Below are 72,089 nucleotides of genomic sequence, written 5' to 3'. Positions count from 1 at the left end.
GTTTGAGGGCTAGAGCAGGGGTGCGTGCTAGAGCAGGGTTGCAGGCTAGAGCAGGGGTGCGTGCTAGAGCAGGTTTGAGGGCTAGAGCACGGGTGCGGGCTAGAGCAGGTGTGCGTGCTAGAGCAGGGGTGCGTGCTAGAGCAAGGGTGCGTGCTAGAGCAGAGATGCATGCTAGAGCAGGGGTGCGTGCTAGAGCAGAGATGCATGCTAGAGCAGGGGTGCGTGCTAGAGCAGGGGTGCGTGCTAGAGCAGGGGTGCATGCTATAGCAGGGGTGCGGGCTAGAGCAGGGGTGCATGCTAGATCAGGGGTGTGTGCTAGAGCAGGGATGTGGGCTAGAGCAGGGGTGCATGCTAGAGCAGGGGTCCGGGCTAGAGCAGGGATGTGGGCTAGAGCAGGGGTGCGTGCTAGAGCAGGGGTGCAGGCTAGAGCAGGGGTGCAGGCTAGAGCAGGGGTGCGTTCTAGAGCAGGGATGCGTGCTAGAGCAGGGGTGCGTGCTAGAGCAGGGGTGCATGCTAGAGCAGGGGTGTATGCTAGAGCAGGGGTGCGGGCTAGAGCAGGGGTGCGTGCTAGAGCAGGGATGTGGGCTAGAGCAGGGTTGCGGGCTAGAGCAGGGGTGCGTGCTAGAGCAGGTTTGAGGGCTAGAGCAGGGGTGCGTGCTAGAGCAGGTGTGAGGGCTAGAGCACGGGTGCGGGCTAGAGCAGGTGTGCGTGCTAGAGCAGGGGTGTGTGCTAGAGCAAGGGTGCGTGCTAGAGCAGGGGTGCGTGCTAGAGTAAGGGTGCGGGCTAGAGCAGGGGTGAGTGGAGGCGATCAGGCAACTTCATAGCCACCAGATTGCCTCCATCTGACAATCACTGCAGCCGCTGGCTAGAGCAGGGGTGCGTGCTAGAGCAGGTGTGAGGGCTAGAGCATGGGTGCGGGCTAGAGCAGGTGTGCGTGCTAGAGCAGGGGTGTGTGCTAGAGCAAGGGTGCGTGCTAGAGCAGGGGTGCGTGTTAGAGCAGGGGTGCGTGCTAGAGCAGAGATGCATGCTAGAGCAGGGGTGCATGCTAGAGCACGGGTGTGGGCTAGAGCAGGGATGCGTGCTAGAGCAGGGGTGCAAGCTAGAGCAGGGGTGCGTTCTAGAGCAGGGATGCGTGCTAGAGCAGGGGTGCGGGCTAGAGCAGGGGTGCGTGCTAGAGCAGGGGTGCGTGCTAGAGCAGGTTTGAGGGCTAGAGCAGGGGTGCGTGCTAGAGCAGGGTTGCGGGCTAGAGCAGGGGTGCGTGCTAGAGCAGGTTTGAGGGCTAGAGCACGGGTGCGGGCTAGAGCAGGTGTGCGTGCTAGAGCAGGGGTGCGTGCTAGAGCAGGGGTGCGTGCTAGAGCAGAGATGCATGCTAGAGCAGGGGTGCGTGCTAGAGCAGGGGTGCGTGCTAGAGCAGGGGTGCGTGCTATAGCAGGGGTGCGGGCTAGAGCAGGGGTGCATGCTAGATCAAGGGTGTGTGCTAGAGCAGGGATGTGGGCTAGAGCAGGGGTGCATGCTAGAGCAGGGGTCCGGGCTAGAGCAGGGATGTGGGCTAGAGCAGGGGTGCGTGCTAGAGCAGGGATGAGTGCTAGAGCAGGGGTGCAGGCCAGAGCAGGGGTGTGTTCTAGAGCAGGGATGCGTGCTAGAGCAGGGGTGCATGCTAGAGCAGGGGTGCGGGCTAGAGCAGGGGTGCGTGCTAGAGCAGGGATGTGGGCTAGAGCAGGGTTGCGGGCTAGAGCAGGGGTGCGTGCTAGAGCAGGTTTGAGGGCTAGAGCAGGGGTGCATGCTAGAGCACGGGTGCGGGCTAGAGCAGGTGTGCGTGCTAGAGCAGGTGTGCGTGCTAGAGCAGGGGTGTGTGCTAGAGCAAGGGTGTGTGCTAGAGCAGGGGTGCGTGCTAGAGCAAGGGTGCGTGCTAGAGCAGGGGCGCGTGCTAGAGCAGGGGTGCGTGGAGGTGATCAGGCAACTTCATAGCCACCAGATTGCCTCCATCTGACAATCACTGCAGCCGCTGGCAGCGTGTGTAAACCCCCCCACTGCCACGGATATATAGCATACTGCAGTGGCCATAAAAGGGTAAAAGCTAAACTCATGGCAGACATAAAACCACAATTAAAAAAAGGAATTCTGAAATGAAAACAACACTGAACACATTACAGAAGAAGTTCTGGGTAAAGCAGATGTCGGGTAAAGGTCGGCCCATTCGCAGCTCCCACTAACAAAGCTCCCCCGCCGCGCATTCTGATGAATGTGATTGGAGACTGAAATGCTTTGCACCACTTGGCATCCCACCATCCCCGGGCCTTTCTGCGCCCTCTCCCTGCCTGACCCCTCTGCCCCGCAGGAATTTACAATAGATATACACAGGAAATACAGCCCAGAGGGACCGAATGATATCCCGGCAATTTTCCAAATAAGAAATAATTATTGAGAGTCCTGGGAGAATGGAGACTGAGGGAGATTATGGGGTGGGGAAGTCTTATAGAAGCTTCACAGTAGAACTAAAGGCAAAACTTGTATTTATTGGGAATTTATGTGATAGACCGACACAAAGTGGCACAAAATTGGGAAGAGGAAGGAAAATGATAAATGATATTGCAGCCTCACCAGCGCAGTGTCATCAATTGGAGCCTCACCAGCGCAGTGTCATCAATTGGAGCCTCGCCAGCACAGTGTCCTCTATTGCAGCCTCGCCAGCGCAGTGTCCTCTATTGCAGCCTCACCAGTGCAGTGTCATCAATTGGAGCCTCGCCAGCACAGTGTCATCAATTGGAGCCTCGCCAGCACAGTGTCCTCTATTGCAGCCTCGCCAGCGCAGTGTCCTCTATTGCAGCCTCGCCAGCGCAGTGTCCTCTATTGCAGCCTAGCCAGCACAGCGTCATCAATTGCAACCTCATCAGCACAGTGTTCTCTATTGCAGCCTCACCAGCGCAGTGTCCTCTATTGCAGCCTCACCAGCGCAGTGTCCTCTATTGCAGCCTCGCCAGTGCAGTGTCATCAATTGCAGCCTCGCCAGCGCAGTGTCCTCTATTGCAGCCTCGCCAGCACAGTGTCATGAATTGCAGCCTCGCCAGCACAGTGTCCTCTATTGCAGCCTCGCCAGCGCAGTGTCCTCTGTTGCAGCCTCGCCAGCGCAGTGTCCTCTATTGTAGCCTCGCCAGCGCAGTGTCATCAATTGCAGCCTCGCCAGCACAGTGTCATCAATTGCAGCCTCACCAGCACAGTGTCCTCTATTGCAGCCTCACCAGCGCAGTGTCCTCTATTGCAGCCTCGCCCCGCACAGTGTCCTCTATTGCAGCCACCCAGCACAGTGTCCTCTATTACAGCCTCACCAGCGCAGTGTCCTCTATTGCAGCCTTGCCAGCGCAGTGCCGTCTATTGCAACCTCGCGAGTGCAGTGTCCTCTATTGCAGCCTTGCCAGCACAGTGTCCTCTATTGCAGCCTCGCCAGTGCAGTGTCATCAATTGCAGCCTCACCAGCACAGTGTCCTCTATTGCAACCTCGCCAGCGCAATGTCCTCTATTGCAGCCTTGCCAGCGCAGTGCCATCTATTGCAACCTCGCCAGCGCAGTGTCCTTTATTGCAGCCTCGCCAGCGCCATTACACAGAGCAGGGACAGGCCTGGCCAAGGAGTGGGAGGACGAGCGGCCGCTGTCATCTGAAGTCCAGGCGCCTTTGATAGACATCACACATCCCGGCCACTGTGCTGTCTATCATAAGAGGCGGGACTTCCTATGACAGCGACCACTCATCCTTCCTTCTCCTTGGCCTGGCCCGCCCCCCTCTGCCGCTCGGCGCTGCCTGGGTTTTTTTTTTTATATACGCCGATAAGTATGGTAAATACAGCTGTTCTGTGAAACCCTCAGAGATTTGCTAGAAAACCTTCGTGAACAAACAGCACCATGAAGGCCAAGGAACACACCAGACAGGTCAGGGATAAAGTTTTAGGCTGGGTTCACACTGATGCGAACTGGATGTGGGTTTCTCCGCATCCAATTTGCATGACAGGAGACTGTGACCGGCTCTCAATGGAGGCGGTTCACACATCTCCGGGGTGGCCACGGAGCGCATTGCACAGGAGGGGTCCTGTGCATCTTTGGCTCTGTTTCAGGTCTGAATTCAGGCAAAAATTCGGACCTAATTTGCCCCTGAAACGGAGAAGAGGAAGGCACCGGACCCCCTGCTGTGAGCTGCGTCTGCACACAATGTGAACCCAGCTTAAAGAGTTAGGTTATATAAAGAGGTTGGAGCGCACAAAGAGATCACTGGATTATCCACATTAAGACTGCCCGCCGCTGATTTACTGCGGCAGGCAGCCTCCCCTGCGCAAACCGACTTAGCCCTAAGTCGGTCGTGCGCGTGGTGCTGGGGGGCGAGCGCACGCCATCGGAGGTGCGCTCCCGCCCCCACTAGGCAGCGGGGATGCTGATCCATGGGACCGGCGGCCATGATCACTGCAGGGCAGGTTGTAAACACAGCTGACCGTTCTTCTCCCTGGAATGATCACAGAGCGCCTGTGATCCTTCTATATAGGATCACAGGTCTCTATGGTCAATTCACAAGTCCCTCCCCCATATAGTTAGAAAACACTCCCCTAGGCTCACACTTAACCCTTTAATCACCACTGTGTTAACCCCTTCCCCTCTGCCCCTTCTGTACCATGCCCGCAGCCTCTGCCCCTCCTGTACCATGCCCGCAGCCTCTGCCTCTCCTGTACCATGTCCTCAGCCTCTGCCCCTCCTGTACCATGTCCTCAGCCTCTGCCCCTCCTGTACTATGCCCGCAGCCTCTGCCCCTTCTGTACCATGCCCGCAGCCTCTGTCTCTCCTGTACCATGTTCACAGCCTCTGCCCCTTCTGTACCATGCCTGCAGCCTCTGCCCCTCCTGTACCATGCCCGCAGCCTCTGCCCCTCCTGTACCATGCCCGCAGCCTCCGCCCCTCCTGTACCATGTGCTCAGCCTCTGCCCCTCCTGTACCATGCCCGCAGCCTCTGCCCCTCCTGTACCATGCCCGCAGCCTCTGCCCTTCCTGTACCATTTCCGCAGCCTCTGCCCCTCCTGTACCATGCCCGCAGCCTCTGCCCCTCCTGTACCATGTCCGCAGCCTCTGCCTCTCCTGTAACATGCCCGCAGCCTCTGCCCCTCCTGTACCATGCCTGCAGCCTCTGCCCCTCCTGTACCATGTCCACAGCCTCTGCCCCTCCTATACCATGCCCGCAGCCTCTGCCCCTCCAGTACCATGCCTGCAGCTTCTGCCCCTCCAGTACCATGTCCACAGCCTCTGCCCCTTCTGTACCATGCCCGCAGCCTCTTCCCCTCCTGTACCATGCCTGCAGCCTCTGCCCCTCCTGTACCATGCCTGCAGCCTCTGCCCCTCCTGTACCATGTCCGCAGCCTCTGCCTCTCCTGTACCATGTCCGCAGCCTCTGCCTCTCCTGTACCATGCCCGCAGCCTCTGCCTCTCCTGTACCATGTTCACAGCCTCTGCCCCTCCTGTACCATGCCTGCAGCCTCTGCCCCTCCTGTACCATGCCCGCATCCTCTGCCCCTCCTGTACCATGCCCGCAGCCTCTGCCTCTCCTGTACCATGCCCGCAGCCTCTGCCTCTCCTGTACTATGTTCACAGCCTCTGCCCCTCCTGTACCATATCCGCAGCCTCTGCCCCTCCTGTACCATGCCCGCAGCCTCTGCCCCTCCTGTATCATGCCCGCAGCCTCTGCCCCTCCTGTACCATGCCCACAGCCTCTGCCTCTCCTGTACCATGTCCACAGCCTCTGCCCCTCCTGTACCATGTCCGCAGCCTCTGCCCCTCCTGTACCATGCCCTCAGCCTCTGCCCCTCCTGTACAATGCCCGCAGCCTCTGCCCCTCCTGTACCATGCCCGCAGCCTCTGCCTCTCCTGTACCATGCCCGCAGCCTCTGCCTCTCCTGTACCATATTTGCACTTTTACCACTTTTAACCAGAATTTGCTTATATATACTGTAGATATATAAAGCCTGATTTAGTGCTTTCATATCTTATCTATATATAATACACTCTTCACATGTGCTTTAATGCATGGTTTTCCCTTTTATGAACAAGAAAATAATGGCCTTATTCTGTTGGGCCGGTATAATAATTCTATTGGGCTGGTATGAAATTATTTCCAGGGCGGAATTTTATTCACAGTCCGGCCCTGGTGGATGGTGTCAGTAGAGCAGAGATTGGTGTCAGTAGAGCAGAGATTGGTGTCAGTAGAGCAAAGATTGGTGTCAGTAGAGCAGAGATTGGTGTCAGTAGAGCAGAGACTGGTGTCAGTAGAGCATAGACTGGTGTCAGTAGAGCAGAGGTTGGTGTCAGTAAACAATTGCGTCTTTTGACCTTCATTTAGAAGTATCCTGATGGGGAAAGCGGCACCTTTACCTGTCCGGATAGAGTCACCCTTTAAGGTCATCTTGAGTCGGTTTCATCGCAATAAACACACAATTTAAACTTTTACATTTGTTTTATTTACATCACACCCCCCACCTCCCTCTCCCCCCCTCCGCTTCCCATCCCCCGCCCCCATGGCTGTGTAGTGTGAATATATATATTTATATACTGCATATGGATCCCCCGGGACGTCCCGCCGCTCCATCACTGCATTCCTTTATCAAACGATGGAAGTCCGACAACAAAGACGATGACAAAGAAAGCGATAAACGCCAAAACGCCGATCACCGAGGAGGCGACATTCAGCTGGTACGCGGTGTTGGAATGCCGTGCGGCAACCGTGTCGTTATTCAGGTAGATGGCGTCTCGTGTCTGAAAGAGGCAAAAAAATATATTATTATTATACATTTATTTTTATTATTATTATTATACATTTATTATTATTATATATTTATTATTATTATTATTATTATACATTTATTATTATTATATATTTATTATTATTGTACATTTTTTATTATTATTATACATGTATTATTATTATTATACATGTATTATTATTATTATATATTTATTATTATTATTATTATTATTATTATTATTACACATTTATTATTATTATTACTATTATTATACATTTATTATTATTATTATTATACATTTATTATTATTATATATTTATTATTATTATACATTTTTTATTATTATTATACATTTATTATTATTATTATTATACATGTATTATTATTATATATTTATTATTATTATTATTATTATTATACATTTATTATTATTATTATTATTATTATTTTTATACATTTATTTTGCTCTGACATCAACATTCTGAACTCCGGGAAGTCGCCAGTTTGGGGATAACACCTTCACGTTCAAAGTGCTCACAATACTCGGCACAGATCAGCCCCCTGCTGCAGCCTCTCACTTTGTGACTTACTACAATGTTACAATGTACAGTCTGATTCAGGAGACTGAGGAAATGAGACAAAGTTACAATGTAGAGTCTGAGTGATCACCGAGGGAGAGGAGAATGAGGAAATGGGACAAAGTTACAATGTACAGTCTGAGTGATCACCGAGGGAGAGGAGAATGAGGAAATGAGACAAAGTTACAATGTACAGTCTGAGTGATAACCGAGGGAGAGGAGAATGAGGAAATGGGACAAAGTTACAATGTACAGTCTGAGTGATCACCGAGGGAGAGGAGAATGAGGAAATGAGACAAAGTTACAATGTACAGTCTGAGTGATAACCGAGGGAGAGGAGAATGAGGAAATGAGACAGTTACAGTGTACAGTCTGAGTGATCACACGTGGGGGGGGGGGGGAGACTGAGGAAATGCCTCCTCCTGCAGCAGCAGACTGTTGACATCATCTCTGCCTAGGCAAAGTCAATGACTGGACCTCAAGGTAGGCTTTTTAATGATAACATAAAAAAATAAAATAAGTAAAAATAAAAAATAAATAGAAAAAAAAAAAAGGAAAAAAAAAATTAAAATAAATATAACATATAAATATAAACAAAATAAATAAAAATATTAATAAAATAATATATAATTAAAGTGTAAATAAAACAAAATAAAATATAAATAAAATATAAATAAAAATAAACAATAAATAAAATAAAATATAAATAAAATAAAAATAAAAACGAAATAAAATAAAATGTAAATAAAAAAAAAAAAATAAATAAAATAAAAGGTGGAGTTGTTGGTGAAGTGTGGTGTTGCTGTATACGGTGACATGTCAGGAATATATAGATGGAGATGCAGCAGAGATGAGAGATCCCCTTTATGGCCGCTCTGTTCTCTCTGTGGATGAGAAGAGCGGCGTCCTCCACCGTACAATCCATCTCACATCTGCACTCTGTGGAAGTTTCTGTAGATATTTCTGTAGATATTTCTGTAGATATTTGGGAAATGTCACCGGTATCTTTGTAGATTGTATGAGGGTCTCTGGCACACAAAGAGGACTTGTCTCCTTGGACCCTGGAAATGCCCACTGGCCGCGCACTTCTTCCATCCGAGGACAAAGATCGCACAGAACCTCCTAACCAGCGACTCAGAAAATTCCGTGAAAACATGGATGACGGAAAGACATTTTTTCCACCGTTCCCCGGCGCAGAACAAGGCCGCCATTGTTCCTGGCCGCATCTTGGCCGCGTCCCCTCAATGGTTCCACATGTCCCTGCGATGATCCCCGGTTTTGCAGAAGGATATTTGTGGAATTCCGCAGGCAGAGAGTTGTGGAAATATTTAATCATTTGTGTCTTTTTTGAGACCCTTAAAGCAGAACTCTGTGGAAATTGTAAACCCCTCCCCCCGCACTGCAATGCTCATTTTATTCACCTTATTCCCCGCTCTTCCAGCAGGTGGCACTCTCTTCTTTGTTTGCCCCTGTTGTGGGCGGGGCTTTGACGTCCTCACTTACAATGTAGGACTGACGGTTCTGCATTGTACGCAGTGACGTCAGAGCGCAACCGCCGGACAAGATGCTAGAGAAGACCGGCTTTGGGGGCACAGCTGCAGGGGGGGGGGGGAAGCCTGCGGGAGTGAGCAATAAAGTATAGGAGTGTTTCTTGTTGCAGGGGGGGGGGGGGCTGATTGTCAAGGTAGTTTTATAGTTTCTTCAGAGTCATGGTACCCAATCCCCCCCCCCGACAATGATTTCATCTGCTTTCCTCGGCACAATTCTCCCCAAACAAAAATGCGAAAAAATCTCCCTCCAGGACAAATCCCCCCTCCTAGCATTAATATTGGCCCCCAAATCTCCCATTCCCCCTCCTAGCACCAACCCCCCCCCCCCAAAAAAAAAATCACCCATTGCAACACAACCCCCCCCCCAATCCTCCCTCCAAGCTCAACCCCCCCCTCATTCACCCCTTCCTGCATCAATCTCCCCCCCCCCCAAAAAGAAAAAAAAAACAAATCACCTTCCTAGCACAAATCCTTACCCCAAATTTGCCCTCCTAGCTCACCAAATTAGGGAACACATGACTCAATAGAAGATGATGACCTCCACTGACCACACTGGAGGAAAGGGAAAAGGAAGAGAAGGTGACAAGATAATGGACACCAAATTCCACTTTGTATCCTTAGTTCAGCTGGGATCTGAAAAAAATTAGGCTGGCCACACAACAGTAGAATTTCGGCCAAAATGTTTCATTATAACAATATTTCTTGATTTTGTTATCATTAGTGGGGGGTCAAGTCGACATTCATTTTCGACTGTAGTGAGTAGAAAATATGGTGTCGGGCTTTGGCTTTCCAAACTGACTTTCAGAAATCCCCATTTTTCCAACTGTTGGGAGTGAGGCCGAACCACCTGTTAATGAACTCTAAAATCTTCAAGTGGACCTCAGGTCTCGGAAAGTATTTGGCCTTTCAAGACCTTCTACATTTATGTACTTTTATTGTTGGCAACCATATGGGACAACATGTTTTTAAATGTATTTAACATTTTCAGTTTGGATTATTACATTTTCATGTTTATTTTTTACCTTTTGGGGTGTGACTCGTCATAGGGCAATGAATTGTGTTTTTCATCAAGTGGATCTCAGGTTTCGGATGGAACTTGGTCCTTCAGGGATTTCTGCTGGGATGGAAAATGGGCTGCAAAAAAGTCTCCAAGTTCGGTCAAGCTGTGGGTCAGGACTACCTGTTACTGGAGGAGTTAATAGGGCCACATAGGTGTTGTCATCAGTCATCTAAAATCTTCAAGTGGATCTAAAGCCTTGGATGAAACTTGGTCCTTCAAGACCTTCTGATGGGATGGAAAATGGGCTGCAAAAAAGTCTCCAGTTTCGGTCAAGTTGTGGGTCCTAACTGTATCTGTAATAAGGGGAATTGATAGGGCCACATGAGAGTTGTCACCAGTCATCTAAAATCTTCCAAGTGGATCTAAGGTCGCAGAAGGAAGTTGGTCCTTCAATACCTTCTACTGGAAAATGGGCTGCAAAAAAGTCTCCAAGTTCAATCAAGCTGTGGGTCAGGACTAGAGTTGAGCGGACACCTGGATGTCCGTTTTCGGCAGGTTCAGCCGAACTTGAAAAAAAAGTCCGGGTCCGTGTCCCGGACATTTTCCGAACTTTACCCGGACACCGAACCCCCATTGAAGTCAATGGGGACCCGAACTTTCAGGCACTAAAATGGCTCTAAAACACCAATGGAAAGGGCTAGAGTGCTGCAAATGGCAGCAAAATGTAGTTAAGAGCATGGCAAGTGCTCTTAAAAAAATTCCCCTTTAAATTAATTTTTTAAGAGCAGATTAGAACAGCAATCTGTAGTGAAATATAGCTGAACGCTGCACACAACAGACTGATAAAAATAGATTGTATACTGTGAGGGCAAAAAGATTGTTCACTGCACCACCCCCCACACAGCAAAATCGATGTACAGTGGGTACGGAAAGTATTCAGACCCCCTTAAATTTTTCACTCTTTGTTATATTGCAGCCATTTGCTAAAATCATTTAAGTTCATTCTTCTTCCTCATGAATGTACACATAGCACCCCATACTGACAGAAAAACACAGAATTGTTGACATTGTTGCAGATTAATTAAAAAAGAAAAACTGAAATATCACATGGTCCTAAGTTTTCAGACCCTTTGCTGTGACACTCATATATTTAACTCAGGTGCTTTCCATTTCTTCTGATCATCCTTGAGATGGTTCTACGCCTTCATTTGAGTCCAGCTGTGTTTGATTATACTGATTGGACTTGATTAGGAAAGCCACACACCTGTCTATATAAGACCTTCCAGATCACAATGCATGTCAGAGCAAATGAGAATCGTGAAGTCAAAGGAACTGCCTGAAGAGCTCAGAGACAGAATTGTGGCAAGGCACAGATCTGGCCAAGGTTACAAAAAGATTTCTGCTGCACTTAAGGTTCCTAAGAGCACAGTGGCCTCCATAATCATCAAATGGAAGACGTTTGGGACGACCAGAACCCTTCCTAGAGCTGGCCGTCCGGCCAAACTGAGCTATCGGGGGAGAAGAGCCTTGGTGAGAGAGGTAAAGAAGAACCCAAAGATCACTGTGGCTGAGCTCCAGAGATGCAGTCATGAGATGGGAGAAAGTTGTAGAAAGTCAACCATCACTGCAGCCCTCCACCAGTCGGGGCTTTATGGCAGAGTGGCCCGACGGAAGCCTCTCCTCAGTGTAAGACACATGAAAGCCCACATGGAGTTTGCTAAAAAACACCTGAAGGACTCCAAGATGGTGAGAAATAAGATTCTCTGGTCTGATGAGACCAAACTAGAACTTTTTGGCCTTAATTCTAAGCGGTATGTGTGGAGAAAACTAGGCACTGCTCATCACCTGTCCAATACAGTCCCAACAGTGAAGCATGGTGGTGGCAGCATCATGCTGTGGGGGTGTTTTTCAGCTGCAGGGACAGGACGACTGGTTGCAATCAAGGGAAAGATGAATGCGGCCAAGTACAGGGATATCCTGGACAAAAACCTTCTCCAGAGTGCTCTGGACCTCAGACTGGGCCGAAGGTTTACCTTCCAACAAGACAATGACCCTAAGCACACAGCTAAAATAACGAAGGAGTGGCTTCACAACAACTCCGTGACTGTTCTTGAATGGCCCAGCCAGAGCCCTGACTTAAACCCAATTGAGCATCTCTGGAGAGACCTAAAAATGGCTGTCCACCAACATTTACCATCCAACCTGACAGAACTGGAGAGGATCTGCAAGGAGGAATGGCAGAGGATCCCCAAATCCAGGTGTGAAAGACTTGTTGCATCTTTCCCAAAAAGACTCCTGGCTGTATTAGATCAAAAGGGGGCTTCTACTAAATACTGAGCAAAGGGTCTGAATACTTAGGACCATGTGATATTTCAGTTTTTCTTTTTTAATAAATCTGCAACAATGTCAACAATTCTGTGTTTTTCTGTCAGTATGGGGAGCTATGTGTACATTCATGAGGAAGAAGAATGAACTTAAATGATTTTAGCAAATGGCTGCAATATAACAAAGAGTGAAAAATTTAAGGGGGTCTGAATACTTTCCGTACCCACTGTATACTGTCCCTGCCTAATCTCCAGCCTGTCCCTAATATGCTCAATAAGATCGTTCACTGCACCACCCCCCACACAGCAAAATCGATGTATACTGTCCCTGCCTAATCTCCAGCCTGTCCCTAATATGCTCAATAAGATCGTTCACTGCACCACCCCCCACACAGCAAAATCGATGTAGAAGACTGACCCTGCCTAATCTCCAGCCTCTCCCTAAAATGCTCTAATAACTTTCCCTGCCTGCACTCCGACCTGTCCCTGCATTCTTTTCGGACACAATTTTTCACAGAATCACTGTCTGTCCCTAATCAGCAGCCAGCACGTATGATGTGTGCTCTGTCCCTAAACTACAGCAGAATGACGCGGCGCGCTGGGGCTCTCGAACTTATAAAGACATGGTCACAAGCTTCAGATGGCCAATCACAGCTACTAATACATTAGTAGGCATGGCTGTGATGGCGCACACCAGTTAAACGCTAGTTGATTGGCTGTTGAAAGCCCGCCATTAAAAGCGCGCCATTACATACAAAACAGGAAATAAAATGACCGAACACGGATTTTAAACCCCAACATACAGTAAAGTTTTCGGGTCCGTGTTCGGGTAACAAAAATCCAATTATTCGGTACGAACACGAATAATACAGTCCGTGTTCGCTCAACACTAGTCAAGACTACCTGTTACTGGAGGAGTTAATAGGGCCATATAGGTGTTGTCATTAGTCATCTAAAATCTTCAAGTGGATCTAAGGCCTTGGACGAAACTTGGTCCTTCAAGACCTTCTGATGGGATGGAAAATGGGCTGCAAAAAAGTCTCCAGGTTCGGTCAAGTTGTGGGTCCTAACTGTATCTGTAATAAGGGGAATTGTTAGGGCCACATGAGAGTTGTCATCAGTCATCTAAAATCTTGAAGTGGATCTAAGGTTGCAGAAGGAAGATGGTCCTTCAATACCATTGACTGGAAAATGGGCTGCAAAAAAGTCTCCAAGTTCAGTCAAGCTGTGGGTCCCAACTATACCTGTTACTGGAGGAGTTGATAGGGCCACATAGGTGTTGTCATCAGTCATCTAAAATCTTCCAAGTGGAACTAAGGTTCGCAGAAGGAAGTTGGTCCTTCAATACAATCTACTGGAAAATGGGCTGCAAAAAAGTCTCAAAGTTCAGTCAAGTTGTGGGTACCGACTAAACCTGTTACTGGAGGAGTTGATAGGGCCACATAGGTGTTGTCATCAGTCATCTAAAATCTTCAAGTGGATCTAAGGCCTTGGACGAAACTTGGTCCTTCAAGACCTTCTGATGGGATGGAAAATGGGCTGCAAAAAAGTCTCCAGGTTCGGTCAAGTTGTGGGTCCTAACTGTATCTGTAATAAGGGGAATTGATAGGGCCACATGAGAGTTGTCATCAGTCATATAAAATCTTGAAAAGGATCTAAGGTTGCAGAAGGAAGATGGTCCTTCAATACCATCGACTAGAAATGGGATGCAAAAAAGTCTCTAAGTTCAGTCAAGCTGCGGGTCCCAACTATACCTGTTACTGGAGGAGTTGATAGGGCCACATAGGTGTTGTCATCACAGTCATCTAAAATCTACAAGTGGATCTAAGATCTCAGAAGGAAGTTGGTCCTTCAAGACCTTCTATTGGTAAATAGGCTGCAAAAATGTCTCCAGGTTCAGCCAAGCTGTAGGTCCTGAATGTACCCCCAATGGAGGTCATAATTAGGGTCACATGTGAGTTGTTATCAACCGGTGTTTTTACCCTCACTTGACTTTTTTTAACCTTAATTTAAGGCACAGCAAAGGGGCTGTGAAGGACCACTCTAATGTAGGGCCGGGTTTGAACCTTTGACAGGTGTCAACTGGACAGAAAGTCAAGAAAAAAAACCCACCGCAGACAGCTGCCAATAATAACCTAAATTACCTGACATGTCACAATGTACAGCAATGGTATCATTTTTCAGAAAAGTTCCAGCTTTAACATTGTAACTGTAAAAATAACTATTTACAAAAAAAACTTTTTATCAAAGTAACCTAAAAAAATTGTATAAAAATAGAGTTTTTATTTCTATTTATAAAAACACAAGTTACAAACGTCTGCGATAATTGGAGGTTATGTTTTTCAATGAAATATTTGTAAAAGCAACAAAGGAAAAAAAATGTAATGGCACAAACTTTTGTAACTTGTGATTTTATAAAGAGAAAAACAATGTCTCTATTTGTATACAATTTATTTTATGACCATTTTATAAAGTGTTTTTTTTTTTTTTTTTTGTAATGCAATTATTTTTTTTTTTTAGTTACTTTGTTAAATATGTACCTTTAAATTCCTATATTTTGTACAAAGTTACATAAGGTAAATTATTTTATAAATTTAGAAAACAATTGGCTGCAGAAGAATAAACGTTTAATAAACTAATAAATGTTTTTTCTTTTTTTTTTTTTTTTTGTTTTATTGCTTCGTTGTGTCTTTAGATTGCATAGAAAATGAATGCAATTTTTTTTTTTTTAGTTACTTTGTTAAATAGGTACCTTTAAATTCCTATATTTTGTACAAAATATTTTTAAGTTACATAAGGTAAATTATTTTATAAATTTAGAAAACAATTGGCCGCAGAAGAATAAACGTTTAATAAACGAATAAATGTTTTTGTTGTTTTTTTCTTTTCGTTTTATTACTTCGTTGTGTCTTTAGATTGCATAGAAAATAAATAATATCAAAAATATTGTTTTTTTCCCTCTCATAATATTATTATTATGATACAGATTTTTTTATTATAACAATATATGTACAATATATTTAAATATTTATAAAAATACATTCAAATAATATCATAAATTTATAAAAAATATTTTTAAAATATTGTTTTTATGTAGTTGGGGGGGGGGGGGGCGCGGCTTTGAGCCCTGGCTAGTGTTTATTTTCTTTTTGTTTTTTTTCCCCAGATCTGGGGGGTCAGAGAGCTGAGCGTGGCCTGTCAGACTAAGTAACCCGACGCACTGTGATATAAATATCCATCTGCTGGGTTTGTTTAGAAGACATTCTAAAAATAAAGTTAGCAATAGCATAAAAATAGCATTTTTTTTCTCCTTCAATGATGTGCACTGATGGGCACTGATGAGGCGGCACTGATGGGCAGTGGGCACTGATGAGGAGGCACTGATAAGGAGGCACTAATATGTGGCACTGATGAGCACTAATAGGCGGCACTGATGGGCAGCACAGACGGGCACTGACTGGCATCGCTAATGGGCACTGATTGGGGTCACATTTACTCTTTACTGTGCCCCTCCCACTCAATAGGCATTAACCCTTTGCTGTTCAACCCCCAGTCACTGCAAATCAACCCTTTACTGTGCCCCTCCCATTCAACATACTTTAACCCTTTACTGTTCAACCCCCAGTCACTGCAAATTAACCCTTTACTGTGCCCCTCCTATTCAATACATGTTAACCCTTTACTGTTCAACCCCCAGTTACTGCAAATTAACCCTTTACTGTGCCCCTCCCATTCAATATACGTTAACCCTTAAATATCCAACCCCCGGTCACTGCAAATGAACCTTTTACTGTGCCCCTCTAATTCAATATACAGTAACTCTTTACTGTTCAATTCCCCAGTCACTGCACGTTAACCCTCTACTGTGCCCCTCCCATTTAATGGACATTAACGCTCTACTGTGCAACCTCCAGTCACTGCACATTAACCTGCAACTATGCCCCTCCCATTTAATGGACATTAACCCTTTAATGTACAACCCCCAATCACTGAACATTTTCTGTTTATTGTGCACTTTCCAATCAGTGTACATTAACCTGTGCAACACCCACTAAATGTGCATTCAGTGCTGTACTATTTAACCCCTATTCTTTGTACATTAACCACTAACTGTTCAACCCCCAGTCACTGCACATTAGCCTTTTACTATGCCCCTCACTTTAAACATATTGAATGTGTATTAACCCTTAGTGTGTAACCGCCATTCTTTGTACATTAACCATTAACAGCAACAACCAACCCCTCCCATTCAATATAAATTAACCCTTCAGCATGCAACACCCTGGCACCACTTTTTAGCCCATTACTGTGCCCCCCCCCCCCCCATTCAATGTGCATTACCCTTCAGCATGCAACCTCTAACCAACCCAAGTTTCCTATTTACCGCAGATCATCCAGTCACTGTACATTAACCATTAACTGGTTACTTTTCATTAGGAAGTACATTGTTATTACACCCTCCGGGCCACACCCTTATAGTCTCCACCCCTTATATGCCCATTATATGCCCTGTCTAATGTATGCTGCTTACACTGAGCTTTAACTATGCATTTATTTTAACATCAGATTTTTATTTGCAAGGCCCCCCCCCCCCGGATTTCTAACAGCAGCCCTGACTGCAACTGTCCCCAAAATGCAACAGATGATACAGCAAATGTTCATCCCTAAGTAAAAAAAAGTAAAATAAAATAATTGGAAACATTTTTAACTTTTGAAAAAATGTAAAAAAAAAAAACAATTAAAAAGGGCTAATTCACACAGGTTCTCTGTTATGTTTGTGTCTGATAATAATGATTTTAGCGTATTTTTAGTGAAAAATATTGTCTTAACATATTCATGGGGGCCCCTGCCAGGTAGGCTGTAGGGGGCCCCCTGTTTTTTTTTTTTGATGGAATATTTTATTTTAGTTTTTTATTTTAACATCAAATTTTTATTTGCAATTGCCCCTGATTTCTAACAGCAGCCCTGACTGTAACTGTCACCAAAATGCAACAGATGATACAGCAAATGTTCATCCCTAAGTAAAAAAAATAAATAAATAAATAAATAATTGTAAACATTTTTAACTTTTGAAAAAAATGTAAAAAAACAATTAAAAAGGGCTAATTCACACAGGTTCTCTGTAATGTTTGTGTCTGCTAATAATGATTTTAGTGTATTTTTAGTAAAAAATATTGTCTTAACATATTCATGGGGGCTCCTGCTAGGTAGGCTGTACGGGGCCCCCTGTTTTTTTTTTTTTGATGGAATATTTTATTTTAGTTTTTTATTTTAACATCAAATTTTTATTTGCAAGGGCCGCCTGATTTCAAACAGCAGCCCTGACTGCAACTGTCACCAAAATGCAACAGATGATACAGCAAATGTTCATCCCTAAGTAAAAAAAAATAAAATAAAATAAAATAAAATTGTAAACATTTTTAACTTTTGAAAAAATGTAAAAAAAAAAAAATTAAAAAGGGATAATTCACACAGGTTCTCTGTAATGTTTGTGTCCGCTAATAATGATTTTAGTGTGTTTTTAGCAAAAATATTTTCTTAACATATTCAGGGGGGGGGGGGGGGGGCTGCCAGGTAGGCTGCATGGAGCCCCCTGATTTCCTTTTTTTTTTTATGGAACCTTTTATTTATTTTTGTCAAAATCATTTTATTTCAAATTTCTCTGTTATGTTTGTGTCCGCTAATAATGAATTTAGTGTATTTTTAGCAAAAATATTGTCTTAACATATTCAGGGGGGGGGGGGCTGCCAGGTAGGCTGTGTGGGGCCCCCTGATATCTTTTTTTTTTTTTTTTTGATGGAACCTTTTAATGATTTATTTTTGTCAAAATAGTTTTATTTCAAATTTCTCTGTTATGTTTGAGTCCGCTAATAATGAATTTAGTGTATTTTTAGGTAAAAATATTGTCTTAACATATTCAGGGGGGGGGGGGCTGCTAGGTAGGCTGTGTGGGGCCCTCTGATATCTTTTTTTTTTTGATGGAACATTTTATTTATTTATTTTTTTTTTAACATCAAATTTTTATTTGCAAGCCCCCCCCCCCCCCTGATTTCTAACAGCAGCCCTGACTGCAACTGTCACCAAAATGCAACAGATGATACAGCAAATGTTCATCCCTAAGTAAAATAAAATAAAATAAAATAATTGTAAACAAATAAAAAAAAATATTGTCTTAACATATTCAGGGGGGGGGGGCCTGCCAGGTATGCTGTGTGGGGCCCCCCGATTTCTGTTTTTTTTTTTTTTTGATGGAACATTTTATTTTTTCAAATTTTTATTCGCAAGCCCCCCCCCCCCCCCTGATTTCTAACAGCAGCCCTGACTGCAACTGTCACCAAAATGCAACAGACGATACAGCAAATGTTCATCCCTAAGTAAAATAAAATAAAATAAAATAATTGTAAACAAATAAAAAAATATTGTCTTAACATATTCAGGGGGGGCCCTGCCAGGTAGGCTGTGTGGGGCCCTCTGATATCTTTTTTTTTTTGATGGAACATTTTATTTATTTATTTATTTTTTTAACATCAAATTTTTATTTGCAAGGCCCCCCCCCCCCCCCTGATTTCTAACAGCAGCCCTGACTGCAACTGTCACCAAAATGCAACAGACGATACAGCAAATGTTCATCCTTAAATGAATAATATAAATGATGATAATAATAATAATAATAATAATTACCTTGACCGAAAAGATCAAAGCAGCGATCCCAAGAGGAAGGCAGCAAAGGATCATGTTGCAGATGGACCATATCAGGTAATCCTTGCGAGGGGGAAGGTGGGCCACCGGTCCCGGCTGCATATTGATGACAGGGGGTGCGGGCTGGTAGGAGTTTTTGGGGTCGCCCTCCATTTCCAGGATCCGCGCACTTTCTTTCTCCTCCGTTGGATGATGAGAGTCTCTATTCAGGATGAAGTGCTGGAGAGCTCCAGTTTAAGCCACAAGGGTGGAGTCTACAGGAATCAGGAATTCTGTGCTTAGACTTCCCTAACAGCTCACAGGGGGCTGATTGTATAAATAGGGCGCTCTTTGCTCCCGCAACCTCCATGGACTCCTTTGGGCATCGGCCAAGTTACTTTTTTTTCCCCCCAGTTTAAATCAGCTAAATCCATTAAATCAAAACATATGCAAATCTTACATAGTAGAAAAGCCTTTCCCCTGCCAGAGAGGCAGAGAAGGATCCCTGGTCTCTCTGCAGAGGTCTGATCCAGATCTATAGCTGTGCAATCAGCAAAACTCAAAGTGATTCCACAGTCAGAGCATTTCTGTCCTAATGCATTCTCCGCACTAAGGTAAAAAAACATCATAGTAGTAGTACCCCCCCCCCAAATACTTACCTAACGTACCGGGCATAGATGTGTGAGCATTATGTGTCAGCAAAAATACCCCCCCCCCCCCAAAAACACTAAGCACTAATCTGAATGCTTACCTCCCCCTCCTCCCAGTACAAATCTACCCCCTGCTGAAATCCCCTCTCTCAGTACAAATCTTTGCCCCCCCCCAAACAAAAAAAAATCACCCCCTCCTAGCACAAATCATCTACCCCTGAAATTTCCCCTACTAGTACACATCTTTTTCCCTCCACTTCAAATCCTGGCATAAACTCCCCCGCAATCCCCCCTCCTAGCACAAATCTTCTCCTCTCCATCCCCCCTCCCAACACAATTTCCCTAAATCTCCATTTTTTGTGCCCCCCTCCCACATTTTCCCTCCTAGCACACATCTTCTCCCCCCCACTTCAAATTCCCCCTCCCAACACAAATCATCCCATAATCCCCCCCTCACCTCTTCACCCCCCAACACAATTCCCCTAAACCTCTACTTTTAGGACCCCCCCCCCACAAATTTCCCCTCCTAGTACACATCTTCTCCCACCCCGACTTGAGATTTCACTTCCAGCACAAATTAACCCATAATTCCCCCCCCCCTTCATCTCCCCGATTTCCCCTCCCCAACACAATTCCCCTAAATCTCCACTTTTAGTGCCCCCGAAGCAAATTTACCCTCCTAGTACAAATCTTCTCCCACCCCCATTTCAAATCTCCCCTTCCAGCACAAATGAACCCATAATCCTCCTTCCCTCATCTCCCCATTCCCCTTTCCAACACAATTTCCCTAAATCTCCACTTTTAGCGCCCCCCCCCAAATTTCCCCTCCTAGTACACATCTCCCCCCCCCCACTTCAAATCTTTCCCCCAGCACAAATTACACCCAAATCCCCCCCTGCTGAAATCTCCCCTCTCAGTACAAATCTTAGCCCCCTCATCCCCCAGATCTCCCTTTCTAGAACTCATCTTCTCCCCCCCACTTCAAATCACCCCTCCCAGCACAAATTACCTCGCCCCTGAAATCCCCCTCTCAGTATAAATCTTTGCCCCTCCTAGCACAAATACTCTACCCCTAACATTTCCCCTCCTAGTACACATCTTCTCCCCCAACTTTAAATGCCCCCTCCCAGCATAAATCCCCCCCCCCCCAAGCACAGATCTTCTTCTTCCCACCCTCCTCCTAAATCACCACTCTTAGCACCGCTCCCCCCCCACCAAATTTCCCCTCCTAGTACACATCTTCTCATCCCCACTTCAAATCTCCCCCTCCCAACACAAATTACCCCCCCCTGCTGAAATCCCTCCTATCATAGCCCCCTCACCCCCCCCCCCCCAAAATATTCACCCCCCTCCTAGCACAAATCATCTACCCCTAAAATTTCCCCTCCTACTACCTGTAGTACACCTGAAAAACAATAGTGCCCTTTAATGCTTTTATTTTTTATCCTACCTAAAACACTCTGACACAATCTGACACAAACTGACACAATCTGACACAATCTGACACAAACTGACACAATCTGACACAATCTGACACAAACTGACACAATCTGACACAATCTGACACTGTTATTGTGTGGGACTATAGGTGCTCAGAGCAGCCCGTCTTGTGCACACGGATAAGGTGTAAGAACTCTAATTTGGTCAAATTTCCGGAACTGATGGAGGCTGATCGCAGCTGAAATGTAAGTTACATGAAAATGAAAAAAAAAAATAAATAAAAAACACAAACAAACAAACTTTGCAATCAATGCAAACTAGTAAAAATGTTCTGGAGAGCAGGAAATTACGTATCCGCGGTGAGCCATAGACATGAATGTTTCCTTAAACCACTTGCCATCTGCTCACGTTGAGCCTACTGCGGAAAAGTGGTTCGTTATCGTCTGGCGACGTAGACCTACGTCGCCAGACACTCCCCTTTCTCGGCGGAGCGCGTGCGCCGCCGGAGGCTCGCTCCCGCTGTATTCAGTCACAGCGGGAGTCGGGCCAGGGGAGGAGCAGCGGCGATTGCCGCTGCTCTTCCCCGATCGTCGGGGAATCGAGTGTGGAGATCCGCCCGCTTGTGTAAACACAAGCGGGCGGATCTCCTAAGTGACAGGTAGGGTCAGATTGCAGGGTTCAGCATAGTTGAACCCTCGATCTGTCCCTGTGTCACCTTCCCCCACACACGTTAGTAAGCACCAGGCATACATTAACCCCTCCCTCTCCAATAAAATTAACCCCATTCCCTGCCAGTGTCATTTTTACAGTAACAGTGCATATATATAGCACTGATTACTGCAGTAATGTCACTGGTACCCCCAAAAGTGTCAAAAATGTCAGTCAAGGGTCCTATCTGTCCGCCGCAATGTCGCAGTCCCGCAAAAAAAATTGCAGATCGCCGCCATTACGCGTTAAAAAAAACCACCAAAAATGACAGAAATCTTTCCCTTTGTTAGTAAACGCAATAACTTTTGCCCAAACCAATCAAAATACTCTTATTGTGATTTTTCTTTACCAAACATAGGTAGCAGAAAACAAATTGGCCAAAAATTTAAAAAAAATTTGATTTTTACATTTTTTTGGGGGGAATTTCATATAAAAAAATGTTAAAAATATTGTTATTTTTTCAAAATAAACGCTCTTTTTTTGTTTATAGCGCAAAAAGTAAAAATCGCAAAGGTGATCAAATACCACCAAAAGAAAGCTCTGTTTGTGGGAAAAAAAGGACGTATATTTTGTTTGCTTACGGCGTTGCACGACCGCGCAATTGTCAGTTAAAGTCGCACAGTGCCGAATCGCAAAAAGTGGCCCAGACGTAAGACAGCAAAATCCTCCGGTGGTAAAGTGGTTAATATTATATAAGGCTGTAATTAAGGATATTGATCCAGGCACCTACGTCCATTATCATGCATGAAAAGACAACAACAACCTCACACTTCAGCCATGTGGGATATGCGACTCTTATAGACCCATTGGGCCAGAGATCCAGGTCAAGGTGGACCCAAACAGGTGAGATAGTAAAGGGGGCCAAAGGAGAGGACTTTAATGGTGCCAAAAAATGGTTAGATTAATAAGAATATAAACACGTACAATGTATTACAACCAAAGTTTATTACACAAAAAAACGTATTTTTATAAAAACAGAATGTCCATACAATACAATTTCAACCAAGCAATAGCATTAGACACAAGAACAAATTGTCCACCTAGTACAGCAAAAGTTATGCCGAATGGGCTGAGGACTGGTCAATCAAGATACCCATATTCTCCAATCCTGAGCATAGTATAGTCATATGAATTATGTCCATGCCCATCCATACTTGACATGTTTTGCGGACTTAAGCCGCTTCTTCAGAGGTCCTAGCAATTTCACTGTAGAAAGATACAATATAAATAGCAATTGAGTATGCATTGATCTTATTACTCCAAATTTGTAGGGTAAAAAGTCATTTTAGTAAGGATTCCTATCATGCAGTGTCACCACCACCAAGATGGAAATATGGGGAAGTATAGAACCCCAACTGCAGTGGGGGGTTAAGAGCACAGGGGGGTTAAGAGCATTGAGGGAGGGTTAAGAGCACTGGGGGGGGGGGGCGGCTGGGGGGCTGGAGAGCACTGGGGGTGAAAAGGTTGAGAAAGGCTGCTCTATACTATTTGAACTAAATTCAGGATGAGGCACTAATTATATTTATGGTGTCCATAGCGCGGCCCTATGGTGACACTCAATACCTTCTGCTACATATTTTTGGTAAAAAAAATCCCAGTAAGCGTATTTTCATTGGTTTGCGCAAAAGTTATCACATCAACAAACTAGGGGAAAGATGTAGGTAATTTTTATTTTTTTTACTAGTAATGGCGGCGATCTGCGATTTTTTTTTTTAACGGGGCTGCAAAATTGCGGCGGACCCCTAACTGACAATTTTGACACTTTTTTTACTAGTAATGGCGGCGATCTGCGATTTTTTTTTTTAGCGGGGCTGCGAATTTGCAGCGGACCCCAACTGACATTTTTGACACTTTTGGGGGGACCAGTGACATTACCACAGTAATGAGTGCTAAAAATCTGCACTGTTGCTGTAATAATGACACTGGCAGGGAAGGGGTTAACCCAGGGGCAATCAAAGGGTTAAATGTGAGCCTAGGGGGTGCTTTCTAACTGTGGGGGTGGGCTTATGGAATCAACACAGAGATCTGTGTTCCTAAATAGGAGGAGCCCTGTGATGATTATTGAGCATTATTGAACAAGGGTCTGCTGTGAAAATCGCAGATCGCCGCCATGACTAGTAAAAAAATAAAAAAATAAAATAAAAATAATATAAATCCTTAAACTAGTTTGTAGACATGATAAACGTTTGCGCAAACCAATCAAAATACGCTTATTGGGATTTTTTTTTTTTTTTTTTACCAAAAATACGTAGCAGAATAGAAATTGGCCTAAAATGATGAAAAAAATAGATTTTAACATTTTTTTTTTTTTTTGGAATTTTATATACTGTAGCAGAAAATAAAATGTACATATATATATATATATATTTTTTTTTTTTTCCAGAATTGTGGCTCTTTTTTTGTTTATAGCGCAAAAAATAAAAATCGCACAGGTGATCAAATACCACCAAAAGAAAGCTCTGTTTGTGGGAAAAAAAGTAATCAATTTTATTTGGGTACAGCGTCACACGACTGTGCAATTTTTCCGTTAAAGTAACGCAGTGCCGAATCGCAAAAAGTGGCCTGGTCATTAAGGGGGTAAATCTTTCTGGTTCAGAACTGGATAAAAAGTTGCATGCCCCTTTTGTGTATATTTTACAGGGCACAGCAGCCCATTCACATGAGTTGGCCGAACAAAAGCGGGACACACGGCCCGCACTAGTGTGAACCGATCCTTAGTGCTCTGGATTGAGACAAGTACACACTACAGAGGGATATGCTTTGTTCATATTTCATGTCTGAGGTTTGCACACTTCAGTGACTTTTGATTCTAAAGCCCCGTACACACGTAGCGATTGTCGGCCGTAAATATTCAGCCGACGACCGATCGGCTGATTTTAGGTTTGTTAGTATGATGCTTCCCACAGCTGACAGCCCATTTTCGGCCGAACAGAATCTGTTGTGCAGGCATTAAAATTTTTGTTGGCCAACACCAGAACGGCCGATTGTTCGCCAGTCAGTACAGATTTCGGCCGACAGACAGCCGATTAGCAAGACTGGGCATGCTCAGAAAAGAAAAAAAACACACGGAAACTAAACCATCACATGACATCACTTCTGCAGTCGGCTGTTGTTGGCCGACAAAATTCGTGTGCAGTCTTTTGCAGTTTTCAACAGACACGACAGCCCTGGACAAAAGACGGCCGATCGTTCGGCCGACGATCGGTACGTGTGTACGGGGCTTTAGTAATCTTTGCTTCTTGTCAGTCAACCTGTTCCTTCATCCTCCAGGAGCAAAATACAGATTTAATTTCATTCTCCGTCTTGAAATATTGCAGACGTCCTACAGGTTGGTTCTCGCTGTACCAAGAAAATGTTATTAGTGGAGGAGAGAACAGATCTGGGCAATCATCTGTTATTGTTAGCTGTAAATAATGACCACTTTCCTGTGAAAGCTTTATAACTTCTTACATCTTCACCGGGATCAGAAATGACGGCAATAAGAGTCAATGAGTACAGCTGAGGTTATCCTTCTAGAACATTCGGTTACAAAGCAGAGATGGACTAAATAGATTAACGTGATCAAAATATTAAAAATTTAAAATGTAATTTGTGTTTGGTATTTTGCTACAAATCAATTTCTAAAAGCTTAAGCCCGGTTCACACTAGACCTGGTCGCCTCACAGGTCGCCGCAGGTCGCCTCCCATAGGGAAGCTACGGACCCGTTCTAATAGGAGCGACACAAGTCGCTCCGACCTAGAAAAAGGGTCCGGAGCTTCTTTGGGGTGACCAGGAGGCGACCGCCATAGACTTCAATGTTATGAAGTCCGTGGCGGCCGCTCCGAGGTCGCGGCGCGCTGCTCGCACCGCGACCTCGGAGGTCGCCACCTAAAGTAGCGTCGCGGTAGTGTGAACCGGCGCGTAAAAAAATAAATAAATAAATAAATATACACACACTGCTCAAAAAGAGTTAAAGGAACACTAGCATCAAGTCAAATAAACTCCTCCAGGATGGCACATCCTCCATGCTCTTGAGACTGTGCTAGGAGGCACAGCAAACCTTCTGGCAATGGCACGTATTGATGTGCTTTTGCCAGAAGATTTGCTGTGTCTCCCAGCACAGTCTCAAGAGCATGGAGGAGATTCCAGGAGACAGGCAGTTACTCTAGGAGAGTTAGACAGGGTCATAGAAGGTCCTTAACCCATCAGCAGGATCGGTATCTGCTCCTTTGTGCAACGAGGAACAAAATGAGCACCAGTGGCTTTGAGGTCATGGTATAGGCATGTCACAGGTCATGGCACAGGTGATGGTATAGGCATGTCACAGGTCATGGTACAGGCATGTCACAGGTCATGGTAAGGGCATGGCACAGGTCATGGCACAGGCATGGCACAGGTGATGGTATAGGCATGGCACAGGTCATGGTACAGGCATGGCACAGGTCATGGTAAGGGCATGGCACAGGTCATGGTATAGGCATGGCACAGGTCATGGTACAGGCATGGCACAAGTCATGGTAAGGGCATGGCACAGGTCATGGTATAGGCATTGCACAGGTCATGGTACAGGCATGTCACAGGTCATGGTACAGGCATGTCACAGGTCATGGTATAGGCATTGCACAGGTCATGGTACAGGCATGTCACAGGTCATGGTACAGGCATGTCACAGGTCATGGTACAGGCATGGCACAGGTCATGGTACAGGCATGTCACAGGTCATGGTAAGGGCATGGCACAGGTCATGGTATAGGCATGGCACAGGTCATGGTACAGGCATGTCACAGGTCATGGTATAGGCATGGCACAGGTCATGGTAAGGGCATGTCACAGGACATGGTAAGGGCATGGCACAGGTCATGTCACATGTCATGGTAAGAGCATGGCACAGGTCATAGTAAGGGCATGGCACAGGTCATGGTAACACATTACCCAGTCCATACCAGTATAGGTCTTAACACATTACCCAGTCCATACCAGTATAGATCCTAACATATTACCCAGTCCATACCAGTATAGAGCCTAACACATTACCCAGTCCATACCAGTATAGGTCTTAACACATTACCCAGTCCATACCAGTATAGATCCTAACACATTACCCAGTCCATACCAGTATAGAGCCTAACACATTACCCAGTCCATACCAGTATAGATCCTAACACATTACCCAGTCCATACCAGTATAGAGCCTAGCACATTACCCAGTCCATACCAGTATAGATCCTAATACATTACCCAGTCCATACCAGTATAGATCCTAATACATTACCCAGTCCATACCAGTATAGATCCTAACACATTAGTCAGTCCATACCAGTATAGATATCGAGCACAATATTTTTCCCCATTGAGATCTGATGTGTTTTCAAAGTGTTCCTTTCATTTTTTTGAGCAGTGTATATATATATATATATACAGACATGCAGCCACTGCATCCCAATAAACATGAACAGGACTGCCGGGAACACCTTGTTGTCCCGTGCCTCCCACGCAGACCTTCACATGCATGGATCTTCCCTTAGTGCCGGTTCACATATATGTGATCCGATTCCTGTCCGAACTGACAGTTCACACTGCAATATGCAAACTGATCTGGGGGTGTCGTCAACTATGTATTGACACCCCCCAGCGATTCGCATATGGCAGTGTGAACTGCCTGCGTGTTGAATGCGATGTGGGAACCCGCAGTGGATTCTCAGGGTTCCCGCATCGCATATGTGCAGACTTGTATAAAGTACTCGAAATTTCTACTTGAGTAAAAGTACAAGTGCTCGATCAAAAAGTGACTTAAGTAGAAGTGGAAGTGCTGGCAGAAAAAGTTACTTAAGTAGAAGTACTAAAGTATTCAACATTTTTTTTACTTAAGTATTGCAAGTAGTTTTTTCAAAAAATTTGCTACTTAGGTACTAAAAGTAAAAAGTACCAGTAGTTTTGAAAAAAAAATTCTACTCAAGTACTGAAAGTAGAAGTACAAGTACTGTGTTATGTAGTTATTAAAGAAATAAGTCAAAAGTTTGAACATCATATTGTTTTTATTATTTCAAATGATTTATTCAAATGATTAACCTGTGTTTGTTAGTAGTTTCTTGATGCACTTTAAGTGCTGTAGCACCATTTATTTGTTTGTTTCATATTTTCTTTTTATTGGAAAGATTTGGTATAGCAGCTTTTATTATACACAGCCTTTATTTTCGTATGCGCTGATTTACAAATGACATTATACACATTTTTTTGAGCTTTATGCAACCTGCCATCTACTGTTCTGGCAGTGGTAATTTTTTTAAAAGTAACGAGTAACTATGCAGCACAAAAAAAAATACTTGAGTAGAAGTATCGAAATCATCGAAAAAATGTAGTGAAGTAAAAGTAGAAGTAGGAGAAAAAAATTCTACTCTAGGAAAGTACAGATACCGCATTTCGGTACTTAAGTACAGTACTTAAGTAGTTCTACTTCGTTACTATACATCTCTGCATATGTGTGAACCGGAACAAAGTTTGCAGGGTTCCCGCATCGCACTTGACTCGCAGGCAGTTCACACTGCCATATGCGAATCTCTGGGGGTGTCAATACAAAGTTAAGGACATCCCCAGATCAGTTTACATATCACAGTGCGAACTGTGAGTTCAGACCGGAATCGGATGGCAAAGGTGTGAACACCCATGCGACCTGATTCGGGTGCTGACCCAAAAAAGGGTCCTGTGCGAGTTCTATCCGAATGCGATGCAAATTTAGCCATACAATTTGTATGGCTGAATTTGCATTGCACAGACATCGCATGTGATTTGCAGAGCAGTACGCTCCGAATCACATGTGATGGCTGACATCGCATATATGTGAACCGGTGCTTAATGAGGCTTTGCAGTCTTGGCAGATTGATATTTGTTTAATGTGCTGCCCACAAAGTGCAACATTCTGTTAAACCCCCACACAGATGTACGCCTGAGGGTGGTGAAGGAATTTTAGGCTCGACGAACCACCAGAAATCTCATTATACACTATGTCCCCCCCACACAGTCACACACTATTATTATTATCCATTGTTATAGCTCTGACATATACCGCAGTGCTGTACAGAGATCACTGAGCCAATCACATCAGTCTCTGTACCAGAGGAGCTTACACTCTAATGCCCCCCCCCCCCACAGTCACGCACTATTATTATTATCCATTGTTATAGCTCTGACATATACCGCAGTGCAGTACAGAGAACACTGAGCCATTCACATCAGTCACTGTACCAGAGGAGCTTACACTCTAATGTCCCCTCCCCCACAGTCACATCAGTCTCTGTACCAGAGGAGCTTACATTCTAATATCCCCCCACAGTTACACACTATTATATTTTTAAATAGTTCTAACATATACCATAGTGCTGTACAGAGAACTCTGAGCCAGTCACGTCAGTCTCCGTACCAGAGGAGCTTACACTCTAATGCCCCCCCCCACAGTCACACACAATTAATATTAAACATTTTTATAGGTCTGACATATACCACAGTGCTTTACAGAGAACACTGAGCCAGTCACATCAGTCTCTGTACCAGAGGAGCTTACACTCTAATGACCCCCCCCCCACAGTCACACACTATTATTATTATACATTTATATAGCTCTGACATATACCGCAGTGCTGTACAGAGATCACTGAGCCAGTCACATCAGTCACTGTACCAGAGGAGCTTACACTCTAATGTCCCCCCACAGTCACACACTATTATACATTTATATAGCTCTGACATATACCGCAGTGTTGTACAGAGAACACTCAGCCAGTCAGATCAGTCTCTGTACCAGAGGAGCTTACACTCTAATGTCCCCCCACCAGAGGAGCTTACACTTCAACCTCCCCCCACAATCACACACTATTATTATTATACATTTATATAGCTCTGACATATACCGCAGTGCTGTACAGAGAACACTGAGCCAATCACATCAGTCTCTGTACCAGAGGAGCTTACACTCTAATGTCCCCCCACAGTCACATCAGTCTCTGTACCAGAGGAGCTTACACTCTAATGTCCCCCCACAGTCACACTCTACTATTATTTTGTAAATGTTTTCCCGATTACAAAGAAATGAAGGGTCTATCATTTTTATCATAGGTGTATTTTAAATGATAGAGACAGAATATCAATCAAAAATCCAGATAAAACACATGATACAAATGTTATAAATTGAGTTGCAGTTCAGTGAGTAAAATAAGTATTTGATCCCCCACCAACCAACAATAATTGTGGCTCCCACAGACTGGCTACAGTAGGTGCTCATGTGGTACACAGATTAGTCCTGTCGATGTAAGAAGGTGCTCCCAAAGACAACTCATTATGTGTATGAAAGACGCCTGTCCACAGAATCTCTTTCTTCCATTCACACCTCTCCATCATGGGCAAGGCCAAAGAGCTGTCAAAGGACATCAGGGAGAAGATTGTAGACCTGCACAAGGCAGGAATGGGGCTACAAGACCACCAGCAAGAAGCTTGGTGAGAAGGAGACAACTGTTGGAGCGATTATGCGCAAATGGAAGAAATACAAAATATCCATCAATCGCCCTCGGTTTGGAGCTCCATGCAAGATTTCGCCTCATGGGGTGAGGATGATCATGAGAAAAGTGAGGGATCAGCCGAGAACTACACGGGAGGAGCTTGTGCAGTAAGCAAGACAGTTGGGACCACAGTCACCAAACAAACCATTGGTAACACAATCCGCCACCATGGATTGAAATCCTGCAGGTCCCCCTCCTCAAGAAGGCACATGTACAGGACCTTCTGAAGTTTGCCAATGAACATCTAAATGATTCAGAGAAGGATTGATAGAAAGTGCTATGGTCAGATGAGACCAAAATTGACATTAACTCAACTCGCCGTGTTTGGAGGAAGAAAAATACCGATGATGACCCTAAGAACACCATCCACACCATCAAACATGGAGGTGAGAACATTATGCTTTCTGGCTGTTTCTCTACTAAAGGCACAGGCTTACTTTGGTGCATTTAGGGGCCAATGGACCATGTATTTTTTGGTAAATCTTGGAAGAGAACCTTCTTCCCTCAGCCAGAACAATGAAAATGGGTTGTAGATGGGTCTTTTCCGGCATGAAATTTACCCAAAACATACTGCCAAGGCAACAAAGGAGTGGCTTGTGAAGAAGCACATTAAGGTCACGGAGTGGCTTAGCCAGTCTCTAGACCTTAATCTTAAAGAAAATTTATGGAGGTAGCTAAAACTTCAAGGTGCCAAGCGACAGCCAAGAAACCTTAAGGATATAGAGAAGATCTGTAAAGAAGAGTGGAACAAAATCCCTCCTGAGATGTGTGCAAACCTGGTCACCAACTACAAGAAACGTCTGACCTCTGTGCTTGCCAACAAGGGTTTCTCCACCAACTACTAAGTCATGTTTTGCTTGGGGATCAAATACAGTAAAACCTTGGTTTGAGAGTAACTTGGTTTGAGAGCGCTTTGCAAGACAAGCAAATTTTTTAAATAAATTTTGACTTGATATACAAGCGATGTCTTGATATACAAGTAGCGTCATGTATAAAAAAGAAGAGAGGAGTCTCTAAAGTGTAGCAATATGGTTACATTTATTGAAGGTTTAATATTTAGCAACTCACATGATGATTAAAACAGGCACATCTAAGTATGCCGGGCATCCGGGGTAAAGCTGTCCACATAGACCGTCCTCTGCACAGCCATTTCATCATCCCTTCCCCGCTGCACTCCACAAGTGATTCAAAGCCTCACTTTCAGATCACTCTACTGCAGGCTATTCTTCCCGGTCATGATTGCAGACTGACAGCGGTGAGAGTCGGTGGTTCAGAAGATGGTCTATGTGGACAGCTTTACCCCGGATGCCGGCATACTTAGATGTGCCTATTTTAATCATCAACCATGTGAGTTGCTAAATGTTGAACCTTCACTAAATGTAACCATATTGCTACACTTAGAGGCGCCCCTCTTCTCTTTTATATTCTGTAGCTCTGCTAGATTTTGCTTCTAATCCCCTTGGGAAGGCGGCATATTGTGGATGGACATTTTATGGTTACACAACCTATCACATTGCTATAATCTTTGTATATAGACTATAAACTGAAGGACTTGTGGAACGAATCATCTGAGTTTCCATTATTTCTTATGGGGAAATTCGCTTTGATATAAGAGTGCTTTGGATTACAAGCATGTTTCCAGAACTAATTATGCTCGCAGTCCAAGGTTTTACTGTACTTATTTTACTCACTGAACTGCAACTTAATTTATAACATTTGTATCATGTGTTTTTGTTTTTTTTTTCTGGATTTTTGGTTGATATTCTGTCTCTAGTATTTAACCACTTAAGCCCCAGAAGATTTTACCCCCTTCCTGACCAGGGCCTATTTTGCGATTCGGCACTGCGTGACTTTAATGGACAATTGCGCAGTCGTGCGATGCTGTACCTAAACAAATTTGACGTCCTTTTCTTCCCATAAACAGAGCTTTCTTTTGGTGGTATTTGATCTCCTGTGCGATTTTTTGATCATGCGCTATAAACAAAAAAAGAGCGTCAATTTTGCAAAAATAACAATATTTTTCCCATTTTTTTATATGAAATTCCCAAAAAAAAAATTTAAAAATCAAAATTTTTTAACATTTTAGGCCAATTTGTTTTATGCTACATATGTTCGGTAAAAAAAAAATCACAAAAAGCGTATTTTGGTTGGTTTGCGCAAAAGTTATTGCGTTTACTAACTAAGGGAAAGATTTTTGTCATTTTTGTTGTTTTTTTTTTTAACGAGTAATGGCGGCGATCTGCGATTTTTTTTGCGGGACTGCGACATTGCGGCAGACAGATCGGACCTTGACTGACATTTTTGACACTTTTGGGGTTACCAGTGACATTTCTACAGTAATCAGTGCTAATAATATGCACTGTTACTTTAAAAATGACACTGGCAGTGAAGGGGTTAACTTTTTTGAGAGGGAGGGGTTAAGTGTGTCCCTAGGGGCGTGCTTCTAACTGTGATTGGATGTAGCTTGATGTGTAAGAACAGAGATCAACGGTCCTACATAGCAGAACCGTATGATCTCCATTCTTACACAGGGGAGAATGACAGGCGGCTTTGTTTACATTAGCCGCCTGCCTTTCTCCCGGTGTAACAGACGATCGCGAGTGCTCGGCGGGCATCGGGTCCGCCGGGCACACGCGCCGGGGGGGGTCCGTGACCGAGCGGGAGCGCGCCTCCGGCGGCGCGCGCTCGCTCCCTAGAGCCTCACACGTAGTACTACGTCGCTTTGCCTGTGAGGGGCTGACCGCCGCCGTAAATAGTCGTGCGGCGGTCGGCAAGTGGTTAAAATACACCCATGATAAAAATAATAGACCCTTCTTTTCTTTGTAAGTGGGCAAATTTACTAAGTCTGCAGGAGATCAAATAATTGTTTTCCCCCACTGTATGTATCTTGAATGTGGTGTGTAACGGGGACTGATGATTGTGTGTATTTGCATGCGTGGGGGGATCCTGGCCGTGTAACAATTAGCATTATTAGCTAAAACGTATTACAGTCTATCCGTGTCTGGATTATTGATACAAAGTTAGTAGCACTGGGTGTGGCTGCCCCCAGCGACCGTCTCCTTGTGACAGAAGCATAGCTAGAACCTTCAGGGCACCAGTACAAGAAACCATGAAGGACCCCCCAAAACCCCTGGCCGGGTCCCTTCCCTTCAAGCCTGGGCCTCTCCCCACTGATCCTGGGGGACCTTTACTCTCATTGGGGGGCCCTTTATTACGGTTCTGCAGCGGGACCCTTTCACAAGTTCTGCAGTGGGCCCCCTTCCTGCCATCTTGGGGGGTGGTCTTTGCGATCCTGGAAGTTCATCCACCGGTGTCAGTAGTTTTTATTTTTTGGTATTTTAATTGTATTATTTTTTTTAATTTAATTTTATTTTTTTACAATGTCACTGACTATGACTCTGTCCATTTAGAAAAGGAAGGAGCTGGTAAATTACATTATTTACCGACCCCTTCCTGGTTCTCTATTGTGACCCATCCCCTGCAGAAGCCGGCAGGAGAGGGAAGGGAGAAAGCTGGTAGCACAATGGGGGAAGGGGGGACCAGGGGAGCACACAGGGGCCCAGAGACAGCAGAACACAAGTGAACTCCAGGCACAGGAGGAAAAAGGAGGACAGTGATTTCTCTACATGCTGCCCCCGCCGCCCCTCCTATCCAGGTGTAAAGGGGGGCCGCATTGGCCCTCTGGAACATGGGGCCTGGTTGCAATTGCAACCCCTGCAACCCCTGTAGTTACGCCCCTACCTTGTGATATATATATGTATGAAGATGAGATCCTTATGTCAGTTTGTGTCTGTTTTTGTCATTTATGTCACGCCTAATGTGTTTTCGTATTGCTTTCTTTCTATTTATTGTATCAGTGTTCATGGAATAAGAGTTATGTCTCCCTGGAGGATGTCTGGACTCCTTGCTGGGACCTAATTGAATCATTGTCCTATTATTCCAGAACAGAGAGAACTTTACCATGGTGTGCCCTGTGATGTCATCCCTGCAACACCTCATTCCTCTCCTTCTGGGGGGATTAAAGGAACCTGCACCGAGAGATATACCGGGTATGTCACAAAAGTGAGTACACCCCTCACATTTTTGTAAATATTTTATTCTAACTTTTCATGTGACAACACTAAACAATGACACTTTGCTACAATGTAAAGTAGTGAGTGTACAGCTTGTATAACAGTGTAAATTTGCTGTCCCCTCAAAATAACTCAACACACAGCCATTAATGTCTAAACCGCTGACAACAAAAGTGAGTACACCCCTAAGTGAAAATGTCCAAATTGGGCCTAAAGTGACAATATTTTTTGTGGCCACCATTATTTTCCAGCACTGCCTTAAACCTCTTGGTCATGGAGTTCACCAGAGCTTCACAGGTTGCCACTGGAGTCCTCTTCCACTCCTCCATGATGACATCACAGAGCTGGTGAATGTTAGAGACCTTGCGCTCCTCCACCTTCCGTTTGAGGATGCCCCACAGATGCTCAATAGGGTTTAGGTCTGGAGACATGCTTGGCCAGTCCATCACCTTTACCCTCAGCTTATTTAGCAAGGCAGTGGTCATCTTGGAGGTGTGTTTGGGGTGGTTATCATGTTGGAATACTGCCCTGCGGCCAGCGCTGTATCTAGGCCTAGGCCGACAAGGCCCAGGCCTAGGGCGGCACTTTGCGGGGGGGCGGCAAAAAAGCCGCCCCCCCTGCACGAACTCCCCCCCAACCCGTCCTCCCGGGACCCGCCGGGTACCGGCAATGTTCTGCATCCTTCCCGCGGCCGCCCTCCGCCGCACACAAGCAGTGACAGACAGTCCCAGGCGGCCGGCGGCTTGAATAAGTAAACACACTTGCGGCTTGTTTCGCTGCAGTCTGAAGCTGCTGAAGGGGCGGCGTCGCGGCGACGTACTTTGCCAGAGGGGAGGGAGGGGAGGGACAGTGTCACGGTCCCCATAGATGCTTCTCCTAATTTAGGTGGTGGGGCGGAGCCCACCCTCCTCCGCGCGGCCGCCATCCCTGCACATCCATTCCCGAGAGGACGAGGAGAGACTGAGAGAGACAGCACTACTTTGCAGGGGATAGAGTCTGAGACTGAGTGAGAGCAGTCTCAGAGCACGGAGCAGAGGAGAACCCAGGAACCCCCAGGCCAGGACAGCAGGAGCAGAGAGCAGGTACTGTGCTGCAGCCTGCAGCTGTTCACTGACTGTAGTACATTTTAATAGAATGTAAACTGTTTAATGACGTTGTATTGTGATTTCATCAAGTGTTTCATGCATGCTGAAATCAATGAAAAATCATTAAACAGTTTACATTCTGTTAAGGTTCATGTACTGTTAAAAAAATGTAAAAAAAATATTAAATCTGAAAAAAAAAAAAATGTACTGCAAAATATGCTCTAATTACTACGCTGCCTGTATCTTGGCCTAGGCCGACAAGGCCCAGGCCAGGCCTATGGATGTTCTAGGGATTTTTTGCAGCCCCCCCACACAAAAAAGCCCCCACCCTGTCCCTCCCTGACCTGTCCCATGCTGCCTCCCACCGCCACAGGCTCCACATTACTCAGAATAACTGGATCTGATAAGATGCATAAATATGAGATAATTAAAATCACATAAAATCACATCCATAAAGTCCATTAATAAAGTGCATAGAGCATTTCAAGGTGCATTCATGAGGAGTCCAAAGTGCAATCATGCAGGATCAATGGTGTGAATTATAGGACCACCCTTGCATGCCACCACCTGGCTGTCGCGGCACTGAAGGTGGTGGCATGCAAGGGTGGTCCTATAATTCACACCATTGATCCTGCATGATTGCACTTTGGACTTCTCATGAATGCACCTTGAAATGCTCTATGCACTTTATTAATGGACTTTATGGATGTGATTTTATTTATTTATCTCATATTTATGCATCTAATCAGATCCAGTTATTTTGAGTAATCACATTGTATTGGCACTTGGCAGTGTGTTATAGTGGGACGTCATCACGGTCACCATCCCTGCGCTACTGAAATTCCAGTTAAAGAGCCAGTTCTTTTTTGGTAAATTTTATTTTACATGCTGTGAAATTATTAGGCCCCTTTCACACTATCCATCCGTCGGACGGATTCCGTTTTTCTCAGCGGGGGATCGAGCCGCTGATCCCCTGCTGAGCAGCAGGAGGACAGCTGTGTCTCCTCGCTGTGTGCGGAGACACAGCTGTCAGTTCCCCATGCATCTCTATGGGGGAAATCGGATGGGAACGGACCGTCTGTCCGTTCTCATCCGATCCGCTGGATGGATGGAAAATAGGGTACAAATACAAAACAATAAAATATACAAGTAGGCACTTGGTACCCACTTTTAATGTACAGAGAGGAAGAGGTTGGGCCTAAACAGGAATGGGCGTGGTTTGCAGATGACAGGGCGGGTCTTAAACAGTAAGGGGTGTGGCCTTGACAGGAAGGGGTGGATCATATTTAAATTAGGGGGTGCACAAGATTAGTCAGGCCTAGGGCAGCACAAAACCTAAATACACCACTGCCTGCGGCCCAGTCTGACCCAGTCAATATGTCACAGTACATGTTGGCATTCATGCAGTGGCGGCCCGTGCATAGCGGGCGCCAGGGCGCCGCCCCCCTACCCCTAAAAAAAAGAAAAAAAAAAGAAAAAAAAAGAAAAAAATGACAGCGAACAAATAAAGTTTAAAAAAAAAAATTGGGTTTGCCGGCCTTTGTAAGGGAAGTGGTGGCTAGGGGGGGGGGGGGTGGGTTTTACGTCCCAGAAGAGGCGCCGATCGGCAGCCTTCTGGGGGCGTAACCCGATCGCAAGTCCTTGCGATTGGACACCCCCACTTTCGGATATCCTGGCTGTGATTGGTCCAGTCTTCAGCCTGGACCAATCATCATCCAGGACATCCGATCCCTGATGTCACAATGGGGGCGGTGCCGGTGCGTGAGTCAGTCACTCACCGTCACCGCCGCTCGGAGGACGAGGGAGAAGCTGCTCTCCTTCCCGCCGCCGCCGCCGCAGAGAGGACGGACTGGATCGAGGAGGGAAGAACCCGCCGCCGCCGCCGCCAGGTAAGTGCATTAAATTGAAGGGAGCACGCACGCTGCACTCTGCATTGATTGGGGGACAATGCTGTGGGCACTCTGCATTTATTGGGGTACATTGCTGTGGCACTCTGCATTTATTGGGGTACAATGCTGTGGGCACTCTGCATTTATTGGGGGACAATGCTGTGGGCACTCTGCATTTATTGGGGTACAATGCTGTGGGCACTCTGCATTTATTGGGGTACAATGCTGTGGCACTCTGCAATCATTGGGGTACAATGCTGTGGGCACTCTGCATTTATTGGGGTACAATGCTGTGGCGCTCTGCAATCATTGGGGTACAATGCTGTGGGCACTCTGCATTTATTGGGGTACAATGCTGTGGCGCTCTGCAATCATTGGGGTACAATGCTGTGGCACTCTGCAATCATTGGGGTACAATTCTGTGGCACTCTGCAATCATTGGGGTACAATGCTGTGGCGCTCTGCAATCATTGGGGTACAATGCTGTGGCACTCTGCAATCATTGGGGTACAATTCTATTGCACTCTGCAATCATTGGGGTACAATTCTGTGGCGCTCTGCATTTATTGGGGTACAATGCTGAGGCGCTCTGTATTTATTGGGGTACAATGCTGTGGCGCTCTGCATTTATTGGGGTACAATGCTGTGGGCACTCTGCATTTATTGGGGTACAATGCTGTGGGCACTCTGCAATCATTGGGGTACAATGCTGTGGGCACTCTGCATTTATTGGGGTACAATGCTGTGGGCACTCTGCAATCATTGGGGTACAATGCTGTGGCACTCTGCAATCATTGGGGTACAATTCTGTGGCACTCTGCAATCATTGGGGTACAATGCTGTGGCACTCTGCAATCATTGGGGTACAATTCTGTGGCACTCTGCAATCATTGGGGTACAATGCTGTGGCACTCTGCAATCATTGGGGTACAATTCTGTGGCACTCTGTAATCATTGGGGTACAATGCTGAGGCGCTCTGTATTTATTGGGGTACAATGCTGTGGCGCTCTGCATTTATTGGGGTACAATGCTGTGGGCACTCTGCATTTATTGGGGTACAATGCTGTGGGCACTCTGCAATCATTGGGGTACAATGCTGTGGGCACTCTGCAATCATTGGGGTACAATGCTGTGGCACTCTGCAATCATTGGGGTACAATTCTGTGGCACTCTGCAATCATTGGGGTACAATGCTGTGGGCACTCTGCAATCATTGGGGTACAATTCTGTGGCACTCTGCAATCATTGGGGTACAATTCTGTGGCACTCTGTAATCATTGGGGTACAATGCTGAGGCGCTCTGCATTTATTGGGGTACAATGCTGTGGGCACTCTGCATTTATTGGGGTACAATGCTGTGGGCACTCTGCAATCATTGGGGTACAATGCTGTGGGCACTCTGCATTTATTGGGGTACAATGCTGTGGGCACTCTGCAATCATTGGGGTACAATTCTGTGGCACTCTGCAATCATTGGGGTACAATTCTGTGGCACTCTGTAATCATTGGGGTACAATGCTGAGGCGCTCTGCATTTATTGGGGTACAATTCTGTGGCACTCTGCAATCATTGGGGTACAATGCTGTGGCACTCTGCAATCATTGGGGTACAATTCTGTGGCACTCTGCAATTTATTGGGGTACAATGCTGTGGCACTCTGCAATCATTGGGGTACAATGCTGTGGCACTCTGCAATCATTGGGGTACAATTCTGTGGCACTCTGCAATCATTGGGGTACAATGCTGTGGCACTCTGCAATCATTGGGGTACAATGCTGAGGGCACTCTGCAATCATTGGGGTACAATGCTGTGGGCACTCTGCATTTATTGGGGTACAATGCTGTGGGCACTCTGCAATCATTGGGGTACAATGCTGTGGCACTCTGCAATCATTGGGGTACAATGCTGTGGCACTCTGCAATCATTGGGGGACAATGCTGTGGGCACTCTGCAATCATTGGGGACAATGCTGTGGCGCTCTGCAGTGATTGGGGACAATGCTGTGGCGCTCTGAATTGAAAGGGGCATGCACGCTGAACTCTGCATTGTGGGGGCACAGCATAGTGTTTATTGCATTGAAAGGGGCACAGCACAGTGTTCATTGCATTGAAGGGGGCACAGCACAATGTTCATTGCATTGAAGGGGGCACAGCACAGTGTTCATTGCATTGAAGGGGGCACAGCACAGTGTTCATTGCATTGAAGGGGGCACAGCACAATGTTCATTGCATTGAAGGGGGCACAGCACAGTGTTCATTGCATTGAAGGGGGCACAGCTTCAAAGTCACGCAATTTTTTTACTGCGTTTTTTGGCGCGAAGCAATACCTATTACATTTTTCTTTTTGCGCCCCCCCAAAAATTTTGAGCACCAGCCGCCACTGCATTCATGGTTCCCTCAATGAACTGTAGCTCCCCAGTGCCGGCAGCACTCATGCAGCCCCAGACCATGACACTCCCACCACCATGCTGGACTGTAGGCAAGACACACTTGTCTTTGTACTCCTCATCTGTTTGCCGCCACACACTCTTAAAACCATCTGAACCAAATATGTTTATCTTGGTTTAATCAGACCACAGTACATGGTTCCAGTAATCCATGTCCTTAGTCTGCTTGTCTTCAGCAAACTGTTTGCAGCCTTTCTTGTGCATCATCTTTAGAAGAGGCTTCCTTCTGGGATGACAGCCATGCAGACCAATTTGATGCAGTGTGCGGCGTATGGTCTGAGCACTGACAGGCTCACCCCCCACCCCTTCAACCTCTGCAGCAATGCTGGCAGCACTCATATGTCTATTTCCCAAAGACAACCTCTGGATATGATGCTGATCACGTGCACTCAACTTCTTTGGTCGGCCATGGTGAGGCCTGTTCTGAGTGGAACATGTCCTGTTAAACCGCTGTATGGTCTTGGCCACCGTGCTGCAGCTCAGTTTCAGGGTCTTGGCAATCTTCTTATAGCCTAGGCCAGTGATGGAGAACCTTGGCACTCCAGATGTTTTGGAACTACATTTCCCATGATGCCCATCTACACTGCAGAGTGCATGAGCATCATGGGAAATGTAGTTCCAAAACATCTGGGGTGCCAAGGTTGGCCATCACTGGCCTAGGCCATCTTTATGTAGAGCAACAATTCTTTTTTTCAGATCCTCAGATAACACCAAATTTAACACACCTGCCCCCCATTCACACCTGAGACCTTGTAGCACTAACAAGTCAAATGACACCGGCAGGGCTGTCTTTAAGGCAGGGAAAAAGGGGCACCTGCCCAGGGCCCTGTCAATGTTGTGGGGCCCAACATCCTAACAATCTATCCCTGTCACAAAGTGCACAGCTCGCCGAATGGAGAGATACACTGACAAGCAGTGGCAGGGCCAGAGAAGTGAGGGAGGATCACTATGAGGAGGCAATGACATAAGCGGCATGGATGAGCAGAAAGCCAGTGGGCAGCAGGACTTATATCTGAATGAGAACGTGTGCTTGGCTTTTCATCACCTTTCTCTGCCTCTCTGCTTGCTGTTAACATTACCAGCCCCGCATGTACATAACGCTGGTCGGGACGGATGAGAGGACAGCTGACATTTTGTATGAAAAACAATCTGAATGAGCTAGTTTGCCCGGCTGTATTGAAGTTTCACTGCTTTAGCCACTAAATTATCACTTATTTATGCCTCTCTGCTTGCTATGCTCATTGACAGTACTGTTTTGAATGTAATCCTAGTCAGCTTCATTAACCCCTTCTTTTCTGCCACATGTTAAATTCTGCTGCAAGAGAACCATTCTGTTCTGACAAGGGGACTGTTGTGTGTTTGTAGCATAATCTAATTAGCAACCAACCAATCAGCAGTAATGATGTGCAGTAACCTGTAGCAACCAACCAGTTGGCAGTAATGATGTGTAGTAACCTGTAACAACCAATCATTTAGCAGTAATAATGTACAGTAACCTCTAGCAACCAATCAGTGAGTGGTAATATTATGCAGTAATCTCTAGCAACCAATCCATTAGCAGTAATGATGTGCAGTAACCTCTAACAACCAATCAGTGTGTAGTAAGGATGTGCAGTAACATATAACAACCAATGGTAGAGTGGTAATGATGTGCAGCAACCTCCAGTAACCAATAAGTGAGGGGTAATGATATACAGTAAGCTCTAGCAATCAGTGAGCTGTAAGGATGTGCAGTAACCTTTAGCAACCAATGGGTGAGTAGTAATGATGTGCTGTAACCCCAAGCAACTAATCAGTGAGCTATATTGTGTGCTGTAAACTCTGGCAACCAGTCAGTGAGTGGTAATGATATGCCGTAACCTTTGGCAACCAATCACAATCGCTGCCTTATCTGCTGCAGTAAACTGATTTTGAGTTTAGCTGCTACTTATTGTATGTCTCAGAGCAGGTGGAGAGAGAAATTAAATGGTTGGGGGGTCAATGCTTGCCCAGGGTCAAATCAATGTTGAATATGGGCCTGGACACTGGGGAGGAAAAATGGCTAATTGGGCCCAATTTGGACATTTTAACTTAGGGGTGTACTCACTTTTGTTTAGCGGTTTAGACATTAATGGCTGTGTGTTGAGTTATTTTGAGGGGACAGCAAATTTACACTGTTATACAAGCTGTACACTCACTACTTTACATTGTAGCAAAGTGTCATTTCTTCAGTGTTGTCACATGAAAAGATAGAATAAAATATTTACAAAAATGTGAGGGGTGTACTTACTTTTGTGAGATACTGTATGCATGGACTCTGCACAGTACCACTTCTCTTGTCCTGTATGCCGGGTGTTATTCTCAGTATCTGTTCTTATTCTGCATGGATGGAATCTGCACAGTACCACTTCTCTTGTCCTGTATGCCGGGTGTAATGCTCAGTATCTGTTCTTATTCTGCATGCATGGACTCTGCACAGTACTACTTCTTCTATCCTGCACGCGGGTGTATTTCTCAGCAGTGGCGGCTGGTGCTCCATGGGCCGGGGGTGGGGGGGATTAGGCGGCAGATGGACCACACCATACCCCCCCCCCCCCGGACCACACCAGCTCAAAAACCATACCCCCCCCCCCCCGTTGCCGGCTCACTCACCTGGACTGATGTGGAGGGCAGGCAGCGGCAGCTTCCCCCAGCAGCGGCGGCGGCTTCCCCTGCGTCTCCTCCCTCCTCCTTGGCCAATAGCATGGCCTTTCCTTTCGGCCATCGGGAAACGGGTCTCTGGACCCGCTTCCTGATTGGCTGGGAGGAGAATCAGTGTGAAGTGTGATAATAGCGAATATTGGCTCTAATCACGTGCTTAAAAAAAAAACCCCCATTGGAATCCATGCGTCCAGCACCCTGCATGTAGATTAGGGGGTCGGACGCATGGATAGGGGTGGCGGGGTCACCCCTGCACCCCCAATGCACCAGTCACCACTGTTTCTCAGTATCTGTTCTTATTCTGTATGTATGGACTCTGCATAGTACCACTTCTCTGTCCTGTATGCCGGGTGTAATTCTCGGTATCTGTTCTTATTCTGTATGTATGGACTCTGCACAGTACCACTTCTCTCATCCTGTGTGTCGGGTGTAATTCTCATTATCTGTTCTTCTTCTGTATGTATGGACTCTGCACAGTACCACTTCTATATTCTGTATGCCGAGGGAATTCTCAGTATCTGTACTTACTCTGCATGTATGGATTCTGCACAGTACCACTTCTCCTGTCCTGTATGCCGGGTGTAATTCTCAGTATCTGTTCTTATTCTGTATGTATGGACTCTGCACAGTAACACTTCTATGTCCTGTATGCCGAGGGAATTCTCAGTATCTGTTCTTTTTCTGTATGCATGGACTCTGCACAGTACCACTTCTCTGTCCTGCATGCCGGGTGTAATTCTCGGTATCTGTTCTTATTCTGTATGTATGGACTCTGCACAGTACCACTTCTCCTGTCCTGTATGCCGGGTGTAATTCTCAGTATCTGTTCTTATTCTGTATGTATGGACTCTGCACAGTAACACTTCTATGTCCTGTATGCCGAGGGAATTCTCAGTATCTGTTCTTTTTCTGTATGCATGGACTCTGCACAGTACCACTTCTCCTGTCCTGTATGCCGGGTGTAATTCTCAGTATCTGTTCTTATTCTGTATGTATGGACTCTGCACAGTACCACTTCTATGTCCTGTATGCCGAGGGAATTCTCAGTATCTGTTCCTATTCTGTATGTATGGACTCTGCATAGTACCACTTCTCTGTCCTGTATGCCGGGTGTAATTCTCGGTATCTGTTCTTATTCTGTATGTATGGACTCTGCACAGTACCACTTCTCCTGTCCTGTATGCCGGGTGTAATTCTCAGTATCTGTTCTTATTCTGTATGTATGGATTCTGCACAGTACCACTTCTCCTGTCCTGTATGCCGGGTGTAATTCTCAGTATCTGTTCTTATTCTGTATGTATGGACTCTGCACAGTAACACTTCTATGTCCTGTATGCCGAGGGAATTCTCAGTATCTGTTCTTTTTCTGTATGCATGGACTCTGCACAGTACCACTTCTCTGTCCTGCATGCCGGGTGTAATTCTCAGTATCTGTTCTTATTCTGTATGTATGGACTCTGCACAGTACCTCTTCTCTCATCCTGTGTGTCGGGTGTAATTCTCATTATCTGTTCTTCTTCTGTATGTATGGACTCTGCACAGTACCACTTCTATATTCTGTATGCCGAGGGAATTCTCAGTATCTGTACTTACTCTGTATGTATGGATTCTGCACAGTACCACTTCTCTGTCCTGTATCCCGGGTGTAATTCTCAGTATCTGTTCTTATTCAGTATGTATGGACTCCTTTATGATTGCTTAGTATGCTTTTCTATTGATATTCTTTGTAGTCTCTGGTAGTCAGAAGCTATATTAGTAAATTATGGTAGGGAGAATGAAATATCCTCCACCCAATAATAAATATCAATTTTGAGTGGAACATCCTTTTCTTTGATGAATTAAAAAAAAAAAAAAAAACACATCAACTATACCTCCTGAATATATAAACATGGGTTTTATTGGGTAATGTACATATAGTGGAGACGGTGGTTCCATAATAGAGATCCGTGTGATCATTCTCCTCTTGCATCCGGTGGAGAAGTTGTGCTATCGGCGTTGTGCCGCCACAATCTGTAAAGCCACGACAACAATGATCAGGATGACGCCCAGGACCAAGGCCGCGATGTTCAGGTAGAATGCCATGCGGGAGTGTTTGGCTGCCGTATCCGCATCATTTTGATTGTTTGCATCACGTGACTGAAAGAGAAAATGAGGAGGAATTAGTGGCAGACAGATATGGAGAGACAGTCTTCTATACATACAGAAGAGTTACAATGTCACTGCATTCTGTTCAATAGGATGCATATTGTGTTACTTTGTATACTTTCCTTTCCCTGTCGCTTTCTCTTTCCTTCTCCTTTCTTCACCAATACTTCTGCTTTTCCCTTTTATTCTGTTTTCATTTCCTTTTTCTTCTCCTTTCCTCTCCTTTTCTTCTTTTTTTCTTCCTCTCTCCCCCATTCCTCCTTTCATTTCTTCCCTCTCTTCAGTTTCTATTTTTCCCTTAATCCATTCCTTTCCTTTCCCCTATTTTTATTCCTTTCCTCTTTTTCTTTTACTTCCCCCTTTTCTCATTTTCTTTTCCTTTCCTTCTCCTTTTCTCTTTTCTTTTCCTTCTCTTTTTCCCCTTTCCTTCTCCTTTCCCCTTTTTCATTTCCTTTTCCTTTCCCCTTTTTCAGTTTCTTTCCTTCTCCTATTCCCTTTTTCATTTCCTTCTCCTTTCCCCTTTTTCAGTTCCTTCCTTCTCTTTTTTTTCACTTTTTAATTTTCTTTCCTTCTCCTTTCCCTTTTTGTTCATTTAATTTCCTTCTCCTTTCTCCCTCCCCCTTTCCCCTTTTTCATTTCCTTCTCCTTCTCCTTTCCCCCTTTTTAGTTCCTTTCCTTCTCCTATTCCCTTTTCTTTTCCTTCTCCTTCCCCCTTTTTCTTTTCCTCTCCTTCTCCTTTCCCCTTTTTCCTCTCCTTTCCTTCTCTTTTCGCCTTTTTATCTCCTTCTCCTTTCCCTTTTCATTTCCATCTCCTTTCCCCTTTTTCTTTTCCTTTCCTTCTCCTTTCCCCTTTTTCTTTTCTTTTCTTTTCCTTCTCCTATTCCCTTTTTAACTTAATTTGCCTTTTTCCTTTCCTTTCCTTCTCCTTCCCCATTTTTCTTTTCTCTTCCTTCTCCTTTCCCCTTTTTCATCTCCTTTCCTTCTCTTTTCGCCTTTTTCATTTCCTTCTCCTTCTCCTTTCCCCTATTTCTTTTCCTTTCCTTTCCTTCTCCTTTTCCCTTTTTTTTATCTCATTTTCTTCTCCTTTCCCCTTTTTCCTCTCCTTTCCTTCTCTTTTTGACTTTTTCATTTCCTTCTCCTTTCCCCTTCTTCATTTCCTTCTCCTTTCCCCTATTTCTTTTCCTTTCCTTCTCCTTTCCCCTTTTTTATCTCCTTTTCTTCTCCTTTCCCCTTTTTCATCTCCTTTCCTTCTCTTTTCGACTTTTTCATTTCCTTCTCCTTTCCCCTTCTTCATTTCCTTCTCCTTTCCCCTTTTTCTTTTCCTTTCCTTCTCCTATCCCCTTTTTAACTTCCTTCTGCTTTTTCATTTCCTTTCCTCTCCTTTACTCTCCTTTCCTTTCCTCTCCTTTCCTCTCCTTTCCCTTTCCCTTTCCTTCTCCTTTTTACTTTCCTTTCCTTTCCCCTTCCTTTTCCTTTTCCCTTTCCTTCTCCTTCTCCTTTTCCTTTTGTTTTCCTTTTCTTTCCCTCTTCCTGGCAGAGAAGGAATATTTGTAAAGGAGATCTGTAGTGAGGAAGTAAAGAGCCTACCATTAATAATCTCCCAAGGTAATACTGCTCATCCTAAACTACTTGTAGTCATGCTGAACCAGTGGCTTCAATACCTCCTAATCATTACCCTGGAAAAAGTACATGGATTAAGACCAGGCAAGTGACATTTTCAGCAGGTGTTTAGAAATGGCAGTTAAACCCTGAGGAAGAGAGAGGCCCTTCCCATGAAACGCGTTGGCCATATTTTATTCAATAAACGTTTCGCACTAATTTCAAGCTATATGACCATTTGTACCAGGCACTGCTAACTTTATACTTAATAGTAATGAAAGCTTAGGACCCCTGTCAAGTTTTTACGGCTTGTAGAGAAATGCCAACACCCCAGGTTCCAGTTTGATTCATTATTAAAGTTTCATAAAGACAAACATGACATTACAGGGACACAGTGCCCCCCTTTTTCAATCGAACATTCAGCGTTTTGCAGGGTGCCACCTTATAAAAAAATGTGGCAAGTGAGGTGAAAATGTGGGACAGATTGTTGAAATCAGATTTATATCCACATTTTGTCATGTTACAAACAAAAAGGTAAATGTATTTTATTGGGAATTTATATGATAGACCGACACAAAGGGGCACATAATTGTAAAGTGGAAGGAAAATGATAAATGTTTTTCACATTTTTTTAGAAATAAATCTGTAAAATGTGTGGCCTGCATTTGTGTTCACCCCCTTTACTCTGATACCCCTAACTAAAATCTAGTGGAACCAATTGCCTTCAGAAGTCACCAAATTAGTAAATAGAGTCTACCTGTGTGTAATGTAATCTGAGTATAAATACAGCTGTTCTGTGAAGCCCTCAGAGGTTTGTTAGAGAACCTTAGTGAACAAACAGCATCATGAGGGCAAAGGAACACACCAGACAGGTCAGGGATAAAGTTATGGAGAAGTTTAAAGCAGGATTAGGTTATAAAAAATCTCCCAAGCTTTGAACATCTCACGGAGCGCTGTTCAATCCATCATGGGAAAATGGAAAGAGTATGGCACAGCTGCAACCCTACCAAAACATGGCCGTCCACCTAAACTGACCGGCCGGGCAAGGAGAGCATTCATCAGAGAAGCAGCCAAGAGGTCCATGGGAACTCTGGAGGAGCTGCAGAGATCCACAGCTCAGGTGGGAGAATCTGTCCACAGGACAACTATTAGTCGTGCGCTCCACAAATCTGCCCTTTATAGAAGGGTGACAAGAAGAAAGACATTGCTGAAAGAAAGCCATAAGAAGTCCCGTTTGCAGTGTGTGAGAAGCCATGTGGGGGACACAGCAAACATGTGGAAGAAGGTGCTCTGCTCAGATGGGACCAAAATTGAACTTTTTAGCCTAAAAGCTAAACACTACGTGTGGCGGAAAACTAACACTGCACATCACCCTGAACACACCATCCCTACTGTGAAACATGGTGGTGGCAACATCATGGTGTGGGGATGATCTTCTTCAGCAGGGACAGGGAAGCTGGTCAGAGTTGATGGGAAGGTGATACGTGGTTTTTCTTTCAGTCTTTTCTGAGTTCAGTAGTTTCTGTCAGCAAAATTTCGTAAATAAGTAATTTTTCTCCTTCATTGATGTGCACTGATGTGGGGGCACTGATGGGCACTGATAGGATGCACTGATGAGCACTGATAGGTGGCACTGATGGGCACTGATAGGTGGCACTGGTGGGCGCTGATAGGCTGCACTGATGGGTGCTGATGAGGTGGCACTTATGGGCACTGATGGGGTGGCACTGATGAGCAGGCACTAATATGCCACACTGATGGGCACTGATAAGTGTTTTTTCTTAATTTCTGTCAGTAAATTGTGTAAATATGTAATTTTTCTCCTTCACTGATGTGCACTGATGAGGGGGCACTGATGGGTACCGATAGGCTGCACTGATGGGCACTGATAAGTGGCACTGATAGGCTGCACTGATGGGTGCTGATGAGGTGGCACTTATGGGCACTGATGGGGCGGCACTGATGAGCAGGCACTAATATGCCACACTGATGGGCATTGATAGGTGGTTTTTCTTTATTTCTGTTAGTAAATTGTGTAAATATGTAATTTTTCTCCTTCACTGATGGGCACTGATAGGCTGCACTGATGAGCACTGATAGGCGGCGCCAATGGGCACTGATAGGTGGCAGTAATATGCAGCACTGATGGGCACTGATAGGTGGCACTGATGAGCAGGCACTAATATGCCGCACTGATGGGCATTGATAGGTGGTTTTTCTTAATTTCTGTTAGTAAATTGTGTAAACATGTAATTTTTCTCCTTCACTGATGGGCACTGATAGGCTGCACTGATGTGCACTGATAGGCGGCGCCAATGGGCACTGATAGGTGGCACTAGTATGCAGCACTGATGGGCACTGATAGGTGGCACTGATGTGTAGGCACTGATTGGGGTCACTAATGGGCACTGATTGGGGTCAGTGATGGGCACTGATTGGTGTCACTGATGGGCTCTGATTGGTGTCACTGATGGGCACTGATTGGTGTCACTGATGGGCACTGATTGAGGTCACTGATGGGCACTGATTGGTGTCACTGATGTTCACTGATTGAGGTCACTGACAGGCACTTCTGGGGCTTTACCATAATCAGAGCACTGAAGATCTGTGTCCTGATTACCTGTACTGGTCTCTCCTGCGAGGAGAGGCTGCTGATTGGCTGTCCCCGTCACATCAGTGTGAGGTGAGGATCGAGGATTACCGGCACTTCCACATTTACATGTGGTCAGCTGTGATTGGACACAGCCGATCACATGGGTAAGGAACCGCGTCATTGGCTCTTTACCGAGGTCGCGTCGTGTCCTAGGAACATCATATGACATCGTCCCAGAACGGGAGCCGCACCGCGTCACTTGCCGGGGCGCGGGAAGTAATCACCATTAGCTTAACAAAAACAGTATTATTTGGAAATGGTGCTCTAATGACACACCTGTCTTTGATTTCAGAAATATGTTTACAGTTTGAATGAAATTCGATGTAAAATTTGATTCGAATTTCGGAAAATCGGACCAGTTTCGTTATTTGGTAAACATTTGTTTATTCTGTAATTTGGAAATTCGGACATGTAAAATTTGATTTGAATTTCGGAAAATCGGACGAGTTTCGTTATTTGGTAAACATTCGTTTATTCTGTAATTTGGAAATTCGGACATATCCGAATCTCCGAATAACGAAAAACTTGTCCGAATATTTTTTTCAGAATGAAACAAACCGCACATCTCTATTGATCAAATACCACCAAAAGAAAGTTCTATTCCTGTGAAAAAACAATTATATACATTTTATTTGGGTTCAGTGTTGCGTGACCCCGCAATTACCAGTTAAAGTAGAGCAGTGCTGAATAGCAAAACTGGGCTGGTCATGAAGGGGGGAGCTGAAGTGGTTAATAACATATTATTACACTATAACTTGTGTAGTAATTGTATACACGAAAGTGGAGTCACCCTGTTGTGCTCGTTGTTGATGGTGAGGGGCGGCGGGAAAAGATGGGCGCAGTCACCCAAACCGCTGCCAGATTTGGTTTGCAGTGCCCTGGGGGGAGCCCCAGCCTGGGATGAGTCACCGGGACTGTTCTCCGTTATAGCGGATGGCATGTAAGCACACATCCTGTTTTTGTTAAACTGGGTGGAAACATTTGGGAAACGAGCGCCATTTTTATTTTTGTCTCTTCTAAGAAAACCGCTATTGTCTTTTTTTGAATGGAAAGCAGATTCTCAGAAATGTAACTCTTAGCACATGTCTATACTGATATTCTTACTGTTATGCCACTGAAAAAAGTTAAAGAGACCCGGTCACCAGACCATTAACTTCAACTACAATCTTAATTTAACATGATATGTGCATGTGATGGATTTTATGAAGGTTAAAAAAAGCCTTCCTTGTGTAGAAATCCAAAAGCCCTGGTGCAGGGTGCCGCCATCTTGGATGTAATTGGAGGTCAACTGGAAGAATGCCCCTTACATTGGTGGTCAGTGGGAAGAATGCCCCTTACATTGGTGGTCAGTGGGAAGAATGCCCCTTACATTGGTGATCAGTGGGAAGAATGCTCCTTACATTGGTGGTCAGCGAGAAGAATGCCCCTTACATTGGTGATCAGTGGGAAGAATGCCCCTTACATTGGCGGTCAGTGGGAAGAATGCTCCTTACATTGGTGGTCAGTGGGAAGAATGCCCCTTACATTGGCGGTCAGTGGGAAGAATGCTCCTTACATTGGTGGTCAGTGGGAAGAATGCTCCTTACATTGGTGGTCAGTGGGAAGAATGCTCCTTACATTGGTGATCAGTGGGAAGAATGCTCCTTACGTTGGTGATCCATGGGAAGAATGTCCCTTACATTGATGGTCAGTGGGAAGAATGCTCCTTACATTGGTGGTCAGTGGGAAGAATGCCCCTTACATTGGTGGTCAGTGGGAAGTATGTCCCTTACATTGGTGGTCAGTGGGAAGAATGTCCCTTACATTGGTGGTCAGTGGGAAGAATGTCCCTTACATTGGTGATCAGTGGGAAGAATGCTCCTTACGTTGGTGATCCATGGGAAGAATCTCCCTTACATTGGTGGTCAGTGGGAAGAATGTCCCTTACATTGGTGGTCAGTGAGAAGAATGCTCCTTATATTGGTGGTCCATACTGATATGGACTGGGTAATGTGTTAGGATCTATACTGGTATGGACTGGGTAATGTGTTAGGATCTATACTGGTATGGACTGGGTAATGTGTTAGGATCTATACTGGAATGGACTGGGTAATGTGTTAGGATCTATACTGGTATGGACTGGGTAATGTGTTAGGATCTATACTGGTATGGACTGGGTAATGTGTTAGGATCTATACTGGAATGGACTGGGTAATGTGTTAGGATCTATACTGGTATGGACTGGGTAATGTGTTAGGATCTATACTGGTATGGACTGGGTAATGTATTGGGATCTATACTGGTATGGACTGGGCAATGTGTTAAGACCTATACTGGTATGGACTGGGCAATGTGTTAGGAAGGAAAGGATGCCACATTGTTTGATGGAAATTAAAATTATCACCCTACAGAGGGCTGATTTTAAAGACACCCCGAAAATCAAAGTGGACAAATGATGCAGCAGGCGAGTCCATTTTGCAGAAATTTCATTGCAGGACCTCTGAATGGTCCTCAGTAGTTTGTATGGCCCCCACGTGCTTGTATGCATGTCTGACAACGTCGGGGCATACTCCTAATGAGACGATGAATGGTGTCCTGGGGTATTTCCTCCCTGATCTGGACCAGGGTATCACTGAGCTCCTGAACAAACTGAGGTGCAAACTGGCGGTGACCGATGAACCAAAACATAATGTCCCAGAGATGTTCTATTGGATTTAGGTCAGGCGAGCGTGGGGGCCATTCAATGGTATCAATTCCTTTATCCTCCAGGAACTGGCTGCATACTCTCGCCACATGGGGTCGTGCATTGATGTGCACCAGGAGGAACCCAGGACCCATTGCACCAGTGTAGAGTCTGACAATGGGTCCAAGGATTTCATCCCGATATCTAATGGCAGTCGGGTTGCCATTGTCTAGCCTGTAGAGGTCTGTGCATCCCTCCATGGATTTGCCTCCCCAGACAATCACTGGCCCACCACCAAACCGGTCATGCTGAACAATGTTACAGGCAGCATAACGTTCCCCACGGCTTCTCCAGACCCTTTCACGTCTGTCACATGTGCTCAGGGTGAACCTCCTCTCATCTGTGAAAAGCACAGAGTGCCAGTGGTAGACCTGCCAATACCAATCGATCTCCACAGTGCCGGGCAGTGAGCACAGGGCCCACTAGAGGACATCGAGCCCTCAGGCCACCCTCAAGGCAGTTTCTGATTGTTTGGTCAGAGACATTCACACCAGTGGCCTGCTGGAGGTCATTTTGTAGGGCTCTGGCAGTGCTCATCCTGTTCCTCCTTGCACAAAGGAGCAGATACCGGTCCTGCTGATGGGTTAAGGACCTTCTACGGCCCTGTCCAGCTCTCCTAGAGTAACTGCCTGTCTCCTGGAATCTCCTCCTGTCAGGGTGCAAGGAAACCAGACCACAGGGGGATGCAGGTAAAATAAAGCAGTTTATTGGAGCAAACAACAATAAATGCACAGCAAGAGTGAGGAAGCGAGAGCAGGAACAAGCCGGGGTAGAGTCCAGAAGCGGGTAGTCTACTGTATGCCAGGTCATCTGCCAATGCGGGGTCGAGAACCAGGAGAGTCGTCAGCCAAGCCTGGTCATACACGGAGGAACACGGAGAACAGAAGACTGCTAGCAGAGATGCACCTTGGAGCACAAACGCAAGGGCAAGGACTGCAACCCATCAGGTTATATATATAGTCAGAATGTGCAGCATCATCACTGTAGGATGCCCAGGCAGCAGGCAAGTGATGATGCAATTAGAGTCTATAAGAGGCAGCAGTCTGCCCATGTCCAAGATGGCTGCCAACAGGAGGTCAAAGTAAGACCTTGACACCTCAATGCTTTTAAAACTGTGCTGGGAGACACAGCAAACCTACTGGCAATGGCACGTATTGATGTGCCATCCTGGAGGAGTTGGACTGCCTGTGCAACCTCTATAGGGTCCAGGTATCTCCTCATGCTTCCAGTAGTGACACTGACCCCCTCTATAGGGTCCAGGTATCTCCTCATGCTACCAGTAGTGACACTGACCCCCTCTATAGGGTCCAGGTATCTCCTCATGCTACCAGTAGTGACACTGACCCCCTCTATAGGGTCCAGGTATCTCCTCATGCTACCAGTAGTGACACTAACCCCCTCTATAGGGTCCAGGTATCTCCTCATGCTACCAGTAGTGACACTGACCCTAACCAAATGCAAAACTAGTGAAAAACAGTCAGAAAAGATGAGTAGGGAAGAAAATGTCAGTGGTCTCCACCTGTAAAACCAATCCTGTTATGGGGGTCGTCTCATTATTGCCCATCTAGTGCACCTGTTGTTAATTTTATTAACACCAAAGCAGCTGAAACTAATCAACAACCCCCTCTGCTACTTAACTGACCAGATCAACATCCCATGAGTTTAATTGACTTGATGCTATACTCTGATTAAAAAGTGTTCCTTTCATTTTTTTTTTTGGAGCAGTGTATATATATATATATATATATATATATTGTTTTTTTTTAAACCCTTTACTGCTCTGTTTAAAATTACAAAAAAGGTTAAGAAAAAAAAAAAAATATATATATATATATATATATATATATATATATATATATATATATATATATATATATATATATTTATGTGTGTATGTATAAATTATATTTTTGTTTTATATATATATATATATATATATATATATATTTTATTTTATTATTATTATTGTTATTCTAAAAAAAGTTTATTGTGAAAAAAAAATTCTGGAATTGTTTACAGCATTGAGGATGGGGGAGAGCTTTGAGCCCCTAAAATGTGATGGCCGTTTAATGTTTTCTTGTTGAAAACTGGCACCAGTATTAAACGATTGTGGACTGGAACAAGAAAGCATAAACCTCCAACGCGTTTCAGGCAGGGACAAATTGGTAAATACTATGAAATTGGTTCCTCTACAACTAGTTAGAGAGAGGTTACAAGGCATGGGATAATAAAACACAGTATATTAAATAGTAATATCTGGATAAAGCACAAATTTTGGTCAAAAGTGTTAATATGGTCATAGGGGAAATGGTATGGGTCAAATACAGAGATATCAATAGTATAATTAGAAGATTGAGGAAATGTTTATACATAGTAAGTTATTATATATGATTTTGTTTTGAGTATATACAGTATATATTTTGTTTATGATGCACTAGTGTTGTATGCTAATTATTATGATAGCCGAAGACAATCAAAACCGTAAGCCCCCCGTTCACACTGGGGCGACCTGTGAGGCGACCTGGTCGCCTCACAGGTCGCCGCAGGTCGCCTCCCATAGGGAAGCTGCGGACCCGTTCTGATAGGAGCGACACAAGTCGCTCCGACTCAGAAAAAGGGTCCGGAGCTTCTTTGGGGCGACCAGGAGGCGACCGCCATAGACTTCAATGTTACGAAGTCCGTGGCAGCCGCTCCGAGGTAGCGGCGCGCTGCTCGCACCGCGACCTCCGAGGTAGCGTCGCCCCAGTGTGAATGGGGGCTAACTGTAATTATTTGTGATTGCAAAAGTGTTTAATGTGTACTTGTGTTGTAAAAAAAAAATAAAACATAAAAAGAAAGGAAAATAGTGTCTAATAAAGAGTATAAAAGTAGAACTATACAAGTAAAAAAAAACAAAAAACAAACAATTGCCCCCTTCTTCAATGCTGCAAAAAAAAAAAAAAAAATACATTCCTTATATTTTTACAGTAATTTATGTTTCTATTTTGTGCCCCTGAAGAAGGGGGAGGTCTTTGAGTCCCCCAAAATGCATTGGACGCTTTCTTTTTTTGGGGGGTTTTCCTGTTATGAGCCAGCACCAATATTGTAAGATCCCTGGCCTGACACGCTAGTTAGACTTTTCACATGTAGAATAAAATAAAAAAAACTGAACGGGGTTCTAGATAGCTCCTAGTCTATTGAAGGAAAAGACTAAGGGTCCTTTCACATGGGCTCCGTTTTGCTCAGCGGGGATCGATCCGCCGATCCTCGCTGAGCAGGAGGATGACAGCTCCGTCTCCGCTTACTTTGCACAGACAGACCTCTCAGATCCCCACTCTCCTCTATGGGAGATCGGATAAAAAAGGACCGCCTGTCCATTTTCATTCTATCCGATCCGATCATCCAGACGGATGGAAAATAGGGTTTCCATCCGTCTGGATTTCACGGACAGGATCGGATCGGATAGCAGCGGGTGTCAGAGGACATGTCACCGCTGACATTCACTGCTCCATAGGGATGCATGGAGCATCCAATCCGGTCCGCCTGAAAAACTGACAGGGGTCGGATCGGAAAGCCCGCGTGGGGCCTTTTTCTTCTGTCTGTGTTGCTTTTGGAGAGTTCCCTTCACTTCCTGTCTTGTAAAACATTGTCACCAGGACAGGAAGTGAAAGGAAATTTCTCTATAGCAGTAGAATCCAATGGGGGTTCTAACCCTTTCCCACTCTATCCAAAACTAAGAAAAAAGTATTGGCTGGACTTACACCTATAATCTGATCCAGCCAAAACTTTATCTTATTTATATATTTTTTTATTTATTTTTTATCTTTATTTACATATTTATCATATTTATATATTATCATATATATATATATATATATATATATATATATATATATATATATATATATATATATATATTTATCATATTTATATATATATATTATATATATATATATATATATATATATATATATATATATATATAATATTAATATATATAATACAATATAATTATCTTATTTATATATTTTTTTTCTTTATTTATATATTTATCTTATTTATATATTTATTTATTATTAATTATATATTTATTTTATACTTTCGAATGGAGCAAGGAAGGATTACCCCTGTCTGTGTCCCTATAGAGGAAGATTACTCTTATTTCCTGTTTCAGTGACACCTTATGTGTCAGGGTGTCACTGGTGCTACTCGGACAGGAAATGAAGGGGAATTTCTCAAGGCATCTGTAGCTATGAAAGAATGGTAAAAAAAACAGATGCCTTTGGCTTGCTGGAAACTGCCAGTCACACGGAAGAGTCCATATTAAATGGGGAGCCGGGAGCAGAAATCATGCCTGCACTGGCTGTTTGACAATGTAACAAGAAAGGATGTTGGTGGATAATTGCCTTATTATGGAGGTAATTATACCTTTGGAGATGCAGCTAAGTAATGTTTCCTGCAGATATAAGACTTTTTGTAACAACCAAGGAAAAATCTGCGCTTACATCAAAGATAAAAAAAGCAGCAACTTAACCACTTAAGCCCCGGATGATTTTACCCCCTTCCTGACCAGGGCCTATTTTGCGATTCGGCACTGTGTGACTTTAACGGACAATTGCGCGGTCATGTGACGCTGTACCTAAACGAATTTGACGTCTTTTTTTCCCCACAAACTGAGCTTTCTTTTGGTGGTATTTGATCACCTGTGCGATTTTTTGATCATGCGCTATAAACAAAAAAAGAGCGTTAATTTTGCAAAAATAATATTTTTCAAATTTATTTATATGAAGTTCCCCCCAAAAAATGTAAAAATCAAAATTTTTTAACATTTTAGGCCAATTTGTTTTATGCTACATATGTTTGGTAAAAAAAAAATCACAAAAAGCGTATTTTGATTGGTTTGCGCAAAAGTTATCGCGTTTACTAACAAAGGGAAAGATTTTTGTCATTTTTGTTGTTTTTTTTTTTAACCAGTAATGTCGGCGATCTGCGATTTTTTTTTTTTGCGGGACTGCGACATTGCGGCGGACAGATCGGACCCTTGACTGACATTTTTGACACTTTTGGGGGTACCAGTGACATTACTGCAGTAATCAGTGCTATACATATGCACTGTTACTGCAAAAATGACACTGGCAGGGAAGGGGTTAACTGTATTGGAGAGGGAGGGGTTAAGTGTGTCCTAGGGGCGTGCTTCTAACTGTAAAGGGACATGGCTATTGGTGTAAAAACAGAGATCAACGGTCCTACATAGTAGAACCGTCTGATCTTCATTTTTACACCAGGGAGAATGGCAGGCGGCTTGTTTACATAAGCCGTCCGCCTTTCTCCCTTCACCGGAGCGATCGTGAGTGACCGGCGGATGATCGGGTCCGCCGGTCACACGCACTGACTTGTCAGTGAATGAGCCGGGGTGGGCGCGCGCGCGCGCCTGCCCGCAATTGGCTCACAAGTCAGTGACAGGCGAGTGACGTACCCCTACGTCACTCTGCCTGGCCGGGGGTGACCACCGCAGTATATAGTCGTGCGGCGGTCGGTAACCGGTTAAGGTTTGGGGGGGGGGGTAGGTAAGAGTTATGGAAAAGGTTAAAGGTTGGGTGGTAAAGTTATGGGACAGGGTCAAGGTTTTATGGTAAGAGTATTGGCCAGGGTTAAAGGGTGGGTGGTAAAAGTTATGGACCAGGTTCAAGGTTTGAGGATAATTGTGATGGACAGGGATAAAGGTTGGGTGGTAAAAGGTATGGGACAAGGTTAAGGTTTGAGGATAAATGTGATGGACAGGTATAAAGGTTGGGTGGTAAAAGGTATGGGACAAGGTTAAGGTTTGAGGATAAATGTGATGGACAGGTATAAAGGTTGGGTGGTAAAAGTTTTAGCACAAGGTCAAGGTTTGACGATAAGTGTGAGGGACAGGGATAAAGGTTGGGTGGTAAAAGTTATGGGACAAGGTTAAGGTTTGAGGATAAGTGTGATGATGAACAGGGATAAAGGTTGGGTGGTAAAAGTTACGGGACAGGGTCAAGGTTTGAGGATAAGTGTGATGGATAGGGATAAAGGTTGGGTGGTAAAGGTTATGGGACAAGGTCAAGGTTTGAGAACAAGTGTGATGGACAGGGTTAAAGGGTGGGTGGTAAAAGTTATGGACCAGGTTTGAGAACAAGTGTGATGGACAGGGATAAAGGTTAGGCTCGTAAAAGTTATGGGACAAGGTCAAGGATTGAGGACAAGTGTTATGGATAGGGATAAAGGTTGGGTGGTAAAGGTTATGGGGCAGGGTTAAGGTTTGCGGGAGGAAGCCTTATGGATCTGGTTAAAGGTTAAAGGGTAAAAGTAAAGACACGTGGTTGGTTACGTTTCAGGGTTCCTTGTGAAAGTTGGGTTGTGTTCAGGTATGGGAGGTTAAATAATGGGGAGTTTAGTCTGGGTTATGTCTTGTTACTTAGTAAAACACTGGACAGCTATGCACCCCGGCCTTTTGCCAAAACCTACCTGTAGCTGAGAACCAATTCTCCATCTGAAGGACCAGGTATAACCAAGGTAGAATGTCCACACCGATCTCTATTGTTCTCCTGGGAGTGCTTATAGCATCCGGCCCAACCCTTTCCATTCACATAACACTTGTTTCAGCTTGGTAGAACATATTTGTTGTGTTGTGTGCTCTTCACCCACCACCAGATAGTACATGTACGTCTACTACCCTGAGGAAAAGCCTTGCCTCCCGCTAGATGTACCAGGTGTCAGTTGCAAGCCTGAATTAGTCTTCACTTTACAAGCATTGCTGAGTTAGAGCAAGAATACCTCTTATGCAACAAATTTCCTGGCATTATGGAAATACGTGACCCACCATGAGCTTGGCATGGGGTGCAGCTTAACCCCCGCATTGCTTTTGGCTGCTAGAAACTTTTTATACGAGTTGCATGCCTTCTGAACATCTGTACTCCACCCTCCAGGTGATACCTTACTACACAATGGCACCCGTGGTCCAGCAAATACAACTCAAAGGTCTTCCGACACTCTGGATAGCTTTTTTTTTTTCTTTATTCCGAAGCTGCCCTTTTTTTGTTTTTCATTTAGTAAAAATTTGGATTCACCTTGCTGGAATAAATAAGAACAGCAAAGTGCTCCATAGACCCGCCGGCAGGGCAAGTGGTAAAATGCCCCGTGTATGTATGCAGAGAGACCTCAGATTGTAAGCTCTGTGAGGGCAAGGACTGTCCTAAATAAATTGTATGTAATAGTTAAAGCATTTGTAAACCTCAGACATGAAATAGGAACAAAGACCATCCCTCTATGGCAGGGGTGTCCAAACTTTCTAAACAAAGGGCCAGTTTACTGTCCTTCAGGCTTTAGGGGGTCAGGAGGAGTAGCAAATGCCCAATTATTGGTATCAGTGGGAGAAATAGTGCCTCGTCGTTGGTGCCATTGGGAGGAATAGTGCCCAATCATTGGCGTCAGTGGGAGAAATAGTGCCCCATCATTGGTGGCAGTGGGAGGAATAGTGACCCATCATTGGTGGCAGTGGGAGGAATAGTGCCCCATCATTGGTATCAGTGGGAGGAATAGTGCCCCATCATTGGTGTCAGTGTGGAAGAATAGTGCCCTATCATTGGTGTCAGTATGAGGAATAGTGTCCCATCATTGGTGTCAGTGGGAGGAATAGTGCCCCATCATTGGTATCAGTGGGAGGAATAGTGCCCCATCATTGGTGTCAGTGGGAGGAATAGTGTCCCATTATTGGTGTCAGTGGTAGGAATAGTGTCCTATCATTGGTGTCAGTGGAAGGAATAGTGCCCTGTCATTGGTGTCAGATGGAGGAATAGTGCCCCATCATTGGTGTCAGTGGGTGGAACAGTGTCCCATCACTGGTGTCAGTGGGTGGAACAGTGTCCCATCATTGGTATCAGTGGGAGGAGTAATGCCCCATCATTGGTGTCAGTGTGAGGAATAGTGCCCTATCATTGGTGTCAGTGGGAGGAAAAGTGCCCCATCATTGGTGTCAGATGGAGGAATAGTGCCCCATCATTGGTGTCAGTGGGTGGAATAGTGTCCCATCATTGGTATCAGTGGGAGGAGTAATGCCCCATCATTGGTGTCAGTGTGAGGAATAGTGTCCTATCATTGGTGTCAGATGGAGGAATAGTGCCCCATCATTGGTGTCAGTGGGGGGAATAGTGCCTCATCATTGGTATCAATGGGAGGAGTAATGCCCCATCATTGGTGTCAGTGGGAGGAATAGTGCCTCATCATTGGTATCAGTGGGAGGAGTAATGCCCCATCATTGGTGTCAGTGGGAGGAATAGTGCCCCATCATTGGTGTCAGTGGGAGGAATAGTGCCCCATCATTGGTGTTAGTGGGAGGAGTAATGCCCCATCATTGGTGTCAGTGGGAGGAATAGTGCCCCATCATTGGTGTCAGTGGGAGGAGTAATGCCCTATTATTGGTGTCAGTAGGAGGAAAGTGTCCCAAGGGCTGGATAAAGACAAGCAAAGGGCTGCATCTGGCCCCCAGGCCACAGTTTGGAGACGGCTGCTCTATAGTGTGTACTTATCTCAGGCCGGAGCACTAAGCGTCACTTCTGTCTGCTTCCTCCTTCCTCTGCTATCAACATGAGTCACTTCTAACACAAGTTTTTCTGACACCAAGACATAAAAAGGTGACGGGGGGAGCTCCAGCACACAGCCTGTGATTGAAAGCCTTAGCTCTGTTCCTGTGTGCTGTGTGAAAGGGGGGGGGGGGTGTCCCTGTGATTAATAAATACATTTATAATAAATAATATTCATAAATAATTAATATTAAAATAAATAATTACAATAGTGTGCCAATTTATTCTAATTATTTTTCCTAAAAATGTCCATTAACAGAGAAAAAATAAGCTATGAGGTCATTTTTAAAACGGTATTCAACACAAGAGCAAACATTTATTATATAAGCTTCCCAATTCTTAGATGTGATGGCTGCATTTGTTTTCTTTTTTAGGCTTTCTTTCTTCTGTTATAATCTGGTGATTCAAAAGCACAAGCTCTCCAGCAGAATGTATCAGTTTATATGGATGAGACAGTTCAGTTACCACTGGCAGAGGGGGGATAAAATAAAGAGCTTTTATTTATTTGGGTAAAACCTTTATCCCATCTTGAGTACATAAATGATTTGAGAAAAAAAAAAACCTTTATACCAAAAGGAAAAAATAAATAAAAAAGGGGGGAGCCTAAAAAAAGAAAACTAATGCAGCCACCACATTCAATGATTGGTAAGCTGTAATATATAAAATTTTTGTTTTTTGGATTTATAGCACTTTAAGACTTTAAAACCAGCATTTTTCTTTTTAAAAAAAAAGTCAACCGTTATTAATTTCTTCTATACCAATATTGTAAGGATTGGTTGTTGGGTCAAAAACTTGTCTTTTGTATTTAACAAAATTATATTGTTCTTTTTTATTGTGAAAATAAGTTTTAAAATAATAATATATTTGAATGCACTTCTGATAAAAAAAAAAAAATCAGGTGCAAAAATAAAAAAATTAAAAAAAGGTTCCAAAATAGAAGGAAAAAAAAAAAAAAAAGCCAAGTGCATAAAATGCTACAAAATACAAGAAAATGACCATCAAAAGGGAAATATTTTCCAATAAACTGGGTCAGATGGGACAAAAAATTGTCTTTTGTCATTAAAGTAATTATATTGTTCTTTTTTATTGTGAAAATAAGTTTTAAAATAATAATACATTTGAATGCACTTCTGATAAAAAATAAAAAAATAAATAAAAAAAGAAATCAGGTGCAAAAATAAAAAAATAAAGATAAATAAAAAAAAAGGTTCCAAAATAGAAGGAAAATGACCATCAACAGAGAATATTCTGTTAATAATATGATTGTAATGTGATTGTTTGTGGTTTCCTGTTGTTTGCAGACTAACAGAAAAAGTCATAGATAGTAGTTCCTAAGCAATCTAAATGATCATGTGTTATAATTTTTTATTTTTTTTTAAATGACCACTAACAGAAAATAATTTTCCAACAAGCTATGAGGTCATTTTTAAAACCAGCACCCTCATAAAAAAAAAATCAACCATTATCAATTCTTTCTATACCAATATTGTAAGGATTAGCCATTGAATAACTTTCATGGTTTTAAGGTTTTTTTTAATGCAAAAAATTCTAAAATCAGCGTAAATGTAGTTGGGATACCTACAAAGAAATAATAAAAACAAAAAAAGCCAAGTGCATAAAATGCTACAAAATACAAGAAAATGACCATCAAAAGAGAAATATTTTCCAATAAACTGGGTCAGATGGAACAAAAAATTGTCTTTTGTCATTAAAAAAATTATATTGTTCTTTTTTATTGTGAAAATACGTTTTAAAATAATAATACATTTGAATGCACTTCTGATAAAAAATAAACAAATAAATAAATCAGGCGCAAAAAAATAAATAAATAAATAAATAAAGATAAATAAAAAAAAAGGTTTCAAAATAGAAGGAAAATGACCATCAACAGAGAATAATCTGTTAATAATATGATTCTAATGTGATTCTTTGTGGTTTCCTGTTGTTTGCAGACTAACAGAAAAAGTCATAGATAGTAGTTCCTAAGTAATCTAAAGGATCAGGTGTTCTAATTTTTTATTTATTTTTTAAATGACCACTAACAAAAAATAATTTTCCGACAAGCTATGAGTTAATTTTTAAAACCAGCATCTTCATAAAAAAAGCAACCATTATCAGTTCTTTCTATACCAATATTGTAAGGATTACATGGTTTTAAGGTTTTTTTTAATGCAAGAAAATCTAAAATCAGCCTAAATGTAGTTGGGATTCCGATAAAGAAATAAAAAAAAAAAAAAAAAAAAAGCCAAGTGCAGAAAATGCTACAGAATACAAGAAAATGGCCATCAAATGGGAAATATTTTCCAATAAACTAGGTCAGATGGGACAAAGACTTTTTGTCAATAACAAAAGTTTTTTTTTTTTTTATATTGGGAAAATATGTTATAAAATAACAATACATTTGATTGAAAAAAATAAGTCAGGTGCAAAAAAAAAAAAAAAAAAACAGGTTCCACAAAACAGGGAAAATGACCATCATCAGAGAATAATCTTCCAACAAACTATAAGGTCATTTTTAAGTAACCTTTTTCATAAAAGGTCAACTGCTATCTATTTTTTTTTATAACACAATTATGAGGATTAGCCATTGAATAACTGTCATATGGAGCAAAAAAATGTCATTCAAATTTTTTATATTGTAAAAAATTCTAAAATCACCATAAATGCGAAATTGTGGAATAAAATAACAATACATTTGATTGAAAAAAAAAAGTCAGGTTCAAAAAAAAAAAAAAAAAAAAAAAAAAAAAACCAGGTTCCACAATACAGGGAAAATGACCATCATCAGAGAATAATGTTCCAACAAACTATAAGGTCATTTTTAAGTAACCTTTTTCATAAAAGGTCAACTGCTATCTATTTTTTTTTATAACACAATTATGAGGATTAGCCATTGAATAACTGTCATATGGAGCAAAAAAAGTCATTAAAATTTTTTTATTGTAAAAAATTCTGAAATTCCCATAAATGCAAAATTGCGGAAAACGCGGAATTGTGATTCCGATAAAAACAAAAAAAAAGCCAAGTGCAGAAAAATAACAAAAAAACCAAGTGCAGGGAAATATCTTCCAATTAGGTCTTTTTTTATTTTTTATTTTTTATTTAAACCAATCTTTTTACCAACTACTTTTATAAAAATTCAACCATTATTTTTGTAATTATAAGGATTGGACAATTAGTCATTGCCTGAGGGGAAAAATACATTTCTTTTGTCCTCAATGTGTTTTTTTTTTTTTTTTTTAATTGCCAAATCCTAAAATAACCATAGATTTCATTGTGATTCTGATTTAAATAAAAATAATTAAATTAAAAAAATGCTACAAAATACAAGGAAAATTCAAGCTTAATTAAAAAAAGTAGAAAAGCCACCACAATTAATGGGTTTGTGGCCAGAGATAGAGAATGTCACATTCTGTGAAGCAAATGTAGATTTGCTGATATGAAATTAAACTTTTATTAAACTTGTCGTAAATATCTTGTTTTTGTGAAAAAAAAAAAAAAAAAGGTAACTTCAGAAAGAGATTGAACTTTTCTTAAAGGTTCGAAAAATGTACAGAGTGTCTTTAAAATATCAGCAGCTTACCTTTATTGAGAAGATCAAGGCAGCCAGCCCAAGGGGACAGAAGCAACAGATGAGGCTAAAAATGGACCAAATCAAATAATCCTTGTTCCTTGTTATTGCCATCGTCACAGGAGAGGTAGCCAAAAGCAAATGCTACACTTTTTTTTTTTTTTTTGCTCTTGGTCAGCTTTCCTGCTACCCTGCAGTGCAATTAAGTTTCTGTACTTTTCTGGAGTTTTATCCCAACTTCATAGGTGGAGTTTACTACAGAAAGGGTGGAGTTGGTTCCCCTCCTTTTTTTTTGCTTGCCTCTCCTTCACAAAAAACACTTCCCTTCTTCTAGGCAGAATCTTTTTAACTTCTGTCCTCATCTAACTTCCTCTGTGAAAAGAAGCAGCAGTTATCCTTATAACGTCCAACAAAATAAATAAATAAATAAGTTTTGGAAGGCTCCCTGCCAGAAAAACACCATAGTGCTGTGGGAGGGATTCCCCCATCAATGCTGACTGTGATGATGGTTGGGGGGGGGGGGGGGGGGAACAAATGATTTTCTTTCCTGCAAACATAGGCAAATCGCATCATTGTATGCTTAACACTTACCGGTCTTGTCCCTTTCCCCAGCCTGCGCTGAAACTTGCACCACGCCACGGCTCACTGCAGCCAAAATGGACAGCTTCCGCACCAGTGGCGGCTGGGGCTCCATTGGCCGGGGGGGGGGGGCGGCAGACGGGCCGCACCATATACCCCCCGGACCACACCAGGTCGCACACCATACCCCCCCAGGACCAAAGAAGGACCCCGTCCCCCCGGCTCACTCACCACAGCAGGACCCCCCCCCCCGGCTCACTCACCCTGCCTGGACATCTGGACATGTGCAGCAGCAAACGGCGGCGGCAGTGGCTTTGGCTTCTTCCATCTCAGTCTTCAGCGTCTCCTCCCTCCTCCTCCATGCCCAATGGCATGGCTTCTCCTTTCGGCCAATCAGGATACTGGACAGGAGGAAGATCCGTGTGACAATAGAGAATATTCATTCGCTATTGTTACACAACTGTGTGGGCTCGAGCGCAGTGCTCTGTGCCCTGAGCCCACCCTTTTTTTTGTTAGCCTATTAGAGCCTCTGGCTCTAATCACATGGTTAAAAAAAAAAGCCCTATTGAACTTCATGCGTCCCTGCATGTAGATTAGTGGCCCGGACGCATGGATGGGGGGGGGGGGCACCATTCGCTATTCATTCGCAATTTTCACACAACTGGGTGGGCTCGGGCGTAGTGCTCTACGCACCGAGCCCACCCTTTTTTTTAGCCTATTAGAGCCTCTGGCTCTAATCACATGGTTAAAAAAAAAAAAGCCAAATTGAACTCCATGCGTCCCTGCATATAGATTAGGGGGCCAGACGCATGGATGGGGGGGCACCAGCTGCCACTGAATCTGCACACTAACACATACAGTGGACATATAGGGTTGAACCTGCATCAAGAGGTGCAAAAAAAAAAAAATAGCCCATAAAAGAAATATAATAATAACACAACCAGCCTTTCCTACAATATTTACCAATGGACAGAGATATCCCTGCAGTACTCATTTTCTGCCACTAGATGTCCTCGATCTGATGGACGGCCTCCTCTCAGCTTCCATCATCCTGGACCCGCCCCCAGCCTGTGTTTAAACAGTGAAAGGAGAACCAGGAGGCTGAAGAGCCCATCCAGGGCAAAGATAATGGCTGATCTGGAGGGACAGTTGCCCTGGGCGCAATGGTTTATTGCAGGGATGGGGGGGCGCCTTGACCCTAACCCTAACGGGAAGGGGGGGGGGGGTTGCAGTTTGGCAGCCTTGCCCTGGGCGCTGGATAACCTTGTCCCAGCACCGAACCCATCTCTCTCTGTCACTCTGCTCTCTTCCCCTCTCAGCACGTTCCTTTCACTTGAGCACAACTGACTGTCTCCTTGTGCTGCTTTCTCTTCCACCGTTCTAAACTGTTGCAGAGGCGGCTGCCAAGTCAAATTCAGGTACTTACACTGCTTGTATTTTAACCCTTTCCTAACTGCGCCATAGCCGAAAGACGCCTACAGTGCGGCTCTCCTGTTCCAGGAGGGCATCCATGGACGTCCTCTTGAAACCACGCCTCTAACTCGCCACCTGGGGCGCCCATCAGGCTTGCTCTGTGATCGCTGTGTCCTTCAGGCACAGCTGATCACAGATTGTAGTAAAAGGCCAATCACAGCGGCCCTTTAACACGTGATCAGCTGTGTCCAATCACTAGAAACTAGAAAACTAGAAAAAAAAAGTAGCTTTTTTTCAAAATGTTCCATCTTATTTTTGTTTGCTTAGCAATAAAAACAAAAAAACAAAAAAAAAAAAACATTGGTGATTAAATACCATCGAAAAAAAGCTTTATCTGTTAAAAAAATGATAAAAATGTAATTTGGGTACAGCGTTCAATTGTCATTCAAGGTGTGACAGCGCTGAAAGCTGAAAATTGGCCTGGGCAGGAAGGGGGGGGGGGGGGGAAAGACCCCGGTAAACAAGTGGTTAATAAAAATAATAATACATTGTGGGAGGTTTACTTAATATCTGTTTTGAGTTCAGTTTTAATGGACGATCTGCTCTGCTCGGCCATTTAGCACATCCGGTTTTTGTTTTGCTTTGCAGGTTGATGTCCTAGGTTGGCTTATTAGTGGACTTTTTTGATGAGAACTGCTATTAAATAATTAAATAGCGCAGACAGAAATGAATCATGCCTATTGGCTGTTCTGCTGACTGTAAAGAGTATAAGATAAGAGGAGAATGAAGACCACAATGATTTTGTAAGTTTGTTGATATTTAGATATATAATTAAATAATTAAAGATACATTTATTTTAATATTTTATTAACGCTCCTCAGAAACATTATTTGCTTTGGCATAGCAATCGCTATTGCAGTCCATGTGGCTGCTATGGGACCTGGGGATGGAGGGGGCCCAATAGGGACAAATTAAAGTGTATTGCATATGACCACAAGAGGGCAGTATAGCATTCTTTCATGAGTATTTCTCTGCAGAGGGTCTGTGTTTTTTTTTTTGGGGCCTAATGTAAGTATACATGTACAGAATGGGATTTCAGTGTATGCCTATACAGCAGGGGTGGGGAACCTAAGGCACGCAAAATCATTTGGTCCTGCCCTCCTGGTGCCGCTGAGTCTGTGTCTGTCTCAGCTAGAAAAAGGGAGGGTTGGGACTTTGAGTGAGAGACATAACATGGCTGGCAGGGAAAAGAAGAGAACGAAGACCACAATGATTTTCTAAGTTTGTTGATCTTTAGATATATAATTAAATATTAACAAGATACATTTATTTCAATATTTTATCAACGCTCCTCAGAAAAATTATTTGCATTGGCATAGCAATCACTATTGCAGTCCATGTGGCTGCTATGGGACCTGGGGGTGGAGGGGGCCCAATAGGGACAAATTAAAGTTTATTGCATATGACCACAAGAGGGCAGTATAGCATTCTTACATGTGTATTTCTCTGCAGAGGGTCTGTGTTTTTTTGGGGTGGCCTAATGTAAGTAAGTATACATGTACAGAATGGGATTTCGGTATATGCCTGTACAGCAGGGGTGGGGAACCTACGGCCCTCAAAATCATTTGGTCCGGCCCCCCGGTACCGCTGAGTCTGTCTCTGCTAGAAAAAAGGAGGGTTGGGACTTTGAGTGAGAGACATGACAAGGCTGGCAGGGAAAAGAAGAGAACGAAGACCACAATGATTTTGTAAGTTTGTTGACATTTAGATATATAATTAAATATTAACAAGATACATTTATTTCAATATTTTATCAACACTCCTCAGAAAAATTATTTGCATTGGCATAGCAATCGCTATTGCAGTCCATGTGACTGCTATGGGACCTGGGGGTGGAGGGGGCCCAATAGGGACAAATTAAAGTTTATTGCATATGACCACAAGAGGGCAGTATAGCATTCTTACATGTGTATTTCTCTGCAGAGGGTCTGTATTTTTTTTTTTTTTGGGGGGGGGGGGGGCTAATGTAAGTAAGTATACATGTACAGAATGGGATTTCAGTATAGGCCTGTACAGCAGGGGTGGGGAACCTACGGCCCACAAAATCATTTGGTCCGGCTCCCCGATGCCGCTCTGAGTCTGTGTCTGTCTCAGCTAGAAAAAAGGAGGGTTGGGACTTTGAGTGAGAGACATGACAAGGCTGGCAGGGAAAAGAAGAGAACGAAGACCACAATGATTTTGTAAGTTTGCTGATATTTAGATATATAATTAAATAATAACAAGATACATTTATTTCAATATTTTATTAATGCTTCTCAGAAAAAATGATTTGCATTGGCATAGCAATCGCTATTGCAGTCCATGTGGCTGTTATGAGACCTGGGGGTGGAGGGGGCCCAATAGGGACAAATTAAAGTGTATTGCATATGACCACAAGAGGGCAGTATAGCATTCTTACATGTGTATTTCTCTGCAGAGGGTCTGTGTTTTTTTTTTTTTGGGGGCCTAATGTAAGTAAGTATACATGTACAGAATGGGATTTCAGTATATGCCTTTACAGCAGGGGTGGGGAACCTACGGCCCCCAAAATCATTTGGTCCTGGCCCCCCGGTGCCGCTGAGTCTGTGTCCATCTCAGGTAGAAAAAAGGAGGGTTGGGACTTTGAGTGAGAGACATGACAAGGCTGGCAGGGAAAAGAAGAGAACGAAGACCACAATGATTTTGTAAGTTTGTTAATATTTAGATATATAATTAAATAATAACAAGATACATTTATTTCAATATTTTATTAACACTTCTTAGAAAAATGATTTGCATTGGCATAGCAATCGCTATTGCAGTCCATGTGGCTGTTATGGGACCTGGGGGTGGAGGGACAAATTTAAGTGTATTGCATATGACCACAAGAGGGCAGTATAGCATTCTTACCTGAGAGACATGACAAGGCTGGCAGGGAAAAGTTAACATATTTATTGGTACATACAGATATAACATAACATATGAAAATATTGAATGATCAAGATAATAAGTAGCTAGTAAGTAGTCCCCAAGTCCAAATTCATAAAAACCAACAGGGCAAGATTCCAAGTAGTAGTACAATAGTTTGATATATTCACAAAATCAACTAACTCAAATTCCAAGTAAAAGTAGAGCAGTTTGATATATTTAAAACATCGTAAACTCAACGAGTTTCGTGGACCAAAATCGCCACTTCATCAGGAGTGGATGTATGATACATATCTATGATAAAAATATATATATGTAAGGAATTTGACACAATGATGATAAAATAAAAAAATAAAAAAAGGGGAGGGCAGGGGAAACGGGGCCCCTAAAGTCCCAAAATGTACATAGTAGCTCAGGTTGGAAATGGCATTGGAGATGGAACATGACCCTGAGTGTCCCCCACGGGAGCTGAGGGCGCACAAGGCAGGCGGACAAGGCAGAACACGCCGCACACATGGTGAGTTTGGGCTGAGATTGATAGAGTGAAAAATGATACTTGTAGCAATGTGGAAGGATGTCTATCAAAAGAATAAAAAGTATATAATATAATAAATATCTGTATACTTGATAAGAGTGCCATGGTGCTACTTGCAAAGTAAAGATAAAAAAGGGATGGGTTAAGAAAAATGTGCATATGAAACAGAATAGCGTAAATAAGATAAAAGGAGTGTATTAGGCCAAACACCAAAGTAAGTGAATGTTAAACCACGTGATAAGGTAAAAGACAGCAAATGAATAAAAACCCAAAGGGGGGGGGGGGATATAAAGTAGGGATCGACCGATTATCGGCAATGTCGATATATCGGGAGCCAATATGCACTTTTCCTGATATATAAGAATCGGCCCCTGAGGTTACCGATATTGCCGATATTTCAGGAAAGTGCTGTACCGGAGTGATGCCTGCAGCTAGAGGCATCACCCCGGTACCGGCGTCCATAGCCGACGGTCGGCTGTCTTGTAATGACAACCGATGCGGCTGAGAAGCCACTTGGCTGTCATTACAAGGAGAGGAAGGGGACGTCCCCCCCATCCCGCCGCCTTCCGCGGCTCACAAGGGTCTCCCGTCCCACCATCCTGCACGGCCGCCGAAGACCCGATCAAAGCTGCATTCGGCTCTGATCGGGTCTCCATGTAAAAACCCAGAAGTGACATCACTGCCGAGTACTGGCGCCAGATTAAATAAAAAATGACAGCATTCAAAACAGCCAAACTTGGCTTGAATGCTTTTAAGTGCAGAGGAGGGGTTTGGGTTCTTTTAGACCCCCAGATCCCTCCACAACAGTACCTGTCAAGAAAAAAAAATAAAAATAAAAATTTTAAATGTACAAAAATATCGGCAGTTATTTTCAAAACTTACCACCGCAAAGAGTCGACTGCGCTCCAGACTGACCGACGCAAACCTGGAAAACCAGTTGCGAATAGCAACATCATCAATACCAGCTAACATCACACACCTCACCAAAGAGAAGCAGTTCCAGCCATTACATTAAGGGTGAGTTAATTAAATGTTTGACCAAATATAACAGTCTAATTTTTAAGTTGATAATTTTGTATGGCCCCCCGAATTATGTTATAAATATCCAATTGGCCCAAAGGTTCCCCACCCCTGCTGTACAGCCACAGCATTAGCCAGTCTATCATAGACGTCCTATGATGGCACCCAGTAAAGCCGTGATCGCGCACCCCCCTATCAGTGCCCATTGTTGCTGCATATCAGTGCCACCTATCAGTGCTCATCAGTGCTGCATATAAGTGCCCATCAGTGCTTCATATCAGTGCTCATCAGTGATGAATATCAGTGCCACCTATCAGTGCCCATCAGTACTCCATATTAGTGCCTCCTCATCAGTGCCACCCATCAGTGCCCTTCAGTGTCACCTCATCAGTGCCCATCAGTGCAGCCTATCAGAGCTCATCGGTGCAGCCTCAAAAGAGCACATCAGTGAAGGGGAAAAATAATTTATTTACAAGATTTTCTGTCAGAAACTAAGAAAAACTTTTTTTTTTTTGGTCATTTTTTTAAGTGAAAAACCCAGCAGTGATTAAATACCACTAAAAAAAAAAAAAAAAAAATGTTGGTCATGTTTTTTTCAAATAAAAAACCCAGCAGTGATTAAATACCACTAAAAAAAAAAAAAAAAAAAAAAAAAAAAATGTTGGTCATGTTTTTTTCAAATAAAAAACCCAGCAGTGATTAAATACCACTAAAAAAAAAAAAAAAAAAAAAAAAAAAAAAAAAAAAAAAGGTCAATTTGTGTGAAGAAAATGATGAAAAAATAATTTGGGTACAGCATTGTATGACCGTGCAATTGTCATTAAGAGTGCGACAGCGCTGAAAGCAGAAAATTGGCCTGGGCAGGAAGAGGGAGAAAGTGTGTCCGGTATTGAAGTAGGTAATAATATTATTATTATTATTATTATTATTATTATTATTATACAGAATTTATATATAGCACCAACAGTTTGCGCAGAGCTTAACAAAATAAATAGCTTTCATTGGCCAATAAAAAACTCCATACTTCCTGCCCCGACTGATGGCTGACACCATGCAAGTCTCTGCTAGGATAAAAAAGGAACATTGTAAAAAGTATCGTTATTATTATTATTATATTATTATTATTATTCTATACTTTGAAAAGATCTTTGTATACAAATAAAAAAGGCAAATAATGATTGCGCAATGCCCCTCAGGTTCTAACCAGTCCCATCCGACTTCCTTTATGATCTCATCCTCTTCCCCGAGTCACTACGAGCTGCTTGTAAAACTGAATGAAATCTTTTTGGCTACAACTGAAAAAATTTTTAGCCAAACTTTGTGTGACTTTTCCTCCCTCAGCGCCCGGAGCGCAGTCACCTGAGGCCACACGGAAACTTAGATCTTTTCTTAGAAAACAAAGAGGCGTGGGGTGCATTCTAACACTCGACGGGTCCTGAAGACCGTTCTGCTGATTGGATGAATAAACACAGGATTTGCGCCAAACTCCAAACCGGCCCCCTTGGCATTTCGCATTTTGTTTAAGGAGAGAACTTTCATCCTGAAATCAATTTACTTTTTATGTGTAAGCTTGAAAGAAATTCAACATCGGTTTTCGTTTGTAATAAAACCGAGGCTGCAAGCGCTCATTATAGTTTTTTATTGTTCCTATTATGTTCTGGCATCTGGTAGTTATTATGTTTCAAGTCTTTTTTTTTTTTTTCCTTTATGCACTTTCTAAACCCAACTCCAGGCGTAAGAAAAAAATAAAAAAACACCCTTGCAGCAGGGAAAAGTGCAGGGATAGTGAGAACCATTCATAATGGGCTTGGTAGGTGTACAGACCCAGGAATTCAGCTCAGGGATGGTGGGAACCCCTCATAATGGGCACAGCAGGTGTACAGACCCGGGAACTCAGCACAGGGATGGTGGGAACCCCTCATA

At 43.8% G+C, this 72,089-nt stretch overlaps 1 protein-coding gene across 1 annotated transcript; it reads right to left on the bottom strand.

Moving 5' to 3' along the window:
- Positions 1-44,278: 44,278 nt before the first annotated feature.
- On the bottom strand, positions 44,279-63,836 carry LOC309567665 (dispanin subfamily A member 2b-like). Its single transcript, XM_082273088.1, has 2 exons — positions 63,686-63,836; positions 44,279-44,537 (listed from the first exon to the last, which is right to left on the bottom strand). The coding sequence occupies exons 1-2, from the start codon at positions 63,785-63,787 to the stop codon at positions 44,388-44,390; spliced, it is 252 nt and encodes an 83-aa protein (XP_082129214.1). The 5' UTR covers positions 63,788-63,836; the 3' UTR covers positions 44,279-44,387.
- Between the last annotated feature and the right edge of the window lie 8,253 nt (positions 63,837-72,089).

Source organism: Pelophylax lessonae (assembly GCF_965119305.1).
Source record: "Pelophylax lessonae genome assembly, chromosome: 12".
Taxonomy (NCBI): domain Eukaryota; kingdom Metazoa; phylum Chordata; class Amphibia; order Anura; family Ranidae; genus Pelophylax; species Pelophylax lessonae.
This window is presented reverse-complemented; position numbering and strand designations above follow the sequence as displayed.

Excerpts from the sequence above, each read along its gene's own strand:
- LOC309567665 (XM_082273088.1), bottom strand. The coding sequence starts at position 63,787 with ATGGCAATAACAAGGAACAAGGATTATTTGATTTGGTCCATTTTTAGC. Across the intron at positions 44,538-63,685 it reads CCTTGATCTTCTCAATAAAG|TCACGTGATGCAAACAATCA; the intron begins GTAAGCTGCTGA and ends TTTCTCTTTCAG.